The sequence below is a fragment of the Arachis ipaensis genome, chromosome B10 (assembly GCF_059453495.1).
Source record: "Arachis ipaensis isolate K30076 ecotype BB chromosome B10, ASM5945349v1, whole genome shotgun sequence".
Taxonomy (NCBI): Eukaryota; Viridiplantae; Streptophyta; class Magnoliopsida; order Fabales; family Fabaceae; genus Arachis; species Arachis ipaensis.
In genome coordinates this window covers 109,966,689-110,038,777 of record NC_142435.1, presented here as the reverse complement: position 1 = coordinate 110,038,777, position 72,089 = coordinate 109,966,689, and the positions used below count along the sequence as shown (strand labels likewise).

The following is a 72,089-nucleotide window of genomic DNA, read 5'->3' as shown; positions in this document are numbered from 1 at the left end:
ACAAGGATAAAGATCCTTAACCATCAACCCTTGCCAAGACCTTTTTATTATTTGAGTTTCCATTTACTTTCTTGCCATTTACTTTTCTTGTCTCTTATTCCAAAACCCCAAAACACTTTGCCATAACCAATAATTGAGCATACTTCCCTGCAATTCCTTGAGAGACGACCCGAGGTTTGAATACTTCGGTTATTTTTATTGGGGTTTGTACTTGTGACAAACAAATTTTTGACTGAGGATTGTTTGTTGGTTTAGAAACTATACTTGCAACGAGAATTTATTTGAGAAATTCTATACCGACAATTTTCCCTTCATCACTACCAGGACTTATCGGGTTGGCTTTATAACCAACAGATGAGACTCATCAGCCACTAGGACAGGCATGCATCATATGCATCTATATGTTTGTTTGGCGTGTTTTGTTTTGGATTGCCTAAGTGATTGCATAACTACTTGCTACTTGATTAATTGCTATATTTGAATCTTATTTGTGATTTTTCTTGTTTGTAATAATTGTGTTTATGGCATTTGGTTTCGTTGGTGGTTAGGAGGTTCAGAAGAGTTGGAAAGGGGAGTTTTAGTTAGACTGAAGATCCTTAGTTAGTTGCCTATTTTCGTTTCTTATGGTTTAGTTATGTTTATAAGCTTTGATTATATGTCGAAAGTTTTAGGATTTGCCTTCGACTTTCCAGGACATTATATGTTAGATATGTGGGCATTGTTACCATGCTGAGAACCTCCGATTCTCACCCATGCGCATTTTGTAGTTTTCAGATGCAGGACAGGCGGCACCTCACTGAAGTATACTGGAAGCTTTTGATTTAGCGAAGATTCTTATCTCTCGGGGCTGTATTTTGGTTATCTGTACCTATCTAGATACTTGTTATCTCTACTTATTATATATATGTTGTATTAACTCCTCTTAGAGGTCATTTTGGAGAAATAGGTTCTGTAACTTTGTATTTTGGGTGTATTTCGGGTTATCTAATATATATATATATATATACACTTACTCGCTCGGGCCGGTTTATCTTCACGAGCCGAGTCTTGAGTTTTGTTATATGTATTTTGGAATTCTTAGTATATAATCTCGTTAGCTTGCTCTATCTTGCTTACGATATCGTATACGGAGTGTTGTGCTTTTCGATTTAATGATTATTGCTTTATCCCTTTTCTTCAAAGGCTCCTAGTTATAAAAATCTTTTTTGCTATATAATATAAATATATTTTTCTTTTAGAGGTCGTAGCGCCTCGCCACCTCTGATTTACATACTAGGTGTAAATCTCAGTGTGGTAGGGTGTTACAAATGAACCTATCCTTGAATTACCTTTGGAACCGATTCAGCAACCTCTAAATTTGCTACAAAAACTACCTCTTCGATAGTCCACAAGAGAACATCGTCCACCATTGAGGCTAAACCTAATGGTGCACGACGATGTAGAAAATGGGATCGATTATGATGATAATGATTCTAAGACTTATGAAGAGGCAATGCAAAGTTCCAAAAGTCTAAAATAGCAGAGAGCCATGGAATCCGAAATAGAGTCTATGAGGATCAACAATGTTTGGACTTTGGTTGAACCCTCAAAGGATATAAAACCTATTGGTTACAAATGGATTTAACCACCTCTTCTTGCTATAGCAGCATACTATGATCATGAAATATGGCAAATGGATGTGAAAACAACTCTTCTTAATGGAGAACTCAAAGAGGAAGTGTATATGACACAACCTGAAGGTTTCGCACTCCAATCTGATCATAGCAAAGTTTGTAAGCTGCAATGTGCCATTTATGGGCTAAAGCAATCTTCTAAAAGTTGGAACATTTGTTTTAATAAGACGATCGAAAAGTTCGATTTTGTCCGGTGTGAAGAGGATCCTTGCATCTACAAAAATTTTAGTGGGAGTACAGTCATTTTCTTAGTACTCTATATTGATGACATATTACTAATAGGAAATAATGTACCAGCATTGCAAAATACCAAAACATGGCTATCTCAACAATTTTTCATGAAAGATTTGGGAGAAGCAACCTATATTCTAGGAATAAAGATCTATAGAGATAGATCTAAAAGGTTGTTCAGACTCTCACAGTCTATGTACATTGATACCATATTGAAAAGGTATAACATGAAAATTTCGAAAAGGGCTATTTACCAATAGGCATTAGAATTACTCTCAGCAGAAAGGATTGTCCTAAAACTCCTGAAGAGAGAATACGCATGAGTAGAATACCATATGCTAGTGCAGTGGGAGCTATCATGTATACCATGACATGTACACGTCCTAATGTCGCATATGCGCTAGGTGTAGCCAGTCGATATCAGGCAAATCCCAGTGAGGAACATTGGAAGGTGGTTAAATCCATTCTTAAATATTTAAGAAGAACCAAATACAAATTTCTCATCTATGGAGATTCTGAACTTATACCAAAAGGGTTCATTGATGCAAGTTTGCCTCAAACAAAGATGATAGCAAATCTACTTCAGGTTATATTTTCACCTTAAACGGTGGTGCAATGAGTTGGAAAAGTTCCAAACAAGCTACTGTAGCTGATTCAATGACTGAAGCTAAGTATATAGCAGCAAGTGAGGCTGCTAAAGAAGCTGTTTGGATGAAGAAAATCATAAACGAGCTTGGGTGGTGCCTTCAATTAAAGAACCACTTCCATTACTGTGCGACAATAATGGAGCCATTGCACAAGTAAAAGAGCCAAGATCACATAAAAAATCTAAGCATATCTTGAGAAGGTATCATTTGATAAGAGATATCATTGAACGTGGAGACGATGAAATTCAAAATGTTGCTGGGAAGGATAATGCAGCAGACCCATTCACTAAGGCGCTCGAATCAAAAGAGTTTTATAAGCACATGTGGGAATTGAGATTGAAATATATGACTGATTGACTCTAATGCAAGTGAGAGATTTTGTTGAAAATACATGTATGCCATAGATCCAATCTGTCATTGGCTCTAGTGCAAGTGGAAGATTGTTGGAGATAAGTGTGTATGTCCAACAAAATACTATCATGAATTATTATTATTATTATTATTATTATTATTATTATTATTATTATTATTATTATTATTATTATTATTATTATTATTATTATTATTATTATTATTAGAATAAACTTTTACAATTTACAATAGTGTCCTTAATTAAAATTAGAAACGAATAATTACAATAGGGATCGTAATAATGAGATATAAGTTTTTTGAGTACTTTTAATTTAAATCGTTCTTAATTGTAGAATCACTAGAATTGGGACATTAGCTATTCGGGTAGATATATATATATATATATATATATATATATATATATATATATATATATATATATATATATATATATATAACCATTGAACTAGCTCACTCTAAGAATTCCTAATAGTTATAGTTACCGTATATTTGTCAATAGGATATTCTTATGATGAACATAATATTAGAATTTTTCTTTGACCTGCGACTATCATAGTAATTGACAACGTATTTATTATACTTTGATTCCGGACACCTAATACCTTACGGTGCTAGTTGAATGGACATTGGGTATGATTTAAATACTTGTAGAATTAATGATTAGTTAATATGCAATCCATCAACTATGGTAATGAGTTTGAGCTCTACGATTATAATGAATGAAATAAATAATGCCTTGGTCAAGGGGTTTGAATGAATTAAAAAATGAGTTTCTTAAGGCATTCATAATTCATTATAATAATAGTAACAAGTTAGAGTTTGACAATCAAACCGTACTCTAAAAGTTAGCCAAGAGCTGAAAAGATGGAAAGAGTTATATTTTTTGTTTATCTTGGTTTCTTAGTAAAAATATTATTACTTCATACTATCGGGTCGTCAAGGAGTGTTGCTAGACACCAACATTGATTAATAAATTTAGTACGACTAATTTACTACCCGCTTAGTATTGAACCTATGGAGTCACACACTAACGAGTGTTCTAATCCTTGGTAAATAATTATTTAATTATTATTTTGATTTGATCAAATAAATAATTATATTAATTCAAATGAAATATTATTATATTCTTTGCTAGCACCATGAATATAATAATATGATAATTGAGAATATGAAATAATTAATTATTTATTTTATGATGAGTTTTAAATATGGATAAGATCCTAACTGATTCTGTTTCAAATCAAGTGGTAATTTGATTCATAAATCAGTCACCAATCTCATAATATATATATATATATATATATGTATATATATATAAAAGAAAAGAGTACAAAATAGATCAATAGGATTAGTTTATTACTTCTGCTGTGTATTATGAACACATGTAATCCTTCAATAACCTGCATGTGGTTCTCAAGAAATAAGCTTGTCTTTGAAAGTAGAATCTCTAATCTTAGAGAAGTGGCCAAATCTATCAAAGTCAGAAGCTTGGATATTATCAAAGTAATGAAGCATAATATTGTTTCCAGGAAAAATATTCATGATGAGGGCCATCTGATAAATTGGCGTCCACCTGAAGAGAACTTCCTTAAACTCAATCTAGATGGCTCCTACGTCGCTCACTCAAATAATATGACTTCGGGTAGAGTATTTCGATATCACTTAGGGAGGTTTGTTAGGGTTTTTGGATAATCTAGGAAGTTGCTCAATTATCCATACTAAACTATGGGACATTATTAAAGGTTTTCATATTGCAATATTTAATGGCATAAAATGTATTGTTGTGGAGTCGAACTCGAGCATGGCTATTAACTTCATCAAGGAGTCTTGTCTATCTCATCATCTCTATTCTTTGCTGATTCAAGAGATCAAAATTTTAACTAGCCAGATCAACCAAGTGCGTTGGAGTCACACTATATGTGAGGCTAATTTTGTGGCAGATAAATTTGCTAAAGCTGGACATGATCTTCATCATGGTGTGCAAATTTATGATAATCCTCCTGGAGTTATTTTACAAGACTTTTTCTTTAATGGTTTGGTTCTCTTAGAGCAAGAGATTGTAGCTAATGTTGTTGTTGCTATTTTGTTAGTCTTTTTTAAGAGGGGATAGATGATGTCCGTTTCCAAGAGGCGAGTTACTTCTTTTTTTACTACATTAAGGATTGTGGGGTTTAACCGTCTTTGCGGTTGACGGATTGGCTTAGCACCATCTTCCAAGAAAATTCTATGAAGACATAATTGAGGGCTTATTCCCACAATGTCACTTAGGCTCCATCCAATCGCCTTCTTGTACTTCCGGATAACCTCAAGGAGTTGTTGTTCCTCTTGATCGGAAAGATCGGTTGCAACTATCACCGGAAGTTTATGTTCCTCATCAAGAAATGCATATTTAACATGAGGTGGAAGAGGCTTCAAATCTTCCCTTGCTTCTTGGTGTGGTAGTCTATCCTCTTGCTCATGAGGAATTGGTGAGGTACTTTCATCATCGTCCTCAAACTCTCTCACTCTTGAGCTCCCTTCAATAATTAAACCTTCTCGGAGCTCATGTTGAGTGTCTACTATGTTGGAAATTTAGCCCATAATCAAAATTGACATTTCCACAAACACTTGGTGGGCATAAATACAAAACATAGTAAAATTGAGAAAATGCTTGAAGTTATGAGCAACAAATGTTCAAAATCAACAATAGAAACTTCAACAAGCATATAACAATCATCAATCATCAAAATCACCAATAAGAAATCAAAATTGCAAAAGGTATATGATGACATGTCACCATGTCATGTTTTTCTATGCTTTTTCATACAAGAAATTGATAATTAGTGCTTAAATATTGCATTCTTTTATGCTTAAATGGTATATTTCCTTGATCTTTTAATTTTATAAATTTGGTAGGAAATAAGAAGAAAAAGAAGCACAAAATAAGCTAAAAAGGAGAAAAAAAGAGCTTTGGGGCACACTTTGAAGTTGGAGCACACTTTGGAGCCTTAGGCCACGCTTTTAAAAGCGTGGCCCATGACCAAATCAAGGAAGCATGAACAATCAGCACACAAAGCTCAGTTCACTAAGTGAACTTAGCTTTGCCGTACAAGAAAAATGTGCTTGGAGGCAAGAAATTTCGCTAAGTTAAAAGTGGGCGTTCACAGCATGACCATGCCTCCTTCAAAGGGCAATAACTTGAGCTACAGACGTCCAATTGATGTGCTTTCAGTTGCGTTAGAAAGCTGACATTCAGAGCTTTCCAACGATGTATCATAGTCCATATTTGGCATGAAATTGAGGCACGAGTGAAATGCATCTTTAAGGGCTAAAAATAAGCAAAAAAAATCAGCCAATGCTTCCACCAAGGCTCGAAGGGGGAGACACAAGGAAAACAAGGAAAGCAAAATAAAGCTCAGTTCACTTTCTCAACTGAGCTTTATCGGGCTCCCACTCATGAAAATACAAGAAAAAAAGCTCACAAAAGTGCTTCCACCAAGTGTTGAACCTAAGACCTTGAGGCCGAAAGCAAGGCCGAAAGCAAGGCACCACAAAGGAAAGCTCAGTTGGTTTTTCCAACTGAGCACTATCTCCCCCCTTCTCCCCCACAAATTGACACGGACCCAAGGCACCAAGGAACTTTGGCGCACAATTTTGGCACACAACCAAGGCTGGACGCGCATCAAATGACACGGACAGCACAACTTGAAAGCTAAGTTGGGTTTTCCAACTGAGCTTTGCCCTGGGAGCTGCACCATGGTCCAAAATTCAATTAAAAATCAAATTGGATTTAATTCTTCATCAATTAAACCAAGGCCAACTAGATCCATCTCTCTTCAAATCCAAAGCAAGCCAAGCCCACATCATCACTCAAAGGCACAAGAACAAGCTAGAATTGGGATTTTCATTTGATTTGTTTTTCATTTCAATTTCATTTTATTTTGTAAAAAGCCTATATAAAGGCATCACTCTCATTTTCAAAGGAGAGCTCCATTAGAAAGTATTAGGGGTTGGCTCCACTAGGAGCATTAGCATTAGAGAGCTCTCTCTCTTTAGTTTTCTTTTCTTTGTTTTTGAATCTTGGGTGGAGAATTGAAGGAGTTCTGTTTCATTCTCCCTCTGAGATTTCCCTTTGTTTGCCTTGCTGCATAATTTCAGTGAATTGCAATTTGAATCAAAGTTCTCTTACTGCTTCCATTTGTCTTTATTCTTCAATCTGTTTATTGTTGGATCAAGGAAGGATTTGAGATCTAGACTTGCTTTCTAGTCTCTTCCACTCCTGAGATCTTCAACATTCTTTTAAATTGCTGCAAATTAAGCATTGCTTTTCTGTCTTTACAATTCTTCAAGGCATTTTACTCTTCTGTTAGATCTGTTGCATGATTTTGCATCTTTTACTTCTCTGTTTGATTGCTATTTACACGTTCCTATTGAATTTTACATTTCCAACACCCATTTCCCTTTATATTTCATGCAATTTACATTTCTTGTCATTTAAGATTCTTGCAATTTACATTTCTTGCTCTTTAAGTTTCTGTCCAATTTACTCTCTGCAGTTTATAATTTCTTGTCATTTACTTTCTGCTGCTTCAATTGTCACTCAAATCACTCAATGTTAGCTTGACTAAACTAATCACCCACTAAAGTTGCTTGATCCATCAATCCCTGTGGGATCGACCTCACTCTAAGTGAGTTTTACTACTTGATACGACCCGGTACACTTGCCGGTGAGTTTTTGGTGTTTTGGAAATTCATTTTTCCACAAAAATACTATCAGTATATATATTAACACTATAACTTTAATTACAAGAAAGAGTATCAAAATTGTAACTATAAAGAGTAGTAATTAAGAGATACTTACAATGGAGGTTAGCACAAACCAAGATAAAAAATGAAAATGGCACTTGAAATGTAAAACCCTAGTATAAACCTTAATGGTGATGAGAGAAAACTTGGAGAAAAAAAACTATACTAAAGCCTCCTACTATTATTCTAAAAACTATCCTAATGATATGCTATCTCTCTACAAGGTTTGTCCCTTTCAATATGAGCTTCCAGCATCAGAAATGGGCCTCCAATCCATCAAAAACGCGAGTCACGTGCATTTTTAATGAAGACATGTGCGGGCATCTGTGCGTACGCACAGACGTGTGCGCACGCACACTTGGCCAAATTCTCATGTTGTGCATGCGCACAACGCACACTTCGCGATACTCAGGATGCTTGTGCGACGCGCACGATGCTATGCGCTCGCACACTTGGCCTTGATTTGCTATATGTGCGTACGCACAAGCGGCCACACATCAATTTGCTCTTCTCCTTTGTTTCTTTATGCTTCCTCCTCCTTGCATGCTCTCCTTCATTCTCACCAAGTCATTCCTACCTTATACATCTGAAATCACTCGCAAACAACATCAAAGGATCGAATGGAAGACAAATGGAATAAAATTAGGTTAAATTAGGCACAAAAGAGCATGTTTTCATAATCAAGCACAATTTAGGAAGAAAGCACAAAAGCATGCTATTTAATGGGATAAGTGTAGGTTTATATGATGAAATCCACTCAATTCTAACAAAAATTATCGTAAAATATGGATTCATCATTTACCCAAACTGGGCCTAAACAATAAATGACTATATTAAAAGTAACTTATAAATAAGTTATTTTGTATTTGGGTTTTTAATTCTAAAAGTACTTATTTTATAGAAATGTAATAAAAAGTAGTAATATTATAAGAGAATTCATTTCTTTTAACTTCTCTATAAGCTCCTAAATAGTTTTTTCGAAAGCTGCAATTTGATTTTGAAAATTGCACCAGACATTAATACTACTACTTTTTATGAGTCAAAAATTCAAAAAAAATTATTTTTAAAGCTTCCCAAATGGGCCCTTAGTTTAAACAAATTCTCCTACTAAAAAAAATGAATTTGGATCTTCTAAATTTTGAACTTTTATTTTAGAGAGTAAAGGGTGGAACCCTTTGATAGTTTCTCTCTTATATTTATTCTTGGGAATAAATGACCTTTTGTACCCATGAAAGATGAAAACGCTGACATATGTACCCACACTAAATCGAAATTAAACTTGTACCCACGCAAGATGCCTTCCGTGTGACAAAAGTACCCTGTCTTTGGAGGGTTAGAGTGCCATGTAGGGTACCTTTATCACACGGAAGACATTTTGCGTGGGTACAAATTTAGTTTCAATCTAATATGGATACATATGTCAGTGTTTTTATCTTTTATGGATACAAATGGTAATTTATTCTTATTTTTAGTTTTATCTATAAAATAAATAATAAAAAATTATATTTTATTCTCTAAAGTAAAATTTAAAATTTAGAGGATCCAAATAAAAAAAATTAAGATAAAGTATTAAGGATTATCTATTGAGCGATTAGTTTTTTTGATGGCGTAGTCATCCGTCTTGCATTTCAAAATTCAAAACTGAGTTTGAGGACAAGACTCTCCATCCCCTTAATTTTGATAATATTATTAACTTGGACAAATTTTCCGATTTTTGGTAATGATCAAAATAAACTTGAAATATTAATTAATTATTTATAAAAAAATTTTTACATACAATTATTTTTATATAAAATTAATAGTTAAGAATTATTAAATAATAATTTAATCGAAAAATTATGTTATGTATATATTAAAATTAGCCACTAAAATTAATTACTAATATAAAATATCTACTAAAATATAAATACATATTAAAAATAAATTAAATCACACATATTTTTTTAATATAAATTATAAAAAATATTTATTTTTTCAAAATCCATTTTTGAGCTTTATCTATCGAAATGTACTTCTTTTTTGTATTTGGACAAATTCGTCGCACTCAATTCTATAAAAATGAGCAAGTTCGCCTTACTCCGCGGCGAACTCTATAAATTTTATAGAGTTCGCTGTCCAGCTAACTCCACTTCAAATATATTAAATTGAGTTTGAAAAGTTAACAATGGTAAACATTATCATCGTCTCCAGAGTACATAAGAATACACAAGAATAAGTTGTATTTTATTTTTAGAAAATGGTTATTTTTTTTTAATTTATAATTAAAAATTTTTTTGTTAAATACGACATATTCTTGTGTATTCTTATGTACTCTGGAGACGATGATAATGCTTACCATTGTTAATTTTTCAAACTCAATTTAATATATTTAAAGTGGAGTTCGTCGAGGAGGAAGCCGAACTTGTTAATTTTTATAGAATTCGCCAGGGAGTGTAGCGAACTTGTCCAAATAAAAAAAAGTACATTTCAGTAAATAAAGCTCAGAAATGGATTTTAAGAAAATAAATATTTTTTATAATTTATATTAAAAATATTCTAAATCACATATATATTTATACACAAATATATTAATAATTAATTTTAGTAGTTAATTTTAACATACAAATAATATTTTTATTAATTAAATATATCAAATAATCTAATAATTGTTAACGAATAATTTTATATGAAGACAACTGGCGGGCGAATTTTTTCTTATTTATAACCCAATGCTTATAATGAGTCAAGTTCACGCTTCCATTTCATTTATGTTATATAACTACAAACAACGAATATTTTAAACATATACTTTAGCGGATGCACAGACTCGTAACATCTTTTTTTTTGTAGATTACTTTTTTGTCTTCCGAAATTTTCCACATCCTTTGAAATTTGAACATTATGTTAGATCCGATAATGCAGTATGCAGCGTAGTTACGAGTAATATGTTCAAAATTGACGTATGGCCTTGTTCACACACGCTGCATATTGGGCCCTCCACAGAGAGCCTTCCAGATTTGAGAAATGCAAAAATAATAGTAGTAATAGTAATCATACTGGGTATTGGATTCTCACCCATTTTTGTTTTTAGATAAATAATTACTACAATTATTGAAGCATCTTATTCTTATCTATTGGCATTTTAGTGCTCCTGCACTAAATTATTATTTTTATTGCAGCTTGTGTTTAATTAAGTATTTAACATAGACATATACAAATAGACAACCAAAACTATACATGTAAATAAAAATAAGAGATGATTATTCAAAGTTCATACCGCCATCACTGTTTACAATAGAATAACCAATAACCCATGATTTTCCGGTATGTTTGTCCTTCAAACTTTCTTGATTAACCCAAGACTCTTTTTTTTTTTAATTAAATATAATGTATTTTTCTCTCTCTTTCTTGAAACTGAATATTGTTTCTATCTCAGAGAGTCAGAGTCCTCAGCTATGACCAAACGTTTTATGTGGTGCTATAAATAGCATTGAATAATAACAATATATTTTTATTATATCTTATGGATTTTGATATCCAATCTCTTAAAAGATATATATTAAGCATATTATAAAAGAAATATTTTAATATTATTTATTATTTTTATACATTAAAAATATAAAATAAATTATTTTTATAATAAATAACATTAAAATATGTTTTTATAATATACTTAATCTATGTCTTTATGACACACCATAACAAAATTCATATCTTATTAATATGTGTTTTAGAGATATATTTAAAAAATATCATATAAGATTATATTTTTTAAAATTGTTAAAAATTATTTTTTGATATTTTTAATACATTAAATATGTCAAAATTTAAAAATAATTTATTATTATATTATTAAAATGTATTCTAAAAATAGGACAATTTATAAAAAAAAACATTTGGAGATCAAATTCATATGAATATAATTTTCTAAAATAAATTACATGAATGCCCTAAAACAATTCTGTGTAAACTGTGGCAACCTACCACGATTTACGATTCTTATGTAATCTACTACACCTTACGGATTATAAACAAACCCAATTCATCCTGAACTGTAACACCCAGTAGCGGTTTATGAAGATCACGATGAAGCCAGAAACTATTAGACCCTAACACGGTTTATGAAGAAATAATAAAGCTAAAATCGTTGAACCCTATCACAGTTTATGTGTTGCAGCGTCATAAAACCGGGATAACCAATGACAGATTCTTCATTCGAGTGATTAAGGAAATTTTGGATTGAGAGGAGGTTGAGAGAGAATCTTGGGAGACCATATCCCAGTGGAAGCATGGCTGAAGAAAACCATTTGTACCGGTTGAACGACATTGCTCACGTTGTTGGAAGTATCATTGAAGAGGTTAGTTGCTTTTTTTTCAACTATAAGAGTTGTCGTTGTAGTAAGAGATTAGTTGTAGTTTTTTAAATATATAAGTCTTTTTATATTTTTTTTCACCTGTTATTTTTGCCGTTTTTGTATATTTAAATGATTAGATAGATAACACGCATTTGTGCTTTTGAAATCTGATTAGGACATTTTTATAAATAATTTATGGTTTAGCCTTTTATGTTTTAGAATTTTTATTAGCATGTAGTTATTTTTTTTCATATGATGTAGCTAAATAGGTGTATTTACAACGTTAGAAGGCAACAAAATATGCCTTTGCATGACCGAATCATACCTTATTTGAAAATTAGTTTGTATCACTTGTCTAGGCTGAACACTCATTGGTTTTGGGTGGATGAGCATATGGTGAGCATATTCATTGAGAGGTGGTGTCCTGAGACGCACACCTTCCACATGCCATTCGGAGAGTGCACCATCACGCTACAGGATGTGTCATATCAGTTGGGGTTGTTCGTTGATAGAGAGGTTGCTAATGGGTGCCTCACTGACTTCGAACAGTTCATGGAGGATGGGAAGCCAGCGTGGGAGTGGTTTCAGGAGTTATTCAGCGAGATGCCACCGCCGAATAAAGTCAAGCATATGACAGTCCACTTTACATAGTTTCCATGAGAGGTTTAGGGTGCTCCCAGCCAATGCGAGTGAGGATACCACGCGCATATACACTCGTACTTACATTATGATGCTACTATCCATTCAAATTTTTGGTAAAAAAAATGGGAATCGGGTTTACCTTTGGTTGTTGCCGTATATGGCGAAACTTAACGAGTTGGGCAATTATAGCTAGGATTCAGCTGCATTGGCATGTTTATATAGATCCATGTGTCGGGTGACCAACAGAAATATCACTAACTTGGCTAGTCCATTTCAGCTTCTACAGTCTTGGATATTCTGGCAGTTTCCCACGTTGAGGCCGCATGGTTTTGAGACATTTGCTTTTTCATTGGCATCTAGGTATCATTTAATGCATTTAGCATATTAAATGTTTATTTTAAGTTATTATCCTTTATTATGCTCTTCTAACAACAAAAATTATAGGTGGGTGACTTATTTACCGACCTTGGATGCCAAGGAGCAAAGACTTATTCAGATTCGTCTTGCTTTGGATAGATTGTGTGATCGAGACGTAAGTTATTTATATGTGGTTAATCATATCATAAGCAGTTGACTGACTTCTCTGTATGTCGTGTTCTAACCTTATATTCTCTTTTCCTTTTCAGTTTGTATGGGAGTTTTACTTTGCTGCTGAGGTGGTTGTCGTGGTTCATCCATAGATACTTGCGAAGGAGCACTCTAGGTTATAGCGGGTGGTCACGAGCTTGATATATTTTGCTGTGATTGAGTGGCATCAAGTTGATAGAGTGGTACCATAGCTCAGCGTTATACAGCATCTACCTGAGCCAGCTTTGAACATAAACTGACTCCATGCAAAGGATGGTAGGGGTGGAGATCGGTGGTTCATACTTTATTATCAGACATGGCATCTGCATTGGAATAAGACAGTCGATTCTGTCCTTACGATAGAGAGTGTTGTTGATCCAGGTCCATCCGCAAAATACTTAGACAGGTGGCACCGAGTGGCGCACAAGACTCTGTCTCTGGATGTGCCAAGTGACAAGTTATTGGTAAGAGTCATTTCTGCTATAGTATACTCAGAATGATGCCTGTCAAACAAAGTGAGGGTGAAGCATCCCAAATCTCTCAAGTTGTGCTCTATTGCTTTCGCAAGAGCTTGGCAGAATGATGCCCAGTACCCAATTACGTCTCTGCTGTTTGTCCTCGAATAACAAACAACTCTGCAAGCCTTCCGTATATGGACTTCACCAACGAAGTTACTGGAAGATTTCTTGTTCCCATTAGAATAGAATTAACACACTTAGATATGTTGGTAGTCCTAATGCTGAGTCCAATCACACATAGCCAAATTTTTAGTCCTCATAATATCAAATCAATAGTCAAATTCTGCCTTGGTCATCACGTATGTAGCATTCAAAAGTAGCCTTTTTGCATCCTAATTCTTGAAACTCAGAGAGAAGTTTGCTGCAATATGACAAATGTAGAATGCTTGATAATCACGAGGAAGTAGCCAATCACTATCAGGGACCTCCAGAGCAACATTGTTGCCATTGTGCCTATCAAAGATCACAAGAAGACCACGACTCAACATTTTCTCTTTCCACAAGTGCAAATGTAATGGACAAAATATTCGAGTTTTAGTCTTGCGCGATAGCCAGAAGCAAAGTGCCCCATACTTGGCATACAAGTGAGTACCATCAATGCTCACCATTGGCTTGCAATGTCTAAAGGCCTCAATACAAAGAGGAAATATCCAGAAAATATGATGAAAGTATATTGTAGATTCATCAATCTGATCACCAACTCTTACCGGAGAAGTTTTCAACACTATAATGGTTTCGACTATGGTGGACTGCACACCAACCGTTCAACGTGGCAACTCACTGTATGATTCTTCTCAATCTCTATAGATTTATGTTATTGCCTTTTGCTTTGCCAGCCAAACTTTCCTGTAAGTAGGTCTAAAATTATACGTTGCTTCTGTAGCTTGCTGCAACCCCTTTATCGTAACTGGAGCATCGGATCTAACCAACAGAAAGATCATCACACAAATGACGTGATAATCAAGCTGCTGGTGATCGCTTGAAATCAATGTAGCCAAGCAAGTGTGAGGTCTATTATACCTTCTAACCTCCCATGTATCCTTTCGTTATCGAAGTGTGATGCAGATCAACCAAGTGCAACCTTTACCAAACTCCTTGCATTTTCTATGGTACTTAAAATGATTTGACTCTAATACCTTGTACTTAACTCCACGATGGATGTTATAACTCTTTACACTCAACACTGCTTCCTCTTTATTTTGGAAAAATTGCCCAATTTGAAATTCTGTAGGAGCGATTCTATCATGCAATCTCTGACCCCAAAGGTAGAATCTACGTCCGGTTGTTGCCCCATAGCTTCCAAGTTCAAGGTTGAGAAATGTGGAAGATGTTTCTGTATGCCGGAACTTGATGGACCATGCTATGTTCGTTGATTGATCCTTGTATCCTCATCACTGTCCCCAACTATGTCTATAGGCTCCTCGTCCGAATCATCCTCTCGCATTGCATTTTCAACTCGATCCGATTCACCGTCACCTACAAAATCAGGAATCATGGGAGGAGAACTAGCCATTCCAACTGCAAAAGATGGAGATTCAACCAACCGACAAGCTGGTGAAACCGCAAGCATCGAACTAGAAGAATCCCAACCCAGTCGATTAAAGATTCGGAGCTGATGCACTAGAAATGTCAACACCATCTTCTAACTTAGCATATAACTCGTGTGTTCTCACTTCTAAAAATTTTTTCCGACAATGAAATAGAACCTGCAGATCTTCATCAGACCCTATCACAAACGTATCATACTTTACACCAGTTGATACAACTACAATATGGATCTTATAAACTAACTTTTTCATCCATTTGGTCCCACACACCCCAAGCTTCTACAAAATACTGATTTTTAGATCTAACAAGATATTCGATGACTGGATAAAAACACTCAGGAGTTTCTTATCAGTAAACATCACACACTCTCTCTCTTGCTTTTATGAATTATTCTTGAGCAATGCACTAGAGCTAAGAAACTGTTCTCACTAAACATTATGAATTTGACACTCTACTTCACAATTGCCTTCAACTGGTATATATAATGCCTCTACCTGTTTATAATCCGCTATAGATTACAGCTAATTTTCATTTCGAAATCCTCCATAGTCCACTACAAGATGTAGCGATTTATAACACACATTTAAAACGTAAACTGCAGTAGGGACTAGCAGTTTTTGACTTCATGGCAGTCATTATAAATCACGGCTGGATGTTGCGGTTTAGGATGAATTGGGTTTACATGGAAATCTTAAACCGTAATAGATTGTCGCAATTTACATAGAGTTATAATTAGGATATCTGTATCATATTAAACCTCATTCGTTTTTTTTATGTAAATTACCCCTAAAAATACAGCTAAATCTTTTTAGTTTTTACTATTGTTCCTCGCAGTTGGAATATTTATGTTACTGAAGTTAATAGATGCATAGTAACTTTTATTCTGCTAGTTTGGTAAGAAAATTGTTTACATCTAGTTTACAATAATTATTTTACCTTTTTATTTATCCATTCATAATCATTTGCACATTGACATAAATCAAAACTAAATACATATTGATTTATGAATGTATAATAAAAAAAAAATGACACACGTTGTCAATTGGAGGTAGGAGGATGATTAAGAGAGTACTATGTCAAAAAATTGTCACTACTCACTATATTGTTCCTTTATACTCACTGATTTAAATTAAATATTTAAAAATGCATAAGAATTAAAAAAAAAAAAAAAACAATATAGAGACATTATTGGCTCATCCCATGTTCGAATATGCTTTTCAAAATCATGAAAATATCAGTAACTTTGGTTTTCCCCACCTTATTTATTAATCAACATTCTCTAGTGTCGGTTGGTACACAACTTTAACACCTATGATCACCACTACGTACGTTTAACATGGAACACAAAACTGGCTTTACCACTGCCACACCACACATGACTCTTATCTTATCCCACAGCCTTAAACAAATAAAAAAGAGATCCATTCTTTGTTCACTTCTCAAATTTTGGATCTACCTGTATCTTCACTTTGCCATAAAGTTATACCATCTAAATCAAATATAAATAAGTAACCTTGCATTATTTCATTTCATGCATATTCCTCCTTAAGCATATTAGTTTTATCATGGAGTTTCAATGTCTCTTTCACAACATGGTTGAGTGTTAGCCTACTCTTTATATATATAATAAGTTGCTTTTATAATAAGTTCAATTAAATTCTCCCACTTCATATTTTTACATTTTCTTTATAAATTAGAGAATATAAAGATTACATCTTTGTGTTGATGATCATATGGGGGTGCTTTATTCTGCAGGAGAATTTTTAAGTCCCAGAAATTACATCGTCTTCAAGCTCAAAGCTAACAACGTAATTTGGTACTACTTGTCGTCACAGGGAATTGTAAAACCCGGGAAAAAGACAAAGTGAGTTAGAAAAAGGGTAACAAAAAGTTTGCCTATTTTAAGAAAAAACGAAAAAGAAAAGCTCAGCATTAATACCTTGTTATGATTCATAAAGGAAGAGTTATAAGAGAAAGCTGGCGCGTGGTGGTTTTGTTGGATGTATTGAAGGGCATGTTCATCAAAAAGCATTCATTGATATGCAGCTATGCACATGCCTCTGTCTCTGCCTCTTCACATTTAAAGGTGTAGTCCATTTTATGCAGCATAGGATCAGAAGTATGGTCCATTCTTTCATTTTCCTCCGACTTTTATAACCTTATCATCATTCATTTACCTCATTTTTCATGCAGAGACTTCTAGTGCCTTCTTAGGTAGAAGAATTTTCATCCTTAATTTATGTTAATAAGACATTAAGATGGCTTTGTTTTCATCCTCTTGTTTGGCATCTGATATAGGCTTTAACTGGGAACAGCGGGAACACACCCTATAGATGATTTAACAGGTAGGTAGTTGGGTGGTAACGTTGAAAATCTTGTTTTCTTGTTATTCACATATCATATCATATAAATAATATAAATTAAAATATATCCTTGAAAGGTAAAAGCAGAGAAGAATGAAAGGGAAACCAGAAGTGATAACTGATCCTTGAAATTGGCCTTATTTTGAGTGGGGGCACTATAGTGAGTTTGTAACTGTCGCTGAATCACGTGATTTTGCCTTTTTGTCAACATCATTGGGACCTTTGCCTAATTGTATTCTCCTCATTTTTTTCTTCCTTCAAAGTGTGACTTTATTAAAATCTTCTTATATTATATGATTGTATGATTAATTTTCTATAGTTCTATACAAACTACCGGCCTTAAATATAAACTAGTCCGTGAAGTTAGCTTCTGTGGTTTTCTCCTCTACATCATTGTCCTAATTCCTTTTTAGTCCTTACACTGATTTCATTCGCCGGTTGCTTTCATTTTAAGGAAAAATTATTCGAATTAGACCTCCCAACAAACTTTGAAGGGTTTCTTTTTGTTTTCCTTCGGTTCCATCATTCAGAAAAAGAAATGAGTTGAAGGTAAATAAAAAAAAAAAAGTAGATGATTTTATAAGGCGGCATTGAAGTGGTATTTGAATGAATGGATCAGATGCACTTCTTTTCTTATTGAGTGGTTCACTGCTTCTTGTTCATGATTATCTGATTCTCATCTTACTATGGATTCTTTCTCCACTTTACCTACCACTTTTAATATATATCTTTCTCTTTTCTTTTTCCCTTTCCTGCAACACTCCTTTTTCAACACGGATATATAGTATAAGTGTATGACCTTCAAATTCCATGAAAAAGCTGTCCCCTTAGGAATACTGCTTCTTGGTCTGTGTTATCTATATTTATAATTTATATTTATAATAATATAATAATATAGTGCTCACTTCTCTAGAATATTTGACAAAGATATGGATGTCATGTGAGTTTATCTACTTATCTTGAAGAGCGTGAATGTGTTTTCTTTTCTTTTCTTTTTTTTTTTATTCTATCACCTCTATTTGGGAGAGTGAAAGTTTAGAGAGGATGGGTGGTTGTAAATGGTGTTCTGAAGAATCCTTGGTCATGTTTCACAGGCTGCTATTTCCTTTGGTTTATGCACCATAGAGGCTTCTGATCCACCGTGCAGATCTGCAGTTAAGAGGGTGCTGAAGTTGGTAACTTTGTGAAGAACATTAAGGAGTGGTTAAGGCAAAATGGATCTTGAATTTGGAAACTGTTGGGGAAACTCAAGGGTTAGTACATTAACTTGAAAATCTTTGTTTTTCTGCATAAGTTGGTGATTAATGAAGTGAATGTGAATTGCAATTTTCAGAAGGATTCTTGGAAGACCATTCTGCTCTTAGCATACCAAAGCCTTGGTGTAGTTTATGGAGATTTGAGTATTTCTCCTTTGTATGTTTACACAAGCACATTTGCAGAAGATATTGAGCACTCAGAAACCAATGAAGAGATTTTTGGTACCCTTTCTTTTGTGTTCTGGACTCTCACATTGGTGCCACTATTCAAATACGTTTTTGTTGTTCTTAGAGCTGATGACAATGGAGAGGGTAAGTGTGTTTCGTAACAGAATGAAGGAAGATAATTTGTTATGTTTTGTTACAGCTTGATGATTTTTTCTGTTTTTCTTTATTTCTTTTGTTGCTATGCAGGTGGTACATTTGCTCTATATTCATTGATTTGTAGGCATGCTAAGGTTAGTCTTCTTCCAAATCGACAACACTCGGATGAAGCGCTTTCAACGTATAAGATGGAGGAGCCTCCTGCTAAGATGAACTCTATGGTGAAGCTGCTACTAGAGAAGTATAAGGCCTTGCATACAGCTCTGCTAATTGTGGTTCTTCTCGGAACTTGTATGGTTATTGGTGATGGACTTCTTACCCCTGCCATTTCAGGTAAAGATTTCTTCATCACACTTCAATATTTTACAAATTATTCTTAACAATATGTTGATTAGCCACCCTTTTTGTGTGTAGTTTTCTCAGCAGTATCTGGTCTTGAAGTTTCTATGTCCAGGAAACATCACCAGTGTAAGTCTCTATATATATGTCAATTCGATTTGATATCTCTTTATGTATGAATGATATAAAAGAGTGTGTCGGATTGATTTGCATATGCAGATGCTGTGATTCCAATTACTTGCTTCATACTAGTGTGTTTGTTTGCGCTTCAACACTACGGCACACATCGAGTTGGATTCCTTTTTGCCCCAATTGTGCTGGCATGGCTGCTATGCATCAGCACACTTGGTTTATACAACATATTCAAATGGAATCCACATATATACAAAGCGCTTTCGCCATATTACATGTTCAAGTTCTTGAAGAAGACCAGGATAAGTGGATGGATGTCTTTAGGTGGAATATTACTTTGCATAACAGGATCTGAAGCAATGTTTGCTGATCTTGGCCACTTCTCATATATGGCCATTCAGGTTAGTCTTGATTCTAGAATCAATTCACTCACTCACTCACTCACTCACTCAGATGTTTCTTGATTTTATTAACAGCTTTTATTATGTGCAGATTGCATTCACATTTCTGGTATATCCTGCACTTATATTGGCATATATGGGTCAAGCTGCTTACTTGTCCAACCATCATCATCTCCAGATCAGTTTCTATGCCTCAGTTCCAGGTATTCAATTACATGAAAATATATATACAAGAAAGTCTTGGAAACCAACATTGTGCAACTAATATTGTAGCCAACATTTAACATAAAAAAATATCCGAAATTCTTAGAAACAAGAACATCCGAAACTCAATTAGAAGAAACATCTGAAATCCAAATTCAACAAAAACGCATCTTTATTGGGCTTTATACTGGACTTATTTTATAGTATTGCTTCCCTAGCATTACTCTCTCTCTCTCTCTCTATATATATATATGGTTACAGAAAACATTGATTGATTATGGCTTATTTTTCGGTGCAGAAAGCGTGAGGTGGCCGGTGATTATCCTAGCAATTCTAGCTTCTGTTGTGGGAAGCCAGGCGATCATAAGCGGGACGTTTTCTATAATAAACCAGAGCCAATCTCTGGGTTGCTTCCCGAGAGTTAAGGTTGTTCATACTTCAGACAAAATCCATGGTCAGGTCTACATCCCTGAGATCAATTGGATACTCATGATCCTCTGTATTGCTGTCACCATTGGATTTAGGGACACAAAACACATGGGAAATGCATCAGGCAAGTCACAAATTCATGCATCATCATTGTTAATTAATTATTGCTAATAAGACGGACATGTTTAATGTTGCAGGATTAGCAGTGATGACAGTTATGCTTGTAACAACATGCCTTACTTCCTTAGTGATTATACTTTGCTGGCACAAACCACCAATTATAGCACTTTGTTTCTTGTTGTTTTTTGGATCCATTGAGCTGCTGTATTTCTCAGCTTCACTGATGAAGTTTTGTGAAGGAGCATGGTTCCCTATTCTCCTTGCCCTGTTCCTAATGATCATAATGTTCCTATGGCACTATGCAAGCATAAAGAAATATGAATATGATCTCCACAACAAGGTATCACTAGATTGGCTTCTAGCCTTAGGTCCAAGCCTTGGAATTGCTCGAGTCCCTGGAATAGGCCTTGTTTTCACTGACCTTACCACTGGCATACCGGCTAACTTCTCGCGATTCGTCACGAACCTCCCGGCTTACCACCGCATACTTGTGTTTGTGTGTGTGAAATCAGTGCCAGTTCCTCATGTCCCTGTGGCCGAGAGGTACCTCGTCGGCCGCGTAGGACCTCCTGAACATAGGTCCTACAGGTGCATAGTCCGGTATGGATACCGTGATGTCCATCAAGACATTGATTCCTTTGAATCAGAGCTCGTAGAGAAGCTATCTGATTTCATTCAATATGATTGGTACCGTGCCCGGGCCAGCAACGTGAGCAATAATGAAGACGACGGTTCATGTTCCAATGAATCTTCCGGGCACAGGCTAACTGTCATAGGAACCATGGGACTCTGCGAGGACAGCGTGCAGCTGGCGAGTGTGAGTGATGTGGTTGAGATTGATGCACCTTCGGGAACGAGAGAAAGAAGGGTACGGTTTGCCATTGATGGCGACAATGAGCATGACAATGACAGTGAGAGTGTCACAGTTCATCATCAAATGCAACAAGAGCTTGAAGATCTCTATGCTGGTCAAGAATCTGGGATAGCTTTCATTCTTGGACACTCTCATGTTAGAGCAAAGCCTGGATCCTCAGTCTTCAAGAAGCTTGCTTTGAATTATGGATATAATTTCCTTAGAAGGAATTGTAGAGGCCCTGATGTGGCTCTTAAGGTTCCACCTGTTTCTCTTTTGGAGGTTGGCATGGTTTACGTTCTGTAGAATCTCCACATTATTATCTACATCAACTCTTCTTTTACTATTAAACCCGAGTATATACATACATATATGATATATAATTACAAGGAGAATGATAGGGGAACAATGAAAATTTTGAACAATATAAACAACCAATCAAATGAAAATACATTACACCCTAATTTAATGTTACTAATTAAATTTATTCTTTTAATCTTATTAATTTATATTATTTACACATTATTCAAAAATCTTATTGATTATCTATATTTTTCCTAATTATAATTACGAAATTATTAGCTGAGTATTATGGAAATCAGCAAAGGAAATCGTGGTGGGACAAATTTTGGGGACGTGTATATATATGAAAGGGAAAGGGAATAGATGCATTAATAAATGATTATTAAATTACGCGTGCTACTTCATTCACATGGACCATACACCACAATGATATCATATTGTGTAGTCCAATAAAAAAAAAAAAAAAAGAAGAAATACCATGCACTTGATGCCGTCGTGTCAATGCGACGCTAACTTTTCAAGAGATATTCTTAGAGAAATTATAGGAAGTGAATGGATTGAGTGTATAATGTATATAATAAAAATTAAATTCAAATTAATATTTAATAATTTTCAATTTAAAACTTAAAATAAATAAGAATTTACAACAATTACGTAAATTCTAAAATGACCTCTTTCACCTATATCTCTTTTCGCCCCAAATCCTCCTTCTTCCAAAACGGTCCTCACCCACTGCTTTCACCACCGAACGTCCAAGTTCCAACCCATTAGAGTGCAGCTTCCACCTCAGTCAACTCACCTCTCTTGCATGCGTGTGTCTCGGTCGCCAGCACCCACCTCTCTTCCCTCACGCCCGCATTCTTCCCGTTGCGGGTCTCCTTCTCATCCCCGGCAGCCCTAGTCGAGGCCAACTATCATCGTTCTAATTGCGCGTTTTGGTGAGTGGCTCGTCGCTCTCTCCCACGCCGGTACCCAACCTGGTGGTCCCGTCCTCCCTCCGCCGCCATAGGGCCGCAGATCATCACCTCGTGTACGTTGAACAAGTCGGCCCTCTTGCTGCCACGGCACCTACCCCACAGCTAAACAAGTTGGTTGATGAATATGTTTAGTTGATGAATTTGGTTTTGTTTGTAACTCGATGCTCATGCCAAGAATTTGTTGCTGAGTTTCTTAATGTTCTTTTCATAATTAAGAACACCTTGGTAGGGATTTGAATTTTTTGGAACGTATTGACCAAGTTGATGCTGTTGATGGTTGCATTGATGTTTATTTTAGCGCGAAAAATTTTGCGGATGCTCGTTTTAGTAAGTACAGTAGTTCTGGCTCGCTGTGTTGAGGTTTTCATGCAACTTCCTTTAAATTTTAGCGCGGGTCTCTTGTGTCATCCGCAGGATGCCTTCTTCGTCGTTCCAATCGCGCGTCGCTGCTGCCTGGGTCGTCGCTCTCTCACGCGCCAACACCCATCCTGAGGTTCGCGTCTTGCGTCCACCGCCCTAGCCTCCCAACCCGTCGAAGCCGTGAACGCTGAACAGGTTTCCCTCCTTGCTGCTACGACACCCACGACCAGCCATACCTGCTACCAAATGTTAGTTGATTAACATGGTTAGTTGAGGATAATGGTTTTATTTGTAACTAGATGTTCATGCTCTGAATCTTGCTGAGTTAATTGGTTGTTCATAATTAAGAACATGATGGTTGGAATTTGAATGTATTGGAACGTATCGAACAAGTTGTTGCTGTTGATGGTTGCATTGGATTTAATTAAGAACACCATACTGATTGCTGTTTATTTTGGATTGTGAGTTTATTGAACACTTGAGCACATATCCAATTGCGCACATTTTACTGATTGTATTCTTAGTTTGCTTAGTGGTGGTTGGAACTTTTTATACTTGTTGACTAAGGGTAAACTGATAACATGATGTTTATGCAATGGATTTGGCTGAGTTACTTTTTTATACGCTCCTTGTTTTGGCCAGGGAAGAATAAGTTGAGTTATTGATTAAAAAGCACTTTAATTTTGCAAGAATCACACTTTTTCTAGTTCTTACTTTGGTCGAATATGTTTTTATTGGAATCTTTTCGGTTTTACTTACTTATTTTGATGGGTTTAACAGTATCATTGATAATGCTTTTTAAGTATGAATATCATGCTGTTCTATTGCTCGTACATGCTTGTTTGGTAATCAGATTATGATTTTCGGATTGAGGAAAACCTAATGATTTATTGGTTTTTAATAGTCTACCAACTGACCAGAATTACGCGTAAGGAGGTCGAAACACCGTTCACAACACCAAGCACAACAACCCTGGTACAAAGGGCTGAAGGGTTACCCATGAAGAGCACTGACAAAGGGAGGAAAAAATAGACGGATAAATTTGAATAGTACAATTTACTTTGCGACATTTTATTTTATTGAATATAGGGATTTTTCTTTTGTAAGATGCAGGGTGATATTTTACTAGTCACAATTACGTATATGCTCTGTTCTTTTTGTAAAACTCCATGATTCTGTTGCAAATCCTGATAAGTTTGAGAGAGTCCCAAGTCCAACAAAACAATCATCCACGTAGCACGTAAAATAACCATCCGGCTACATAGAGAACTGAACATCCCGCATTTGTTACCTGTTTATACGTAAACCGAATCTAATAAAATAACCATCCAATTACTAATTAAAACAACCATCTGCACACCTAGTGAATTGAGCATTTAGTATATTTAACATGTGATTACTTAAATAACCATCCATGTATGAATAAAAATAACCAGCTGTCAACATAGCGAAATGAACATCTGAAATATTCGTCATTGACCACAACTTATAACACTTTTGGGTTAAACTTCTCTTTAATCACATATTCATGATACTAACGGCAAATATTTTATAATTGAAAAATTTACACTTTGTGATAAATTTACATTATGGAATATGACATTATTAAGTAGGATTTAGCTATGTAATAATATGTCTATTATAACTTAATCACTTATATCTAATTACAACAACTCCAAGCATACTTGAATTCAATGAATGGTAAACTAAATATAATTCAACAATATGACCACGTTCTGTCTCATGAGTTTCTAGCTCAGTCATGTCGGTCACTTCCACGACCTGCAATCGAACACAAACAAAAAAAAACAACCAAAGGAATTAAGTGACATATGGTATTATGACATAAATATCAGCAATATAAACCACTAAGAAAATGACTAACTTAAACCAGATTAAGCGTGTTAGTAAAATTTCAGTTTATAATAGACACCATGCTCACTATTTTTTAATAAAGTCTTCTAATCAAACAAAAAGTAAGCAACCAGAGTGAAGTAAAAGCAACTGACTAGTCCACTGACGTGATTATGGGATTTGAAATAAATATTGGACAAGGCATGACTTCAAAGCAGACATGTTCCATTTAAGGATATGAAATGAAAAACAGTAAAAGCAAGCCTAATAATAGAGAATGCAACTGTTATCTTCACATTGGCTAAATAGTATTCTGCCATTTCCCAAGGGGTGCAATGAATGTAGCATTGACAAACAAACTTTATCATGGATGCATATTACAATAGCTCTATAACTCCATGAATTGTGAATGAAGCAAAAGCTGTCAATGTATTTGGTTATCACTGGAAGCAATGAGACCATAATTAACAAAGTCACTTGTGTTATGTTGGACACTTGGAGCCTGTCTTCATGGTGTATGAATTAAAATGTTTACACTAGTGCAATCAAAAGGACTATCAATTAATTGAGAATTGAACCAAGAAATAGTCCTTAAAATTCTCTTTTATGGGGAAAAATCTCTTTCTAAGTTGAATTAAGAAAGTTTTAATTATTATTCTTTTGGGAAAAAATCCAAACAAACAAAATAATATTTAATTACTGCCTCATTGGAGCATTTTAGAAATGGAAAATACTCCTCATATATCCAAGAAATAAACTTAAGAAACTAAGAAGAAGTGAAAATGAGGAAGCATACCCCGCTGTTGCTTTAATGCGTTCTTCCAATATTGGATTTGGAGGAAGCTTAGATTTGTAAACAGGAAATGTTAAAACCATACCAAGATGATGAGACCCTAAAAGCCTAAAGGGGATTGTCAAAACAGCTTTTCCAGTGGCACTGGCCCTTAAAATATTCTCTCTATCCTCCTAAACCATGCAAATGAATTGCAATTAAAAGAAGAAAAAAAAAAAACAAGATGTGCACTACAAAACTAAGGTTGTTAATTACCTTCCCAGAAATCATATCAAGAGATTCAAGGTAGGAAAGGGTTTCCTGGGAAAAGATCACCGGTGCATCACCGGTCCATCCGTTTTATGTCAAATAAACATTGATTATTTGAGTCTGGAGCTCAACTTGAGGACCATATATACATTTTCTTTATTAAATCAAATCTTTAAAAAGGTCTCAGATGCCGAGCTTAGTTGCTTAAAAACAAGACACACATCAAATAGCACCAGATTCAAACAAACTAACAATATAGTAAAACCAACTAGCAGTCACTAGAATGAAAACCAACCATCCGAGTACATAGTAAAGTAACCATCCATTTTGTATGGTATCTCATCATGTTCACATTGAATTATCATCAAAGACAAAAGCAATCATATATCTAATATTAAGTCAACATGTTTACATTGCGAGATCATCAAACATAAAAGCAAACTTATTTTTAATTGATTAACTATTCGAGTCCAGAGCTCGACTTAAGGACCATGTATACATTTTCTTTACTTAATCGAATCTTTAAAATGTCTCAGACACCGAGCTAAGCTGCTTAAGAATAGGACACACATCAAACAGCACCTGATTCAAACAAGCTAACAATATATTAAAACCAAATAGCACTCCCTAAAATGGAAACCAACCATCCGGATACATGATAAAGTAAACAACCCAGCAACATAGCAAACCCAAATAGCAATCTCTACAATGAAAATCTACCATCCAGATACATAGTAAAGTAACCATCCGTTTCATGACAAATAAGGATTGAATACATTGAAACTGCAATCATAGTGTTCCCGCACTAAGATAAAATCAAATGCAAACATCAACAACAACAACTTGTTCGACACATTCCAATACATTGAAATTGTAACCATGGTGTTCTTCACTATGAACAATCAAACAACTCAGCAACATTCATTGCATGTGCAACTAGATGCAAGTGAAACCGTTATCATCACATTAAAAAATTAATCAACTAACCTATGGTAGCTGGTCGACGACGGAAGGTGGTGGGTGCCGTAGCAGCAATGAGGGCGACCTGTTCAGCAGTCCCGGCTTCAACGGGCTGAGATGCTACTATGGCGGACGCAAGATGCGAGCCCCAGTCTGGGTACTAGCACTAAAGAGAGCCGCGACCCAGGCTCCAGCAATGCGCCACTCGATCGACGAAGGAGGCCTCCGGCGGATGCGATGAAAGAATCACGACGGGAAGCAGGCGCCGACAGAACTGGTTGCTGCTGGCGACGGAAGAGGCGCGCGGGCGAGGGGAAGGGTGCACTTGCGGTCGAAGCTGATGGAGGTTCAGGTGTCTTCAGCGCCGCCACGGTAGGATGCTCAGAGGAGGACGCGCCAGGGGTGGGGGGAGGGTTGCCGTTGGTAGAGGTAGAGGGAATTGGAGAAAACCTTATTTCAATTAGGGATTCAATGGTTAATATTTGAATAGGATTTTTGAAATTAGGGTAAAATGTGGGTTGGTTTTCCTTTTTAATTTATATTGGACTAAATAATCAGCCCATTGTACACATTGTAAAGATTCTTCATTGTCTCCCTAGCAGAGTTCATATTCTTAGTAGGAGTGCAATTAGAAATCAATTAACTATTCATATGGCTAGTATTAATCATTTTTAAAATTTATTTTTAATTCATATTAACATCTAAATAAACATTTGAAATTACATAGTAAAAGTAATACATACTTCAAATATTTGTGATATAAATAGTTTAAGTATTATTTAAAAATTATTAGTTTATATTTTTAGAATGTTCAATTTAATTTAATGCATTTTAATTTTTATTTATTTAATTATTATATTAGACTTTATGTTAGTAGATTTAAGACTATAATAATTTAAGAGATATTTATAACTTCTTATTAGATTAAAATAATAAAAATCTTAAGCCTACTAACATAAAGTTCAATTTAATAACTAAATAAACAAAAATTAAAATACATCAAATTAAATTGAATATTTTAAAAATGTAAAATAATAACTTTTAAATAATGCCTGAACTCTTCATATCACGAACATTTGAGACATGTATAAAAAATATTATCTAAAAGAAAAATTATTCAAAATCAATTATTATCTTTTAAAATTTATGAGAGAAACAAGTAATATGTATTTAAAAGGATTAAGTATTATTTTGGTTCCTATGGTTTAATCCGAAAATCAAATTCGTCTTTAAAGTTTTTTTTATTCAAATTCGTCCCTAAGGTTCAATTTTATTTTAAAATTGTCATTTCATTAATTTTTTTTTGACAAAAATACTCTTTAATTATACACTAAAAGTATAATTTTATTGTGTATGAATAATTTTGTGATGACACAAAAATATGATATAAAAAAGAATAAAGTTCTTTCTATAGGTGTTGGAATAAAATGATAAAATCCAAAGAGAACACTTTAAAAAGTTGAATTTTTCTTTAAGTGGAAACTAAATTGGTGGAATAGATTAGTCGGATTTGAAGTGTAGAGAATATCATCTGGTTAGAAATAAACTAAACTATATGCCTGTTCACTATCTAGACACTTCTTTGACACGAGTACCCAAAGTAGTGTCAGAACTGCTGTCTTAACTTGTGGAGATCAAATTCCTTCCTATACTATTTTTAGTTAAAGAAACTTAAAACAATGGGAATACCCAAAAACACCTTCTGCTAATTATCATATTTAATAACTAGCCTAGAATAAGAGGAGTAGACTGTATATAGTATTGTAATCATTAGGCAATGAACTCTTCCTCCAAAATAGCATGAGACTATAAAAAGAGATTCAACTCACTTCTCTCAAGTAAAAGACATTTTTAAAATTTTGGAGATTATCTCTTTCCTTTACTCTCCTTTAGTTCTTCTCATTATTCTTCATTTTGTTCATCAAATTTAAATAAGATAATGTATAAAATTAGCACCCGACAACAAGTTTTACTCAAGTTTGTCCATTTCAAAAGAGCTCTGGTGCGCGAAATTTAACTTCACACAACTGAACCGGCAAGTGCACCGGGTCGTCCAAGTAATACCTCAGGTGAGTGAGGGTCGAATCCCACGAGGATTGCTGGATTGAGCAATCCGAGGTTATCCTGCAGATCTTAGTCAGGCGAATAGACAGATAGTTCTTGTTTGTTGTAGACGCATAAACAAGCAAGAACAATTGAATGTAGAGACAGTAATTAGCAGTAGTTAAGTGGTGCGCGGAATTTAAATTCACACAACTGAACCAGCAAGTGCACTAGGTCATCCGAGTAATACCTGATGTGAGTCAGGGTCGATCCCAAGAGGATTGTCGGCTTGGATCAAACAGTGGTTATCTTGTAAATCTTAGTTTGGCGAATAGAAAGTTGTGTAGTTGTTTAAGCGCATAAAAGTAAAATAAAGATAACGTTACTCACTGGTTGTGAATTCAATGATAAGAAGGTGGTTAAGGCCAGGAGGTGCTTTGTTCTTTTGGATCAATCCTTTCTTACTGTCTACTCCAACTGTGAATGATTTCTTTTATAGCAGGCTGTATGTGATCAACGCCAGTTGTGAGGCTGCCAATCTTCCTCTAGGCTGAACACCAGGTTTAGTGCGCATCCAGTCTGAATGAGGGTGAAGCTCCTGTAGTTCATCCCATTAGTGATCCTACTCAAAATGCCACAGACAAGGTCGAATCTTTTGGATCAGAGAATGCTGCGCCTTGATTCTAGCTTTTACCACAAAGACCCTAATCTCCCCATACCTCGGCTGAGCTGATGTCTCGAGAAGTCCCCAATGAAGTCATGGATTAGCCGTCTAAGAGACGTATCCTCAAGCTAGTTGTTCAGTAATATCCAATGAAAGATGCTCACTGAACCCATGTAGAATAGAGATAACTTGTAACAGTTCAACTCATTCATAAGGTTGAAAAACGAAGATACATCTTAGGAGAGAATCAAACACGAATTGAAATAGAACAGTAGTACTTTTAATAATCCATAAAACTCAGCAGAGCTCCTAACCTTAACCTAGGAGGTTTAGTGGCTCATACTGTACAATGAAACTCGAAAATTACTGGGGTTCAACGCCAGCTCTTGTGCCAGATTGGGCATTGAACGCCCAGAAAGGTCTTCCTTACTGGCGTTCAACGCCATTAAAGGTGTAGCATTGGGTGTTGAACGCCCAGTAAGGACCTCCTTACTAGCGTTCAACGCCAAGAATGGCATATCATTGGGCATTGAACACCCATTAGGGATCTCATTATTGGTGGTCAATGCCAGATTACTCCCTTCAGATTCAGCCTCAGCTTCAGTAGTGATGGCCTTGCACTCTTCTCTTGGATTTACTTCAGTGTTACTAGGAAGAGTGTTAGGAGGAGTCTCAGGGATTCTCTTGCTCAGTTGACCAACTTGTACCTCCAAATTTCTGATGGAGGATCTTGTTTCAGTTATGAAACTATGAGTGGTCTTAGAGAGATTGGAGGCTATAGTGACTAAGTTAGAAAGGCTCTGCCTAGGGTTCTCCATATGTTCCTGAAAAGATGGGAATGGTGGCCTGTTGTTGAACCTATTCTGGGTTCTTCCACTTTGATTATTATGGAAGCCTTGCTGAGGCTTCTATTGATCTTTCCATGAAAGGTTAGGATGATTCCTCTATGATGGATTGTAGGTGTTTCCATATGATTCTCCGATGTAATTCACCTCCTCCATCATGGGTTGGTCAGGATCATAAGCTTCTAATTCAGAGGAACCTTTTTGGGTGCTGCTAGCTGCAGCTTGCTTTCCAGTCAAATACTGAGAGATCATATTGACCTGTTGGGTCAAGATCTTGTTCTGAGCCAATATGGCCTTCAGAGTGTCTACTTCAAGAACTCCTTTCTTCTGAGCTGCCCTATTGTTCACAGGGTTTCTCTTAGAGGTGTACATGAATTGGTTGTTTGCAACCATTTCAATGAGTTCTTTTGCCTCTTCAGGCATTTTCTTCAAGTGGAGTGATCCACCTATAGAGCTGTCCAATGATATTTTAGACATCTCAAACAAACCATCATAGAATATACTTAGGATAGACCATTCTGAGAGCATGTCAGGAGGACATCTCCTGATCAGTTGCTTGTATCTTTCCCAGGATTCATAGAGGGATTCACCTTCTTTTTGTTTGAAGATTTGAACTTCCACTTTGATTTTGCTCATCTTCTGAGGTGAAAAGAACTTGGCCAAGAAAGCATTGACCAATTTTTTCCAAGAGTCTAGGCTTTCTTTAGGTTGAGAGTCCAACCATATCCTAGCTCTGTCTCTAACTGCAAAGGGAAAGAGCATAAGTCTGTAGACCTCAAGATCCACTCCATTGGTCTTAACAGTGTCACAGATTTGCAGGAATTCAGATAAGAATTGATGTGGATCTTTTAGTGGAAGTCCATGGAACTTGCAATTTTGTTGCATAAGAGAGACTAACTGAGGCTTAAGCTCAAAGTTATTTGCTCTAATGGCAGGTATGAAGATACTTCTTCCATAAAAATCAGAAGTTGGTATGGTGTAGTCACTAAGAACCTTTCTTGCATCTCCCTCATCGTTAGGCTCAGCTGCCATACTTTCAGCTTCTTGTTCGAAAATCTTTGTGAGATTTTCTTCGGAGTGTTGTGCTTTAGCCTGTTGCAAACGCTTATTTAAGGTCCTCTCAGGTTCAGGATCAAGATTAAAGAGAGGTTCTTTATCTCTGTTCCTGCTCATAAACAAGAAAAAGAAAACCAAGAAAGAAGAAGAAAAGAAGTCTCTTTGTCATAGTATAGAGAATTTCTTGTGAGATGTGAAGAAGAAAGAAGAATGATGATAGAAGAATGAAAATAGAGTGAAGAGAAAAAGAATTCGAATAAAAGAGAAGAAGAATTCGAAAATTAGAAGTAAAAAAAGAAACAAGAAACAAAGATATTTTAATTATTAATTAAAGAGGAAATTAAAAGCTAATAAAAAAAGATTTTGAAAGATGAAAGATGATTTTCAAAAAAGGAGAGAGAGAAGTAGAAGGGAAGTTTTCGAAAATAAAAGAGAGAGGAATTAATTAGGAAGTTTTGAAAAGGAAGAAAGAGAAAATAAGTAACTAATTAAGAAAGATTTGAAATTAAGATAAGATAGAATATTAGAAAAGATTTGAATTTAAAGTTTAGATTTAGAAAAGATAAGATAGAAGTTATAAATATTTGAAAAAGATTTGATTTTAAAAATTGAAATTAGAAAAGATAAGATAAGAATTTGAAAAGATTTGAAAGGGATAAGATTTGAAATTTGATTTTTGAAAAAGATTTGATTTTAAAATTTAAAATTTGAAAATTGAAATTGAATTAAGATAAGATAAGACTTTGAAAATTGAATTTTAAAACTTTGAATTAAAACAAGATAAGATAAAGATTTGAAAAAGATTTGATTTTTTGAAAAGATTTGATTTTGAAATTCAAAACTAAGATAAGATAAGATAGAATCATAATTAAAAAAAAAAAGATTTGAAAAGATTTGAAAAAGATAAGATTTTGAAATTTGATTTTTGAAACTAAGATAAGATAAGATAATGATTTTGAAATTAAAATTCTTTTGAAATTTCCGAAAATATTGATTAAAAATAGAAAAGATATTTTTTTTTTCAATTTTTTTGAATTAATGAAGAAAGAGAAAAACAACCAAAAGACACCAAACTTAAAATTCTTTTTAGATCCTAAGACACTAAGTTTCGAGAATCTTAAAGAAAAACACCTAAAGACACTAAATTTAAAATTTTAAAGATCAAAACAAGAAGAAAAATAAGAACAACTTGAAGACCAAGAAGAACACCAAGAACAAACTCGAAAAATTCAAAGCAATTAGAGAACACACAGTGGACACCAAACTTAAGATTTGACACTAGACTCAAATAAAAGAAACTATTTTTGAAAATTTTTGGAAAAAGACTCAAGAAAGTTCGAACTCTAACAAGAACAAGAACAAAAGACTCAAACAAAAGATATAGATTAATAAAGAAAAGAAAAGATTTTTGAAAATTTTTTTATTTTTTCGAAAAATAAAATAAAATACTCAAAGAAAATTCAAAACAATACCTAATCTAAGCAACAAAATAATCCGTTAGTTTGTTCAAACTTGAAAATCCCCGGCAACGGCGCCAAAAACTTGATGCGCTGAATTTAACTTCGCACAACTAAACCAGCAAGTGCACTGGGTCGTCCAAGTAATACCTAACGTGAGTCAGGGTCGATCCCACAAGGATTGTCGGCTTGGATCAAACAGTGGTTATCTTGTAAATCTTAGTTAGGCGGATAGAAAGTTGTGTAGTTGTTTAAGCGCATAAAAGTAAAATAAAGATAACATTATTCAGTGGTTGTGAAATCAATGATAAGAAGGTGGTTAAGGCCACGGAGGTGCTTTGTTCTTCTGGATCAATCCGTTCTTACTGTCTACTCCAACTGTGAATGATTTTTTCTATAGCAGGCTGTATGTGATCAACGCCGGTTGAGAGGCCGCCAATCTTCCTCTAGGCTGAACATCAGGTTTAGTGCGCATCCAGTTTGAATGAGGGTGAAGCTCCTGCAGTTCATCCCCTTGGTGATCCTACTCAAAACGCCACAGACAAGGTCGAATCTTCCGGATTAGAGAATGTTGTGCCTTGATTCTAGCCTTTACCACAAAGACCCTAATCTTCCCATACCTCGGCTGAACCGATGTTTCGAGAAGTCCCCAATGAAGTCGTGGATTAGCCGTCTATGAGACGTATCCTAAGCTAGTGGTTCAGTAATATCCGATGAAAGACGCTCACTAAACTCATGTAGAATAGAGATAACATGTGACGGTTCAACTCATTCATAAGGTTGAAGAACAAAGATACATCTTAGGAGAGAATCAAACACGAATTGAAATAGAATAGTAGTACTTTTATTAATCCGTAAAACCCAGCATAGCTCCTAACCTTAACCTAGGAGGTTTAGTGGCTCGTACTGTACAATAAAACTTGAAAATAAGAAATAATGTTGTAACACCCTAATTATCCTAAGCCTTACCTCGCGTCGTAAAGCAAAGGTTAATCAAAGGTTACGATAGTTCTAAAGCTTATACATATTATATAGAAGAAGTAATATATTCTAGAAGCCCGATGAAGGATACAGCTCAAAAACAGAGTTCGAAAAGCACAAAACGTACACACGAAGCTTACAAACTTAATGCACAAGATATGGATATAATATAACAAAAAATAAGAGTATAATAGTATAAAGATCTAGCCACGGCTCGCAGAGTTTAAGCCAGCTAGCTATATACAGACAATACAGAATTCTGAAAGTTAAAACAGCTTATACAAGTTTTTCTCTCAAAGTAAGCCTCTAGGCAAAATAAATACAAAAGTGAGAGATTAATACAAAATAATAAAAAAGACTTCAAAACGGGATAGAGATCCTCCACTCTGTCACCACCAAAGCAACTCACCGAGGTGGGTTGCGACCTGCATCTGAAAAACAACAACAGAATATGGTATGAGAACCGGAGGTTCTTAGTATGGTAACAGTGCCCAGTGATGTAAGATATAAGACTCCGGGATGCTAGAGGCAATCCTAGAACTTCATATCCATCACGAGATTCATCTTAAAGCATAACTAAAACATTAAAGCATAACTTAAAACCATAACATAATAAAGGGGTAATCTAACTTAGTGAATTTTCTAAACTCACAATTCTTCGCTGTCCCACAGCCTTTACTAACCTATCCTCCATGCGATCCCATCGCCACCGCCTTCCGAACCTCCTCAATCCCAGTAGAATACACAATTAATACAATGCAAGAAAAACACAAGTATAGGCATATATGTCAAGTAATTCAAATAGGCAATTAGGCATGTATACAATTAGGCACGCAATTTCAAGTCGGCAAAGCAAACAAACAGATAGAATATGCACATGATGAATGCCTGTCCTACTGACTGTGATATCACATTGTCGGTTCAACTGCCAACTCGACACATCTCCATGGAGATGTCACCCTTTGGAATCATAATGGTAACCCCCGAGATATGGTGCTCGGAACACCGTCCAGGATTGTTTGCCTACACGCTCTAGTGATCCGAAGGGATGCGAGTGGGATACTCTTGCCATAGACCTCACATCTCAACGTAAGCGGGATTAACCACTGTTCTTACGCCACCGCCGCGACCTCGACAGGCGGGATTAACCACCGTCCCTGCCAGGCGCATATCGTCTCATAATTCTCAGCATTAAACAGTAATTCAGTGGTTTTCAAAAATCATTTCATTCTGAACTCATTAGTTCACCACTTTCTCAATTCATTCAGAATTTAGTAGTTCACCACTTTCACATTTCATTGTCAATAATCACCAATATCATACGCTGCCTTCTCACTCAACCACAACCGTCCTTAGTACACCAAAAACCTAAGCCTCCGTTCTCTAACCTTTGCCGGAAATACCGAAATAATTTCACCCAAGACCTTCTCTATGTTTTAACATCCAAAAACAAGCCAAAAAGTCTTAGATAGGTGTCACAGATGTTTACAAGCTTGTGAGGAAGGTGAAACAGTTAAAAATAAGATTTTTATTGAAAAACAGGGGAGTGTGCGTACGCACAGGGGTGTGCGTGCGCCCGCCCAGGAGGATTTTCAAGATGTGTGTGTACGCATAGAGGTGTGCGTATGCACAGGAGTAAATTAATTTTTTTGGGCAATTTAATTATTTAATTAGACGGTTAATTAGTCTCGGTTCTTACATTCTCCTCACCAAATCAGAAATTTTGTCCTCAAAATTTAGTGATTACTTGAGAATAGCTCGGGGTAATCCTTCCACATCTCGGACTCCAATTTCCAAGTATGTTCTTCAACTTCTGCTTGCTTCCAAGCAATCTTAACTAATGAAACTTCCTTTCCTCACAGTTTCTTCACACTAGTGTCGTCAATACGTACCGGTGTTACTTGAAAAGTCAAGTTCTCCCTCAACTCGACCGTCTCGGGCTCTAACACATGAGCCGCATCCGACGTGTACTTACAGAGTTGTGACACGTGAAATACGTCATGCAAGTTAGACAAGTGAGGCGGTAAAGCTACTTGATATGCCACCGCCCCGAATCGCCTCAAAATTTCAGAAGGTCCTATATACCTCAGATTCAACTTCTTTGTTTTGATTGCTCTTCCGATCCCAGTTGTCAGTGTAACCCTCAGAAATACATGCTCTCCCACTTCAAATTATAATGGTTTCCTTCTCTGATCTGCATAACTTTTCTGTCGGCTCTGCGCTGTTAAAATCCTTGCCCTAATCTTCTAGATCTTCTCAGTAGTCTCTGCTACCAAATCAGGACCCAAAACACTTGCTTCACCTACTTCATACCAACACAGTGGAGACTGGCACTTCCGTCCATACAAAACCTCATACGGAGCCATCCCAATGCTCGCATGAAAGTTGTTGTTGTACGCAAACTCCACCAATGGCATGTAACGGTCCCAACTTCCAGGTTGATCCAAAACACACGCCCTTAGCATATCTTCCAATGTCTGAATAGTCCGTTCCGACTATCCATCCGTTTGCGGATGATATGTAGTGCTGAGACATAGCCTCGTACCGAAAGCTCTTTAGAAAGCTCCCCAAAACCTTGATGTGAATCAGGGATCATAGTCCGACACTATGCTCGATGGCACACCGTGCAACCTTACGATTTCCTTGATGTACAACCTCACCAATTCCTCCATTGAATAGTTTACTCAAATAGGCAGAAAATGAGCGAACTTGGTTAAGCGATCCACGATCACCCAAACCGCATCAAATCCCGACCTAGTCCTTGGTAAACCGGTCACAAAGTCTATCGCAATTCCTTCCCATTTCCACTGAGGAATCTCAAGTGGCTGTAACATCCCTGACGGTTTCTGATGCTCTATCTTTACCTTCTGATACGTCAGGCACTTAGACACAACTGTAGCTACATCACCTTTCATCCCAGGCCACCAGAACATCTTCTTTAAGTCATAGTACATCTTCGTACTTCCTTGGTGAATGGAAAACCCACTGTTGTGAGCTTTCGACAATAATTCTTGTCTCAGATTCCCGACATCCGGCACACGAATTCTCCCATTATATCTCCACAGCCCTTCATCATCCCTAGTGAATTCTCCATGCCTCTTCTTACTAACTGGTTGAAATAATTGCTGAAGCTTTTGCTCATCTTGTTGAGCCCTCTGTATATCTCTGATTTAAACGTACTTGAAATTTGTAACTGATTCAAACAAACTCTTTCAGCAACTTCACGAATATCCAACTTAAGATCCACAAACTTATCCACTAACTCCTCTTCCTTGATTCTCATCCAAGTTATCATTAAAGACTTTCGACTCAACACATCTGCTACCACGTTCGCCTTCCCATGGTGATAACTCAATTCAAAATCATAATCCTTTAGCAACTCCATCCACCTGCTTTGACGCATATTAAGCTCTTTCTGATCAAAGATGTACTTGAGACTCTTATGATAAAAAAAGATGCTAAACCTCACTCCGTACAAGTGGTGCCTCTAAATCTTCAACGCAAACACAATCGCCGCTAATTCCAAGTCATGAGTTGGGTAATTTACCTCATGCAGTCTCAGCTGACGCGATGCGTATGCCACCACATTCTGGTGTTGCATCAACACGCAACCCAAACCCCTTAAAGAAGCATCACAGTATACTTCAAACGATTCATGCGGTTCCGGTAAAATCAAAATAGGCGCTGAAGTTAACCTTTGTTTCAAGGTCTGAAAACTTTCTTCACACTCCGACGTCCACACAAACGGCAACTCCTTCCTTATCAACTTAGTCATAGGTAGTGCAATCCGGGAAAATCCTTCAATAAATCTCCGGTAATATCCGGCCAAACCCAAGAAACTCCTAACTTCCATCACCATCATTGGTCTTTCCCATTCCATCACCGCCTCTACTTTCGAAGGATCCACCACTATTCCTCCTTTGCTTACCACGTGACCTAAGAACTTCACTTCCTCCTTCCAAAACTCGCATTTGGACAACTTAGCATATAATTTCCGCTCTTTCAAGATTTGCAACACAATTCTCAAGTGTTCCTCGTGCTCCTTCGCCGTCTTAGAATAAACTAAGATGTCGTCTATGAAAACCACCACGAATTTGTCCAAAAAGGGACGAAATACTCTATTCATGTAATCCATGAACACAGCAGGTGCATTCGTTATCCCAAAGGACATCACTGCAAACTCGTAGTGCCCATAGCGCGTCCTAAACGCAGTTTTCGGAATATCATCCTCCTTCACCCTTATTTGATAGTAACCGGATCTCAAATCAATTTTGGAAAACACCCTAGCTCCTTGCAGTTGATCTATCAAGTCATCGATCCTAGACAACGGATACTTGTTCTTCACAGTCACTTTATTCAACTGTCGGTAATCCACACAAAGTCGCATTCCTCTATGCTTTTTCTTTACCAACAAAACTGGCGCTCCCCACGGAGATACACTCGGTCAAATGAACCTCTTGTTCAGAAGCTCTTCCAAATGAGTCTTTAATTCTGCCAGTTTTATCGGAGCCACTCTATACGGCACAATCGATACTGGTCTGGCTCTCGGCACCAATTCAATCGCAAATTCAATCTCCCTTTGAGGTGGGAACTCAGGAATATCTTCCAAGAACACCTCCGAAAAGTCTCTAATTACTAAGATTTGATCTAACTTTTGATTATCACCTAATGCTTTTGTAGCCAACAGTATATAACCCTGACACTCTTCCCTATTATAGTGCACCATTACAGAGTTCAGGTAATAACCCTCAGCTACCACTGCTCCATTTTCTCCTTCCGACATAAACTGAATTGACCGCTCAAAGCAATCCAACAAAACCCGATTCTTTGACAACCAATCAAACCCCAAAATCATCTCCAACCCAACCATTGGTAAACAAATCAAATCATGCACAAAGTTTCTACCCTCAAGCTAGAAACCTACTTGCCTACAACCTGACCTAGTCACAACTGTCTGATGCGGAGTATGTACTTGCAATTCAAATGCTAATTCTGATACTTTTAATCCTAGTTCCTCAACTTTGTTAAATGCAATAAACGAATGGGAAGCTCTGGTATCATACAATACAACTAAGGTTTTATCACCAATTAAGCATATACCTCTCATCAACGAATCCGCCTTAACAACATCGTTGGCATTCACAGCAAACACCCGACCTTGTTGGTTCTGGGCCGCATTCTGAGTCTTCTTCCCCCGAGTGCAATCTCTCACAATGTGACCCGGCAATCCAAAGCAACCACCTATACCAATCTTGCAAGAGTCATTCGGATGAAAACGTCCACAACGAACACAAGTTAAATCCAGAGAAATCTTACTCTGATTCCCTCTCCCTTTGGCATACTGAAACTAATCATAAGTGTTCTTTCTGAAGCCTCCTTGACCTTGAGGCGCATATCCTCCTCTTTTAAAATTCTGATCCCTCGCCTGAAAGTACTTGCCACGTCCCCGATTAGGGTTTCCCCACGAGTGTCCCTTGATGAGGCTACCGTCTTTGCACATTCCTCAATAACTCGCCTTGTTTACAAGATCAGAGAAGATCCGAATCTCCAAAGGAGTCACAACAGTCATAATGTTATCCTTCAAGCTCCTTTGATACTTAATGCACTTTCAACTTTTATAGGTCTCCGGGACACCCTGACACACCCTAGAGAACATACAGAGCTCCTCAAATCGGCTAGTATAGTCCGCCACAGACAAGGAACCTTGCATCAGCTGCATAATCTCCATCTCCTTTACTTCCCTTGAAGATTCAGGAAAGTACTTCTTATAGAAAGCCGTTTGGAATACATCCCAAGGGATGTTAGCATTCTGAAGCTGTAGCAAGCGGCATTCTCCTTGCCGCCAATGCTGAGCCTCTCCCAAAAGCTGATACGCAGCAAATTCTACATACTGGTTGTTCAAAACATGTTGTGCATGTAACGCATGCTCCATGGCCTGAAACCAATTATCCACTTCCGTAGGATTGGTTGAACCTCTGAAACTTGGTGGATGAACCTTGAGAAATGTAGCCAAGGTCATCGGAGCACCTTCCATATTATCACCATTTCCTTCCGCATTATCATTCCCGTTTCCATCACCATTTCCATTTCGAGCTGGTTGACCTAACCTCTGCATAGCTTGCAGAGTCGCTGCAGTATTCGCCTCCATGGTATTTGCAAGATTAGCCATTGCCGCCATGAAATCGGCATGGTTATCGGCCAGTCGTTCATTTTTAGTCTCTCCTCATGAACGCGTACGACCTCGTCCGTGAGTAGCCATTAGGGTTCCTGTCTACACCAAACAATCGATATCAATGTGAACAGTCTCAATATCAAAAGCCTAGTGCTTCAATCACCCCAACAAGGCACTCACAAACAAGCATGCTATACAATATCAAATAGATAACCTAATAGCATCAAAGAAAGAGACACAGAGTATGCACTGAAGCACAATCGGTCCATCCTCTGGCTCACGAGGACAAACTGCTCTGATACTACTAAATGTGACACCCTAATTATCCTAAGCCTTAACTCGCGTCGTAAAGCAAAGATTAATCCAAGGTTACGACAGTTCTAAAGCTTATACATATTATATAGAAGAAGTAATATATTCTAGAAGCCCGATGAATGATACAGCTCAAAAACATAGTTCAAAAAGCGCAAAACGTACACACAAAGCTTACAAACTTAACGCACAAGAGATGGATATAATATAACAAAATATAAGAGTATAATAGTATAAAGATCTAGCCACGGCTCGCGGAGTTTAAGCCAGCTAGCTATATATAGACAATACAGAATTCTGAAAGTTAAAACAGCTTATACAAATTTTTCTCTCAAAGTAAGCCTTTAGGCAAAATAAATACAAAAGTGAGAGATTAATACAAAATAATAAAAAAGACTTCAAAACGGGATAGAGATCCTCCGCTCTGTCACCAACAAAGTAACTTACCGAGGTGGGTTGTGACCTGCATCTGAAAAACAACAACAGAATATGGTATGAGAACCGGAGGTTCTCATTATAGTAACAGTGCCCAGTGATGTAAGATATAAGACTCCGGGACGCCAGAGGCAATCCTAGAACTTCATATCCATCACGAGATTCATCTTAAAGCATAACTAAAACATTAAAGCATAACTTAAAACCATAACATAATAAAGGGGTAATCTAACTTAGTGAATTTTCTAAACTAACAATTCTCTATTGTCCCACAGCCTTCACCAACCTATCCTCCATACGATCCCATCACCATCGCCTTCCAAACCTTCTCAATCCCAGTAGAATACACAATTAATACAATGCAAGTAAAACACAAGTATAGGCATATATGTCAAGTAATTCAAATAGGCAATTAGGCATGTATACAATTAGGCAAGCAATTTTAAGTCGGCAAAGTAAACAAACAGATAGAATATTCACATGATGAATTCCTGTCCTACTGGCTGTGATATCACATTGTCGGTTCAACTGCCAACCCGACATATCTCCATGGAGATGTCACCCTTCGGAATCATAATGGGAATCCCCGAGATATGGTGCTCGGAACACCGTCCATAATTTTGTACCTACACACTCTAGTGATCCGAAGGGATGCGAGTGGGATACTCTTGCCACAGACCTCACATCTCAACGTAAGCGGGATTAACCACCGTCTTTACACCGCCGCCGTGACCTTGACAGGCGGGATTAACCACCGTCCCTGCTAGGCGCATAGCATCTCATAATTCTCAGCATAAAATAGTAATTCGGTGGTTTTCAAAAATTATTTCATTCTGAACTCATTAGTTCACCACTTTCTCAATTCATTCAGAACTCATTAGTTCACCACTTTCACATTTCATTGTCAATAATCACCAATACCATACGCCGCCTTCTCACTCAACCACAACCGTCCTTAGTACACTAGAAACCTAAGCCTCAGTTTTCTAACCTTTGCTGAAAATACCGAAATAATTCCACCAAAGACCTTCTCTATGTTTTAACATCCAAAAACAAGCCAAAAAGTCTTAGATAGGTGTCACAGAAGTTTACAAGCTTGCCAGGAAGGTGAAACAGTTAAAAACAAGATTTTTTATTGAAAAATAGGGCAGTGTGCGTACGCACAGGAGTAAAATTTTCCAATTCTATTCACTCGCACAAGGTGTGCAAACGCCCTCAATAGAATGCACCTTCCAACGTGTGCGTGTGCATAGCTTGCAAAGCTTCGTTGGTTGTGTGTGCTCACAGAGCGTGCTAGCGCTCCCAACCACAACCATATCCCCATGTGTGCATGCGCACAAGGTTGTGCGTGCGCACAGGTTCAAAAATCCATGGGGTGTGTGTGTGCACAGGGCTGTGCGTGCGCACACAATCCAAAAATCACAAATTCTGCAGCATTTATAGAATTCAGATTTTGACACCAAATTTTGAATGATCATAACTCCCTCTACAAAAATCCATTTTCTATAAACTTTACATCAATTTAAAGCTCTCAAAGCCATCTTTAATTTAAAACAAGTTTCATGCAATCTTAAGCTTTGTGGCTCAAGTTATGATCCATCAAAGTTAGCCCAAAACTCATTTTTACCAAAAATTTACAAGTTCTTAACCATTCCAATTTCCAAACCAAAACCAAACTACAACCTCATCAAACTCCAAAACACATCAGATCTCACACTTTTCATACCTCAATTCACTACTTCACCTCATGCAATCATCAATCCCAATTATCAATTACATAACATTATATTCATTTCTCAGCCATCACATTAATCAATTATCATTCCACCATTACCAACGATCATCGTAATCAATCTCAATCTCAATCTTCATTACCATATTATCAACATCAATATTACAATTCATCAAAATAACCCAAATCATCAAATTATCATACCTCATCATACAATAATTCCAACAACCAATTTAATTCAATCCTATCCTATGGGTCACTAGCCTAAGTGCCCAGAAATATTATATATTATATAGAGAAAACCAAAATCATACCTTGGCCGATTTCCAATATCCACAAAAACCCAAATTCAATGCAAATCAAGCTTCCAACCACAACCAAGTCACCAATTTAACTCCAAATGCTCCCAAATGTCCAAAGTAATTCCAACAAGCTCCAATATTCAAACTAACATCATACATTTCATATAAATCAAAACCTAACACTCACAATTAATCAATTTACAAGGGTTCTTGAGAAACCTTACCTTATTTACTGAAATTTGGGATAGAACCTAACATTTCCTCACTAATGATTAGCACCTAAACAACCAAAACACAAATTTCACTCAAAACCAACACCCACCAAATTCGAAATTCTTAGGGCAGCAGGAAGGAAGGTAAAATTCGAAATATTACCTGCACAAGTGGAATAGAATTAACGGGCTTGGTGAGAGCTTCACGTAGCCACCGACGGCACGCGAATCGGAGCACCGTAGCTCGAGATATGGCCACCGGAAGTGAGGAGTGAATAGTGTTTTTGAAACCCCTTCCTCTCTTCTCACTTCAGCTGCAACTCTCACTCTCTAAGTTTTATGGTGGCTGAATGGGATTCACTTGAGTGTTTTATATGTTGGGCTTGGACTCGGTTCAACCCGTTAGCATTTTTAACCCGTTTGGCCAAAATTTGGGCCAAACTTTTAAAATTAATGCCCGATTTTTAATTTCTAATATTTTCCTGAGGTTTTCTACTGTTTTTAATTATTCTCACACAGTACCGGACAGACTTAAACCAGTTCGATCGGTTCAGCTGTCGGTTCGCAATTTTACTCAGTTTTTCACAGACATTACATTTTTCGACTCAGAAAAATCTACTGAGTCTAAAAATCATATTTTATTTCCCTAATTCTCGTTCTAAATTTTCGAAACCTAATTTTGGGCAATTTAATATTTAATTAGACGGCTAATTAGTCTCGATTCTTACAAATTTTCTCTGGTGGTCAAAGATCCTAAAATAAGGGTGATCTTCTCCTATATATACTCATCTAATAACTAAGGATTACAGAAATATGATAGGCTTAGGCTTGTAGTGCAAAAATCCACTTCCAGGGCCCACTTGGTGAGTGTTTGGGCTAAGCTAAGGGTATCTCCACGTGTTGGTAGGCTTTCTGGGCATTCAACGCCTGCTTGGGACACCTTTTTGGGTGTTGGACGCTAGTTGCTCTCTTTTGGGCGTCCAACGCCAGAAAGGGGGTAGATGGCTGGTGTTGAACGCCAGTTTTGGGCCCTCATCTCCAAAGACAAGTATGAACTATTATATATTACTAGAAAGCCCTGGATGTTATATTTCCATAGCCGTTGAGAACGCTCGATTTGGATATTCGTAGCTCCAGAAATGCTTGCTTGAGTGCACAGAGGTCATATCCTGACAGCATCTGCTATTTTCCTTGCCTCTGAATCAGACTTTGTCAAAACTATTAGATTTCAGCCAGAAAATACCTAAAATCACCATAAAACACAACAACTCATAGTAGAACCCAAAAATGTGAATTTTACACTAAAATCTATGAAAATATAATAAAACTTAAATAAATAATAACAAACACTATATGAAAATAATGTCAAAAAGCGTATAAAATATCCGCTCATCATTAAAGCTTCGGAGATGATTCTTCTTCTGAGTTAACACGTCATACTCTCTACTTCAATGAGGAATGATTCCTTCAATGGCAAGGCTGTAAGTGATTAAGCCATGGGTCGTGGTCATTAATCTCCTCAGGTCCAGACCAAACATCCGAATAGACTAGATCAATCTGGGAGAGGGTGAAGCGCGCGCAAGTCAATCCCTTTGGTGATCCTACTCAAAACGCCACAGACAAGGCCGAATCTTCCGGATCAGAGACTGCCTGCTCTTTATGGTTCTAGCCCTTAGAGCCACAGGAACCTCAATTGCCCCTAACTAACGGAGATATATGTCACATACCCAATTAATCCAGATAATTCAGTTGGAACCCGTGATGCATCCTCAAGCTGTAGCTCAATAATATCCAGGTCAGGACTTATAAGAACTCATGTAGAATCGAGATTCATAAGGATGAAGAATGATAATGCATCATAGAATAGAATCAAACATTCATTGGAATAGAAAAGTACTTGTATTAATTCGTAAGAATCAGTAGAGCTCCTAACCTTAACCTAGGAGGTTTAGTTACTCATACTGTACAAAAGGTTCATATGTTCAAAAGTGGTGAAGGTTAAAAGTCTAAGGATCGAACCAAGTTGAAGAAGATCCTTAACAAGGGTGATCTCCTTTCTATATATACTAATCTAGTAATTAAGAATTACAAAAATGAAGTAAACTAAGTAAAATGATGCAAAAATCCACTTCTGCGCCCACTTGGTGAGTGTTTGGGCTAAGCTTGGCTTCTAACTTGAGGGAGTGGGCGTCCAACAGCCAGTAGGGGTAGATATGCTGCTTCCTTGCTCCCTTTGTGGCGTTGGACGTCGTCTTGGGCGTTCAACGCCCGTTTTGGGCCTTCATTTACAAAAAAAGCATAAACCATTATATATTGCTAGAAAGTTCTGGAAGTTTTCTTTCCAATGCCGTTGAGAACGCGTCATTTGGACCTCTGTAACTCTAGAAAGGCTCGTTTGAATGCACAGAGGTCAGATCCTGACAGCATCTGCTACGCTTTCCTTGCCTCTAAATCCGGCTTTATCAAAACTTTGCCAAAATCATCCAAAAATTACCTAAAATGATAAGAAAAACATAAAAGCTCAAAGTAGTATCCAAAAAGTGAATTTGCATTAAAACCTACTAAAACACAATAAAATAGATTGAAAACACTAAGAAAATGATGCTAAAAAGTGTATAAAATATCCGCTCATAAAGCTCATTCATCCTCTTATGACATTCATGAAGGTCTTAACACTTGTTCTCCACTACTATTTCACATCTTTAGTTCTTGTGTTGCTTATTTGCCAATAATAAAAATATTTTTTCCACACATTTATCTACCCTTAATCTCTCCCTTTAATCTTTCTTTACTTAATTTATTTTCACAAAATTACACCTAAATCACTCTTCTTCCCTTACCTCATCACCCCTCACCCACATTTTTCACCTAATCAAACACACACTATTCTCTCACACAAGCACATACCTCCAAACAAGAAAAAGATAAAAAAAAAAAAATAGGGAGAGAAAGACAAACAAGAAAGCAAAAGAGAAAATGAAAGGGGACGCAGGGGTAGTCGACTAGCCAAAGTGCTATTCTTTGTCGCCTTTGTTGTTGAAGAAAGAAGCGAGGAAAAGGGTTGAGAAAAAGAAGGGACATAGAAAAATGAAGAATTCAAAGAACAAGGAAGAGAGAAAGAAGAAGGAGGGTGCAATGGCGGTAGAGGCTGCCGCTGGCGCCGTGGAGTCCACTAGTGAAGGAGAGAAATAAGAGAGAAAGGGAAGACTGAACAAAGGGAGAGGCAGGTGAACGCGAGCAGAGGAGAAAAGTTATTTTTTCATATATCGCTGCCACTGTATTGACCTGTCTTTACATTGCTGCTATTGCGGTTACTGTGCCCTTGTTTGTTGAAGAATGCATCGACACTTCCATACTTGTCGGCAATATTGTTCTTCCATCTCTTAATCTATTCTGATTTCATCTTAATTCTGTCACCAATAATATTTTCTGCCTTGCTTCCATTTTGCTTTGCTTCACTGTGAGGGGTGTTTGATTAGGTGTGAAAAATTGGTGTTCTGTTGTTTAAGATTGTTGGTTGATAATGTTTAAATATGTTACGTGGAGTGTTTTTGATTGGTTGATGATGTTTAGATCTGAGATTGTCTGAGATTTGAACATACGAAAATAGTGAATCTATAAAAAAAATGAGAAAAAGTATACTTCTGTGTGAGAGTATTTTTGCCCAAAATTTAAAAGAATAATGATTTTAAAATCAAATTGAACTTTAGGAGCGAATAAAAAAAAATCTTGAAAACGAATTTAATTTTTGAATTAAACCATAGGAATCAAAATAATATTTAATCCTATTTAAAATTAAAGTTAGATTTAATAAGTATGAATAGAGTAAAAATAAATAAAATAATTATTTAAATAAATAATTAAAATTAATTAAAAAATTAGCGGCCTATACTTTTTAAATTCTTAACTATGCCCTTTTAATTTATTTATTTATTATATTATGATAAATATTAAAAAATTATTAAAATTTAATTTTTTTATTATTATTTAAAAAAATTTAATTTTGTTAATTTAATAATTTAATAATTTATTTTATCTCATATTTTTTAAATATTAATAATTAAATAATAACTAAAAATAATAAAATTTGATAATCTATGACTCTAATAAAAAAAGGAATAATTCGTATTCGCGTGGCAAGGGATTCCGTGATGTTATAAACTTTTATATTATTTTAATTTTTATGTTTGTATATAAAACGTTTACGTACAGTGAATTACTTTTCTTAATTAATTCATATATTATATTAGGTGATTGCTTTCTATTTATATTCATTTGTATGGCTTGTATGTTGTATCCTTCTCAGTTCTCATGCTATTTTTTCCTCCTCCACACTAGGGGTGCACAGACCCGGTCCGGTCTGAAGGTCCGGTCCGGTCCCAAATACTTTAGAGACTAATTTGGTGTGATTTCATCGGGTCTAGGGTCGGGTACGGGTCTCAAAAATAGACCCGATCATTATTTCGGGTCGGGTCCGGGTCATAGCTCGGGTCACCCGAAGTCGGCTCGGTGGCCCGGTCATCATACACAATTAATATTTTATGTTATTAGTGATAGATCATGACTATTCTTATGTGGAATTTAAGTATTGTAAACTTTAATATTTTGTGTTATTAGTCATTATAAGACTATAAATTAATGTTTTATGTTTAGAATGTATAAGACTTTAGACTAATACATAAGATTGCGTTATTTGTATTTATTTAAATATTTGGTATTATTAGACAATATTAGTATTGATTGTGGTTATGCTTTAATTTTGAAGAAGGGTTAGTTCTTGTTATATTTTTTTAAGTGAATTTTACCATGTTAACTAATAGTTGGAGTCTTGGAAATTTGAATTTTTTTACATGCTAGCTTACAAGAAAGTATCAACGTAATGTAATGTTAACGGCCCGGTTTTTACCCGGTTTTCACCCGGTATAATTGTGGCCCGAAAGTGTATTGGTTTCATCGGGTCTAGGGCCGGATTCGGGTCTAATAAATAGACCCGGTGTATATTTCGGGTCGGGTCTGGGTCACATCAAACCCGGCTTCACCCGGCCCATGTGCACCCCTACTCCACACCTAAATGTAACGCTTTTAATTTTATTGAAATTGGCATATATATATATATATATATATATATAGAGAGAGAGAGAGAGAGAGAGAGAGAGAGAGAGAGAGAGAGAGAGAGAGAGAGAGAGAGAGAGAGAGAGGTACATCCTGTTTGGAAAAAAAAATTAAAAATAAAAAAAAACTATTTTTTAAATAAACTAAAAGAGAGATGCCATATTACATGTTATTTTTATGCAAGATATTTTTGTTAATAATGACATGTGACAAGTGAGAAGTAGATGAGCAGAGGTCCTCACATTTTTAAGAGTACCCTACGGTGCCACATAGTGTAACATTAAACCACCAAGTTTTGTGAACCAAAGAAAACACTGCTGTGGACAACAAATTTGACAACACAGCAGAGCCACACTCTTATAATATATTTAGAGCATAGTCTCACAGTTATTCATTAGGACCGTGCACACTGCAAATTAAATTAATTAAAGTGTCTATAAGCCAATAAGCAGAACTAGTTAGATAGAACGAAGAGAAGCTAAAATGGGACTTGGAACTCTTCCATTGACCCCACCTCACACCAGCTTCTCTTCGAATTCAAGATTTGTATATGATTGCAGTAGCCACAGGAAGATCATTAATACTAAAAACATTAATAAGTTCATAGTTTCAGCGAAACAAGAGAAGGAAGAAGCAAAGAAGAGCAAGCAATCGTTGTTCAGCAGTGTCACAGAAGCTCTTGATTTCTCTCAAGTGAGGTCCGCAGAGGATGCTCAGCTTCTAGAAGATGCCAGACAGGCCACAAGGTCCGGAGAAAGAATGAGCAGGGAACAGGTATGTTGTATATGCTATCTTAATTATTCGGTTTACATAAATTATAACAAAATTTTGTTTCGTTTTGTTTTGTTCTGTTTCTCGTGGTCACACTGATTGAATTGAATTTGAAATTTTCATGCAGTATGGAGCTCTTAGAAGGAAAATTGGTGGGACATACAAGGATTTCTTCAAATCCTATGTTGAAGGTATACTATGATTATTCTAATAATTCTCCTTTGAAATATGTTTAAGTTTCAAGGATCAAATTAGATTTTTGTTAGTTGCCCCTTTTTTTTTTTAAAAAAGGTAAAATTTCAATACAAGATATTATGTATATACGTGCATATTTTAATATTAAAAGAATTGCATAAAGAGAAGTTTCTCTATTTATATATGTATGTATACATTTTATCTATTGATAAATTTCAGTTTTTGATAGAAATGATTCGTGAACCTCTTATTTTTGTTTTTGGGCAGTGGACGGTGCATATGTGGAAGAGGGTTGGGTAGACAAAAGTTGCAAGGTGTGCAAGAAGGACACAAAAGGGGAGGCAAGGCAAATAGACAAGTTTGGAAGATATGTTCATGTCGCATGCCTAGAGAAGTCCAAGTCAGGGAACTTCTTCACCAGATTGTTCTCACCCTGAAGGCTTATATATTCACTTGTATCTCGATTGGCAACTGAAACTATAGAAATCTCTCCAGCCCACACAAAATTTTATATATAACATACGAAGTTGTTAAGCACCGAGTAATCACATGATTCGTAGTTTAAACTTTATAGTCTCTAATTAACCATTGGAATGCCCTGCCATTCTTGCAATTTTGAAGTTGATGCGTCCGTTATAATATGGTGTCAGCCGCCCTATAAATCAACAATACAACAGACCTTATAACACGTGACTATCTTCACTGCACAAAAATAAAGGAAGAATTGGCCTGAATTTTATGCTGATTCATCAGAAAATCAGGAGAAAGAATAACTGTATAATGTCACGCTGAGAGAAGAATCTTTTTATATAACAAACAACCTAAGAGAGAAAGAAGTACCTTATTCATTTCCAATATACAATATACTCATTTTTCACTCTTATTTATTTAAGCATTAGAGTGCCTTTGCAGGTACCTACCGCCATCAGTTCTCTTGGAATCGAAGTATATCTTATCCATCTCTGACGAATACGAGTTTAATTCTAAATAAGATGAGATATCTCATGAAGCTCACTACACCAGAACATTTGGCATCCACTATGGAGCCAAAACTTATGTTTATCTTCTTTTGCTGGCCTTAATCGATGGTGGAAGAGTAGAATCCACCTCCTCCTCTTTCCACTCAGGCCAAACTATTAGTTATAAATGTAGAATTACAAACCGAAGTCCAAAGAGTGACCGAGCTATTGAACCAAAACTAAAACGGCTAAGAGTGATAAAGAGGATCAAAAGAATGATGAAACAGCAACAACCGTGATGATCATGTCTCTGAGGCTAATACCATGGTGGAAGTCACTCTAACAAAAACGACAAAGAGGACAAACACTTTCTCAAAGGAAATTATGAACTTTCAGATGCCCAAAAATTTCACCTTGCGATAACTTTAAAGTCCTATGATGGACTCGGCAATCCCAATATCCACGTTACAAAATTTCAATCCATGATGTTATTGGATGGTACATCTGATCCAATACTTTGTTGTTTGTTTCCTACTTTTCCGGACGGTGCTGCCTTGATATGGTTTTCCTCTTTGCCTGTAGGTTCAATATCAAATTTTGATGACTTTGCTGACCTATTTGTCAACAACGTCGCATCATCTAAGATATATTTTCACGGCATCGACTATCTCAGCATCATTAGGCAACGATAATACAAAAGCCTCAAAGATTACATAACAAAATTTACTAAGGTGGCTATGGAGATTCCAAACCTCAACCCGAATGTTCACTTGCACGCTTTAAAGAGTGACCTTCTTCCAAGAAATATCCAGGAGACTATCATATTTGCATAACCAAAGACATTAGCTAAGTTTAAAAAAAAAAGCAGTAGGCCAAATGTAAATAAAAGAGCTCCACCAAGTTTGACAAATGAAACCGAAACCAAAATAATAGAGACGATCGGAAGTCGTTCAAACTCAACCTAAAGTTTGATACGTACACTCCATTCAATACCAAAAAAGAGAATATTATAAAGGATATCTGATGAATGCTAAGAACTAGTTTAGAAAATTTCAAGTTCAAAAGCTCAAGTTTGTTGTAGATTTAGTCTAAACTGGAACACTATCAAAATTTAGTAAAAATATCACAAAGTTTAAATTAAAAACCAGGAATTTAGGCCCAGGTCATTCTCCCTTAGAATTACAATGTAGCGCATGATCATTGGCTATGGAAAAAATAGGAATTTGATTACAATAAACGAAAATTTAAATTAACTAGAAAATAGAAATTAAAGGAGCTAGTAAGGATTAAATGGCAAAGTGATAAGACTAAGAGTAATTAAAGTAATTAGCTAGAGGAAAAGGAAAGTAAATTCAAGTTCTAAAAAGATCTTGTCAAAGATTGAGGGTTAAAGATCACTATTCTTGTCACTAACCACATGATAATTACCAAGAGCAAACCCAATTCGTCAACCTCTACAAATTTAGAAAAGTCAATTAGGCTTAATTAACCTTAATTGATAAGTCCTAACTAACTTACTATTTGAATTAGTAAAAGATTAGCATTAATAGAAACAAGATTAATTAATATTTCTAAATTATCAATTAATTTGGACATTAATGACTCAAGTTCACCCAAGTTCCCAACTCAAGCCAAGAATAAAAAGTCTATCCCATAACTAGTTCAAGTATTTTGTCAAATACCTAGAGTGTATAAATATAAAACTTTATAAATTGCAAAATTAATAAATCTACAACTACTCAATTCAAGAAAACAATAATAACATCTCAAATAAGCAATAATAGAACACAACATCAAATTCATTGATGGAAAGTGAGAAATCAATGAGGGTTCAAGTATTTTAAATAGCAAAATAAAGGAAGTAATAAAAAATTTTAAGAAACTTAGACTAGCAAAATAAGAAATTATAATCTAAAACTACATTTAAACAAAACTAAAAACCTAGAACTAGAAAGAAATTTATAAAAATCCTTAAATTCTAGAGAGAAGTTGGAGCTCCTCTCTTTAGAATTCAAGGACCTAAACCCTAAGAAAAGAAAAATATGAGCGTATAATAAGTTGTGTCTCAACCCCCTTCAAATCTTCCTTCAAAATGCATTAGAAATGGACTAAATTGGGCAAAAAATGGCCCCTAAATCGCGAGTCATGTGCCTTTTTTTTTAATGAGACATGAGTTGGATATGATGCGTATGCATGGATGATGCGTACGCATCTCATGCATATACATGCATGATGTATACGTATCTCTGCAGCTTCGCCAAATCTTCATATTTTCATGAAATCTCCACTTTTGTATGTTTTTCTTCCATCTTTTCAAGTCATCCTTGCCTTTTAAACCTTAAACAACTTAACTAACATATCAAGGCACCAAAGGAAATAAAAATAAAATTAATTTAATAATTTTTAAAGCTTAATTAAGCATAATTCGGAGAAAATTCACAAAGGCATACATTTACAAGGAATAAATGCAAGTTAAATTAATAAATTCTATTTTTTTAATTCAAAATATCATAAAATATGAATTTATCAATATCGTACATTCCACACTAATCAAACCTCCAAACAAAGCTAAAACCTATCAAGACTAGAAATACATAGACAAGTCTAAGTACTGCACTTTTCATCAGAAATATGGACATACCACAGATGATTACGTTATAGAAAAGACCTTGAGAAATTAGCTCGACAAGGACTTATAGACAAATACATTAACAGACATGGACAAAGGAGGAACACAACAAAGCTCAGTCAGTCTTCAAAGTGATATGGCAATCATAGAGATAACGGAAAAAGGATAATAGAAAATCTTACACAATCAAGTGGTGTTATTAGTTGCATTTCTGGTGGCTTTGCAGGTGGAAGCAGCAGCAACTCTGCCAAGAAGAGGTCGTATCAGGCCATGATGTCAGTAACTAGGTCTGGACTGACCTCAACCACCAAATTGCCTGTCCCAGAAATAACATTTCAACCTTCTGACCTCAAAGCAGTGGATAAAAACCTGGACAACCCTATAGTTATATCAATCCAGGTGAGAGACTGATGAGCGGATAATTTATACGCTTTTTGACATTGTTTTTAGTATGCTTTTAGTAGTATCTAGTTACTTTTAGGGATGTTTTCATTAGTTTTTATGTTAAATTCACATTTCTGGACTTTACTATGAGTTTGTGTGTTTTTCTGTGATTTCAGGTATTTTCTGGCTGAAATTGAGGGACTTGAGCAGAAATCAGATTCAGAGGTTGAAGAAGGACTGCTGATGCTGTTGGATTCTGACCTCCCTGCACTCAAAGTAGATTTTCTGGAGCTACAGAACTCGAAATGGCGCGCTTCCAATTGCGTTGGAAAGTAGACATCCAGGGCTTTCCAGCAATATATAATAGTCCATACTTTGGCCAAGAATAGACGACGTAAACTGGCGTTCAACGCCAGCTTTCTGCCCAAATCTGGCGTCCAGCGCCAGAAAAGGAGCCAAAACCAGAGTTGAACGCCCAAACTGGCACAAAAGCTGGCGTTCAACTCCAAGAAGGACCTCTACACGTGCAACACTCAAGCTCAGCCCAAGCACACACCAAGTGGGCCTCGGAAGTGGATTTATGCATCAATTACTTACTCATGTAAACCCTAGTGACTAGTTTATTATAAATAGGACCTTTTACTATTGTATTAGACATCTTTGGACGCCTGGTTCTTAGATCAGAGGGGCTGGCCATTCGGCCATGCCTGGACCTTTCACTTATGTAATTTTAATGGTAGAGTTTCTACACTCCATAGATTAAGGTGTGGAGCTCTGCTGTTCCTCAAAGATTAATGCAAAGTACTACTATTTTCTATTCAATTCATCTTATTTTGCTTTTAAGATATCCATTCGTACCCAAGAACGTGATGAAGGTGATGATTATGTGTGACGCTCATTACCATTCTCCCCTATGAACACGTGCCTGACAAACACTTCCGTTCTACATGAAATAAGCTAGAATGAATATCTCTTAGATCTCCTAACCAGAATCTTCGTGGTGTAAGCTAGAATGATGGCGGCATTCAAGAGAATCCGGAAGGTCTAAACCTTGTCTGTGGTATTCCGAGTAGGATTCAATGAATGAATGACTGTGACGAGCTCCAAACTCGCGATTGCAGGGCGTTAGTGACAGACGCAAAAGGATAGTAAATCCTATTCCAGCATGATCGAGAACCGACAGATGAATAGCCGTATCGTGACAGGGTGCGTGAGCATATTATTCACTGAGAGGATAAGATGAAGCCATTGACAAGGGTGATGCCTCCAGACGATTAGCCATGCTGTGACAGGGCATTGGATCATTTTCCCGAGAGATGACCGAAAGTAGCCATTGACAGTGGTGATGTATCACATAAAGCCAGCCATGGAAAGGAGTAAGACTGATTGGATGAAGATAGCAGGAAAGCAGAGGTTCAGAGGAACGAAAAGCATCTCCATTCGCTTATCTGAAATTCCTACCAATGATTTACATAAGTACCTCTATCCCTATTCTATTATTTATTATTCGAAAACACCATTATCAATTTATATCTGCCTAACTGAGATTTGCAAGGTGACCATAGCTTGCTTCATACCAACAATCTCCGTGGGATTCGACCCTTACTCACGTAAGGTATTACTTGGACGACCCAGTGCACTTGTTGGTCAGTTACACGGAGTTGTGAACCGTGGTCTTGGCATCATGTTTTTGGCGCCATTACCAGGGAAAGAAAGAGCGATGAATTTTACATACTTAAAGTGTAATCACGATTCCGCGTACCAAGTTTTTGGCGCCGTTGCCGGGGATTGTTCGAGTTTGGACAACTGACGGTTCATCTTGTTGCTCAGATTAGGTAATTTTCTTTTTGTTTTCCTTTCAAAAATTTTTCAAAAACCTTTCAAAAATTTCTCACTTGTTTTCGAAAAAAAAATTGTTTTCAAAAATATTATTTTTCTTCAGAATTTTTAAGAATGAATTCTAGTGTTTCATGAAGCATGTTGAAGCCTATCTGGCTGTAAAGCCATACCCAAACTGCTTTGGGATTGGTCTTCAACTAATCACCTCAATGGAGTCATGCCCAATTCTTCTGGATAGGGCATGTTAGGCTTGTCATGTCTGAATTACACTCATATTTTTATTAAAGCTTGGCTGGCTATTAAGCCATGCCTGACCCTTTGATTGGAGCTTTAAGACTAACATGGCAAGATTCCTGGAATTCATATTAAAAATTTTGGAATCCTTATTTTTATTTTTCACAATAATTTTCGAAAAAAATTAAAAGAAAATACAAAAAAAATCATAAAATCATAAAAATCAAAAATATTTTTGTGTTCTTGTTTGAGTCTTGAGTCATGTTATAAGTTTGGTGTCAATTGCATGTGCATCTTGCATTTTTTCGAAAATTTCATGCATTCATAGTGTTCTTCATGATCTTCAAGTTGTTCTTGGTAAGTCTTCTTGTTTGATCTTGATGATTTTTTTGTTTTGTGTTGTATGGTGTTTTTCATATGCATTCTTGAATTCTTAGTGCGTAAGCATTAAAGAATTCTAAGTTTGGTGTCTTGCATGTTTTCTTTGCATTAAAAGTTTTTCAAAATTATGTCTATGATGTTCATCATGACATTCAAAGTGTTCTTGGTGTTCATCTTGACATTCATAGCACTCTTGCATGCATCACATGTTTTGATCTAAAATTCTCATGCATTGCATCATTTTTCTTGTTTTTCTCTCTCTTCATAAAAAAATTCAAAAATCAAAAAATATCTTTCCCTCTTTCTCTCTCATAAATTCGAAAATTAGATTTGACTTTTTTTTCAAAAAATTTTTAAAATCAAGTTGTTTTTATGAGTCAAATCAAATTTTCATTTTAAAAATCTTATCTTTTTCAAAATTTTTTTCAAAAATCAAATCTTTTTCAAATTTTTTAAGTTATTTTCGAAAATTCCAAAAATATTTTTCAAAAATCTTTTTCTTATTTTTATCAAATAATTTTCGAAAATAACAATAACAATTGATGTTTTGATTCAAAAATTTCAAGTTTGTTACTTGCTTGTTAAGAAAGATTCAAACTTTGAGTTCTAGAATCATATCTTGTGATTTCTTGTGAATCAAGTCATTAATTGTGATTTTAAAAAAAAAAATCAAATCTCTTTCAAAACTAATTTCTATCATATCTTTTCAAAAATATCTTCTTATCTTACCTTTTTCAAAAAGTTGGTTTCAAAATATCTTTTCTAACCTCCTAACTTCTTATCTTTTCAAAATTTGTTTCAACTAACTAACTAACTTTTTGTTTGTTTCTTAACTTTTTCAAAACTACCTAACTAACACTGTCTCTCTAATTTTCGAAAATATCTTCCCTCTTTTTCAAAAATTTCTTTTTAATTAACTAATTATTCTTATTTTTATTTTTGATTTTAAAAATTTTCGAAAAATACTAACATTTTTCAAAAATCATTTTCGAAAATCACTAACTCTTTTTCAAAAATATTTTTCGAAAATTCTCCCTCTCCCATCTTATTCTATTCATTTACTAACATCTCATCTCACATCTCAACCCTCCTCACAGTTGTGTTTCTTCTATTACATTACATTCTTTGTCTCCCCCTCTTCTTCTACTCACACAGGGATCCCTATACTGTGGTATAAAGGATCTCTATTATTATTATTATTTTTCTGTGCCCTCTTCTTTGTCATATGAGCAGGAGCAAGGATAAGAACATTCTTGTGGAAGCAGATCCAGAACCTGAAAGGACTCTGAAAAGAAAATTAAGAGAAGCTAAAATACAACAATCCAGAGATAACCTTTTAGAAATTTTCGAACAGGAAGAGGAGATAGCAGCCGAAAATAATAATAATGTAAGGAAGATGCTTGGTGACTTTACTGCACCTAATTCCAATTTACATGGAAGAAGCATCTCCATTCCTGCCATTGGAGCAAACAACTTTGAGCTGAAACCTCAATTAGTTTCTCTGATGCAACAGAATTACAAGTTTCATGGACTTCCATCTGAAGATCCTTTTTAGTTCTTAACTGAATTCTTGCAGATATGTGATACTGTTAAGACTAATGGAGTAAATCCTGAAGTCTACAGGCTCATGCTTTTCCCTTTTGCTGTAAGAGACAGAGCTAGATTATGGTTGGATTCTCAACCCAAAGACAGCCTGAACTCTTGGGATAAGCTGGTCACGGCTTTCTTAGCCAAGTACTTTCCTCCTCAAAAGCTGAGCAAGCTTAGAGCTGATGTTCAAACCTTCAGACAGAAAGAAGGTGAATCCCTCTATGAAGCTTGGGAAAGATACAAACAGTTGACCAAAAAGTGTCCTTCTGACATGCTTTCAGAATGGACCATCCTGGATATATTCTATGATGGTTTATCTGATCTATCAAAGATGTCATGGACACTTCTGCAGGTGGATCCATTCACCTAAAGAAAACACCTGCAGAAGCTCAAGAACTCATTGACATGGTTGCTAATAACTAGTTCATGTACACTTCTGAAAGGAATCCTGTGAGTAATGGGACGCCTATGAAGAAGGGAGTTCTTGAAGTTGATACTCTGAATGCCATATTAGCTCAGAATAAAATATTGACTCAGCAAGTCAATATGATCTCTCAGAGTCTGCATGGAATGCAAGCTGCATCGAATAGTACTCAAGAGGCTTCTTATGCAGAAGAAGCTTATGATCCTGAGAACCCTGCAATAGCAGAGGTAAATTACTTAGGTGAACCTTATGGAAACACCTATAACTCATCATGGAGAAATCACCCCAATTTCTCATGGAAGGATCAAAAGCCTCAACAAGGCTTTAATAATGGTGGAAGAAACAGGTTTAACAATAATAAACCTTTTCCATCATCCACTCAGCAACAGACAGAGAACTCTGAACAAAATGCTTCTAATTTAGCAAATCTAGTCTCTGATCTCTCTAAGGCCACTGTGAGTTTCATGAATGAAACCAGGTCTTCCATTAGAAATTTGGAAGCACAAGTGGGCCAGCTGAGTAAAAGGATCACTGAAATCCCTCCAAGTACTCTCCCAAGCAATACAGAAGAGAATCCAAAAGGAGAGTGCAAGGCCATTGACATAAGCACCATGGCCGAACCCAAGGAGGGAGAGGAAGACGCAAATCCCAAGGAGGAAGACCTCCTGGGACGTCCAGTGATCAATAAGGAGCTTCCCTCTGAGGAACCAAAGGACTCTGAGGCTTATCTAGAGACCATAGAGATTCCATTGAACCTCCTTATGCCCTTCATGAGTTCTGATGAGTATTCCTCTTCTGAAGAGAATGAGGATGTTACTGAAGAGCAAACTGCCAAGTTTCTTGGTGCAATCATGAAGCTGAATGCCAAATTATTTGGCATTGATACTTGGGAAGTTGAACCTCCCTTTTTCATCAATGAACTAAGTGATCTGGATCAACTGACATTGCCTCAGAAGAGACAGGATCCTGGAAAGTTCATAATACCTTGTACTATAGGCACCATGATCTTTAAGGCTCTGTGTGACCTTGGTTCAAGGATAAACCTCATGCCCCTCTCTGTAATAGAGAAACTGGGAATCTATAGGGTGCAAGCTGCTAAAATCTCATTAGAGATGGTAGACAATTCAAGAAAACAGGCATATGGACAAGTAGAGGACGTGTTAGTAAAGGTTGAAGGCCTTTACATCCCTGCTGATTTCATAGTCCTGGATACTGGAAAGGAAGAGGATGAATCCATCATCCTAGGAAGACCTTTCCTGGCCACAGCAAGAGCTGTGATTGATGTTGACAGAGGTAAACTAGTCTTTCAATGGAATGAGGACTCCCTTGTGTTTAAAACTCAAGGATCTCCCTCTGCAACCATGGAGAGGAAGCAGAGAAAGCCTCTCTCAAAGCAGAGTCAAATAAAGGCCCCACAGTCAAACTCTAAGTTTGGTGTTGGGAGGCCACAACCAAACTCTAAGTTTGGTGTTGAACTCCCATATCCAAACTCTAAGTTTGGTGTTGGAGAGTCTCAACAAAGCTCTGCACATCTGTGAGGCTCCATGAGAGCCCACTGTCAAGATATTGACATTAAAGAAGCGCTTGTTGGGAGGCAACCCAATTTTTATTTATCTAACTATGTTTTTCTTAGTTATATGTCTTTATAGGTTCATGATCATGTGGAGTCACAAAACAAACAAAAAAATCAAAAACGGAATCAAAAACAGCAGAAGAAAAATCACACCCTGGAGGAGCATCTGTCTGGCGTTCAAACGCCGGAACAGAGCATGGTTCTGGCGCTGAACGCCCAGAATGGGCAGCATCCTGGCGCTGAACGCCCAGAACAAGCATGGTTCTGGCGTTCAACGCCAGAAATGGCAGCAAATCAGCGTTGAACGCCCAAAATGGGCACCAACCTGGCGCTGAACGCCCAGAGTTGTGTGCAAGGGCATTTTACATGCCTAAATTGGTGCAGGAATGTAAATGCCTTGACACCTCAGGATCTGTGGACCCCACAGGATCATCTCAGGATCTGTGGACACCACAGGATCCCCACCTACCTCATCATCTCTCTTTCCATTCATGATCATCCCTTCTGTTTTCCATTTACCACTCATATCCATACACCCACTACCTTCAAAATTCAACATCTCTCTCCCATCCAATCCCACCCATATGGCCGAATACACACACCCATCCATCTCCTCCATATCTTCTTCTTTTTCTTCTTCTATTCTTTCTTCTTTTGCTCGAGGGCGAGCAACATTCTAAGTTTGGTGTGGTAAAAGCATAGCTTTTTTGTTTTTTCCATAACCATTGATGGCACCTATGGCCAGAGAAACCTCTAGAAAGAGGAAAGGGAAGACAAAAGCTTCCATCAAGGGTCTATAGCTCAGTGGTAGAACATTTGACTGCAAATCAAGAGATCCCTGAGATACCTCAGGGGATACATTTTCTTCCACACAATTATTGGAAGCAACTAAGGGTGGAACATCAAGAGCACTCCATCATGCTTCATGAAATAGGAGAAGATCAAAAAGCAATGAGGGAGGAGCAACAAAGATAAGGAAGAGACATAGAAGAGCTCAAGGACATCATTGGTTCCTCAAGAAGGAAACGCCACCATCACTAAGGTGGATTCATTCCTTGTTCTTATTTCTCCTGTTTTTCGTTTTCTATGTTATGTGCTTATCTATGTTTGTGTCTTCATTACATGATCATTAGTAGTTAGTAACTTTGTCTTAAAGTTATGCATGTCCTATGAGTCCATCGCCTCTCTTAAATGAAAAATGTTTTAATTCAAAAGAACAAGAAGTACATGAGTTTCGAATTTATCCTTGAACTTAGCTTAATTATATTGATGTGGTGACAATGCTTCTTGTTTTCTGAATGTATGCTTGAACAGTGCATATGTCTTTTGAAGTTGTTGTTTAAGAATGTTAAATATGTTGGCTCTTGAAAGAATGATGACTAGGAGACATGTTATTTGATAATCTGAAAAATCATAAAAATGATTCTTGAAGCAAGAAAAAGCAGCAAAGAACAAAGCTTGCAGAAAAAAAAATAAAATAAAATAGGCGAAGAAAAAAATAGAAAGAAAAAGAAAAAGCAAGCAGAAAAAGCCAAAAGCTCTTAAAACCAAGAGGCAAGAGCAAAAAGCCAATAACCCTTAAAACCAAAAGGCAAGGGCAAATAAAAAGGATCCCAAGGCTTTGAGCATCAGTGGATAGGAGGGCCTAAAGGAATAAAATCCTGGTCTAAGCGGCTAAACCAAGCTGTCCCTAACCATGTGCTTGTGGCGTGAAGGTGTCAAGTGAAAACTTGAGACTGAGCGGTTAAAATCAAGGTCCAAAGCAAAAAAAGAGTGTGCTTAAGAACCCTGGACACCTCTAATTGGGGACTTTAGCAAAGCTGAGTCACAATCTGAAAAGGTTCACCCAATTATGCGTCTGTGGAATTTATGTATTCGGTGGTAATACTGGAAAACAAAGTGCTTAGGGCCACGGCCAAGACTCATAAAACAGCTGTGTTCAAGAATCATCATACTGAACTAGGAGAATCAATAACACTATCTGAACTCTGAGTTCCTATAGATGCCAATCATTCTGAAACTTCAATGGATAAAGTGAGATGCCAAAACTATTCTAGAGGCAAAAAGCTATAAGTCCCGCTCATTTGATTGGAGCTATGTTTCATTGATAGTTTGGAATTTATAGTATATTCTCTTCTTTTTATCCTATTTGATTTTCAGTTGCTTGGGGACAAGCAACAATTTAAGTTTGGTGTTGTGATGAGCGGATAATTTATACGCTTTTTGACATTGTTTATAGTATGTTTTTAGTAGTATCTAGTTACTTTTAGGGATGTTTTCATTAGTTTTTATGTTAAATTCACATTTCTGGACTTTACTATGAGTTTGTGTGTTTTTCTGTGATTTCAGGTATTTTCTGGCTGAAATTGAGGGACTTGAGCAGAAATCAGATTCAGAGGTTGAAGAAGGACTACTGATGCTGTTGGATTCTGACCTCCTTGCACTCAAAGTGGATTTTCTGGAGCTACAGAACTCGAAATGGCGCGCTTCCAATTGCATTGGAAAGTAGACATTCAGGGCTTTCCAGAAAAATATAATAGTCCATACTTTGGCCAAGAATAGACGACGTAAACTGGCGTTCAACGCCAGCTTTCTGCCCAAATCTGGCGTCCAGCCCCAGAAAAGGAGCCAAAACCAGAGTTGAATGCCCAAACTGGCACAAAAGCTGGCGTTCAACTCCAAGAAGGACCTCTACACGTGCAACACTCAAGCTCAGCCCAAGCACACACCAAGTGGGCCCCGGAAGTGGATTTATGCATCAATTACTTACTCATGTAAACCCTAGTGACTAGTTTATTATAAATAGGACCTTTTACTATTGTATTAGACATCTTTGGACGCCTGGTTCTTAGATCAGAGGGGCTGGCCATTCGGCCATGCCTGGACCTTTCACTTATGTAATTTTAACGGTAGAGTTTCTACACTCCATAGATTAAGGTGTGGAGCTCTGCTGTTCCTCAAAGATTAATGCAAAGTACTACTGTTTTCTATTCAATTCATCTTATTTCACTTCTAAGATATCCATTCGCACCCAAGAACGTGATGAAGGTGATAATTATGTGTGACGCTCATTACCATTCTCCCCTATGAACACGTGCCTGACAAACACTTCCGTTCTACATGAAATAAGCTAGAATGAATATCTCTTAGATCTCCTAACCAGAATCTTCGTGGTGTAAGCTAGAATGATGGCGGCATTCAAGAGAATCCGGAAGGTCTAAACCTTGTCTGTGGTATTCCGAGTAGGATTCAATGAATGAATGACTGTGACGAGCTCCAAACTCACGATTGCAGGGCGTTAGTGACAGACGCAAAAGGATAGTAAATCCTATTCCAGCATGATCGAGAACCGACAGATGAATAGCCGTGCCGTGACAGGGTGCGTGAGCATATTATTCACTGAGAGGATAAGATGAAGCCATTGACAAGGGTGATGCCTCCAGACGATTATCCGTGCCGTGACAGGGCATTGGATCATTTTCCCGAGAGATGACCGAAAGTAGCCATTGACAGTGGTGATGTATCACATAAAGCCAGCCATGGAAAGGAGTAAGACTGATTGGATGAAGATAGCAGGAAAGCAGAGGTTCAGAGGAACGAAAAGCATCTCCATTCGCTTATCTGAAATTCCTACCAATGATTTACATAAGTACCTCTATCCCTATTCTATTATTTATTATTCGAAAACACCATTATCAATTTATATCTGCCTAACTGAGATTTGCAAGGTGACCATAGCTTGCTTCATACCAACAATCTCCGTGGGATTCGACCCTTACTCACGTAAGGTATTACTTGGACGACCCAGTGCACTTGCTGGTCAGTTACACGGAGTTATGAACCGTGGTCTTGGCATCATATTTTTGGCACCATTACCAGGGAAAGAAAGAGCGATGAATTTTACATACTTAAAGTGTAATCACGATTCCGCGTACCAGAGACCTATTGGTACAATAAGTTCTTCTAGATCTAGGGAGCAGCACAAATGTACTGTTCTAGATCTATGCAATCTATAACTCAGAAAGTCTTTTTCCATTAGCGGAGCTTGACTCCCGATTAGAAATACAACACCGATTTATGCCTATAGACACTTTTACTAAGGTTGCATTAGCAGAAGATAGAGACAAGTTCACATACATTGGAAATGCTCTCAATGGACCTAACAACCAACAACTTATTAACATGCTCAGATCAAACATAGCCCTCTTTGCTTAGACTCCAGTAGACATGCCTGAGATTGATCCAAACATCATCTGCCCCAGGCTAGCACTAAATCCCTGCATCAACCTATAGCCCAGAAGAATAGACACCTTGGTATAGACAAATATAAAGCATTTCTAGAAGAAACTCAAAAACTACTTGATGCCGATTTTATCAATGGCAAATGTGCATGGATTTTACTAACCTCAACAAGGTCTGCAAAAAGTTGCATATCCTTTTCCCTGTATTGATAAATTAGTTGATAGTTGATGTGCAAAATTTAAAGTTCACGGATACCGCCAAGTGCACTGGATTATTCAAGTAATACTACGGTGAGTGAATATCATTTTCACAAGGATTAATGGATTGAGGCAAGCAACGCCTAATTAAATATCTAATTAGATTGATCAAATCTTATATTTTAGATTATGGATCTTATAGAAAAGAAGAAACAGAAGAAGAGAATCAGAAGAATGCTTGAAGTTGAGAGAAATCAATAGATGAGAACACGGTACCGAAAATCGAGATTTTATGTAGAATCGAAAAGATAATTAAAAATGGTAGAGCGTAAAATCGTAAAACGGAACGTAAGATTTTACTAAATATATAAATTTTTCAATATCAATTATAAGAGCAATATAATATGATAAAATTAAGTATTTTAAATAAAAATGAGAATTTAAATTTGACCAAAGTATCATAAATAATAACATGATAAAATAAAGCTAAAATAGCATAAATATATAACAAATGCAACATTTGTAAAGTTCAAAGATAAAAATATAAACTAGCCTCAAGTCTAATATGCAACATTACAAATATAAAATAGATAATATAACATCATACTAAAAAATATAAAGACTAGAACAATTCATTAACATCATGATCATCATGTTCTTTAACGTTTTGATTTCCATTAGGAGAAAAGTTGAGAAGCTCATTGAAAGCATCATCATCAAGAAGAGAAATCTCCAAATCAATCAAAGGACTCCCATCTTTACCTCCATCTTTTTGAGGGGCTAAGTTTACATCATTTTGTGTGTCAAACTCCTCCAAATTTTCTATCATATTTTCATCTTCCACAATCTGTTCTTCATTTGAATTCAACTCTTCAAGACTATAGTCAACACTGTTTCTTGATGGCTTCTTCCTTGCCAATCTTGAATTGGTAATCACAACAACAACGTCATTCATTGTGCTTGTCTTTAAATAATTTCTCCTTTTCGTATGAACCTAATAATATCAAACTTTATGAGAATTTATTTAAAATAAATACATATGCTAATTAGAAAATAATAGAATTGAATAATTAACTAATTCTATAATTTAAAAAATAAATCTCTAAACTAGTATTAAATTAAAAGTTTACCATCTCAAAAGCACTCCAATTGCGCTTACATTCCGAAGAACTACAAGTCAAGCTCAAGACACGGATAGCAAACTTTTGAAGTTCTGGATGTTCATCCCATAAGAATCCCATCATTGTGAAGGGTTTTGGTTTTGAGAGCATTTTTGGCTACATCTCTACCAAAAAATTTAGCCTTACCCTTGAAATCTTCAAGTTGACTATTAATAATTGTAATGAGTGCAGGATCTCCCACAAATATATCCAAACAATCATAAAGTCATTTTTTAATATCATACTCAACCTTAAAATTAGGACTATAATGAATTTGTGGATTCAAATAATAGCTTGCAGCATGCAAAGTCTTAAAGAGTTGTTTGTCCCATCTTGCATCAATAATATCCCACAAAGGCTTATAACTAAAAAGAACATAGAAATAGTGAATTAGACAATTACCTAATTAGTAAATAATTAAATGGTAATACTGAAAGAAAAATGTTTACTTATTACTAGTTTTATTACCTTACCTCAACATTTTGAAAAGCATCTTTAATCTTTTCTTTAGCACGATCAATTTCAAAATACATGTATCCCATGGTTGATTTTTCCTCTGAATCCACTATACAGAGCACATGAAGAAGAGGATAAGCACCTCTCAAGCAATGGATATTGTTTTTTCAAAATATTTTATCCAAAACAATATTTTCAATATTTTTCCATCCCTTGTCTTTGAACACTTTCTTGCCTTCCACTCATCAGAGATGAACATTCTAATTATTGGATTCTTTTTCTCATTAAGACTACCCAAAGTAAGGTAGGAAGTAGCGAATCGTGTCATACCCGGTCTCACCAAATCTCTTCCTTTGGTGTGTTGTTGCAAAAGGGAAATTAGAGAAGTCCTATAATATATGTAAGTAGTAAGTCTTCTTCCTTTGGCAATAGTATCTTTGTGAAGAGCTAGCTTCTTCTCAAAATCTTCAAGCATCAAATTAATACAATGAGCGGCACAAGGAGTCCAATAAAGATTATTTCTCTTTTCCATCAATATTTATCCCGCCTTTCTGTAGTTAGCTACATTATTAGTTACAACTTGAACCACATTCTCCTCTACCACTTCCTCTACAACTTCATCAATCATCTTGAATATCTTTTCAGCTGTTTTGCATATATCAGAAGCATTAATGGATTTCAAAAAAACAGTTCCCTTAGGACTATTCACAAGGAAGTTGAGAATAGTTCTCCTTCTTTTATCTGTCCATCCATTTGTCATAATAGTGCATCCAATTTTCTTTCATTTAGCTCTATGTTCTTCTAATGTTAGTTTGGTTGACTCTACCTTCTTCTTCAATAATTTTTCTCTTAACTCATCATAAGAGGGTGGCTTGAATCCTAATCCATGACGGGAAACCTTCTCAAACATGCTATGATATTCTTCAAACCTTGCAACATTAAAGGGAATAGCGTTATTGTAGATGAACGAAACAATTTCATCACACGCCTCTTTCCTTAGACCCTTCTTAAAAATAGAGTTTATTGTTGTTTGAGTGCTCACACCCCTTTTCTTAAAGAGATTTGCTGGTGTCTCTATTTCTTTTCCCTGTCTCTTCTCACCAACTAAAGCATCCCCTTCTTTTTTTACTCCTTCATCTTTACTTTGTATCTTTTTCTCAAAGTCTCGTGTCTTAACCAAATTTTTTTGCAAACCAACAACAATATCAAACATCTCCTTTTTAACCTTATCAGAAATACCTATACAAGGTTCAATATCTTTTTTTGTTCCAGCCAAAAGATGTTTCAACCTATACACTCCTGCTGTCACCATCTTATCACAATACTTTCATTTTATTTTCTTGGCATCTCTATCAATAGAATCCATGCTTCCAAGATTTGTCACTTGTATTTCCTAGAGTATTTTTAGCAATCTTCTCGAATGTACCACTACCAGCAGTTTTAGCACCAGTGTTATTTTCACCATTATTCGCATTTGAAGCCATTTTAAACATAAATAAATAGAAGTAAAAAATTAATCCTTTAAGACTAAACTATGGTTTTTGAAGTGAGAATACAGTAGTAATTTCTTTTATGAAGGAGGGGGCTTAAAGCCCCAAATATAGTAGTAATAAACTAATAATACAATACATTAATAAAATTTTTACCATTATTTGCATTTGAAGCCATTTTAAACCTAAATAAATAGAAGTAAACAATTAATCCGTTAAGACTAGCCTATGGTTTTTGAAGTGAGAATACATTAGTAATTTTTTTTTATGAAGGAGGGGGCTTAAAGCCCCAAATATAGTAGTAATAAACTAATAATACAGTACATTAATAAAATTTGAACAACTTTATATACAGTAAACTAATGAATGCATTATCAAGTGAGAATATTTAAATATTAGTATATTACTATCAATAATGAAACAAATTTACATAATTTTTAAAGAAAATTGTGCAGTATATATCAAATTCACTTGTTGAATAGCTCGTGAACATGAATCCCAAAATATTTGTTTCATCCGTGCCTAGCTAGCTAGCATCAAAGAGAAAATAAAATCATACTGAACATTACCAAAGGTATGAATGTGTCCCTTGTAACATAAATTCCTACCTATACTCTCAAACACATCAATTGGAGCAACTAATTACCAATTACAGCACGAGAGCTAAATATGCTAAATATTACTACACAAAGGCTTATATGAATATCGGATAGTGTCATTAAATTCATTAAATAGCTAACAACCTTTAACAAGATGGAATTATAAATTTTCTTCTAAAACAAACTTATATACAAAAGCAAATATATCTACTAATGCCAGTGAAGTGAACAAATAAACATACATGCCACTATTATCTAAATAATAACATAAATGATCTTTATTTTAATCAATAACTTTATATTCTATTATCTACTATCTAATAATATAGTCGGTATAAGTGATGCGTGAGCATCTTTCCTATCTTTTCCTAGTGAATTTGTATTTAAATTGTTGAGTTTAATCAAGAATTAATTATCTTTTAGCCACTATGGATGCTATTTTGAGTCTTGTGCAATTCTGTTTATTTTAGGTAGCATTCAGATGGATTTGATGGAGTTTCTGCAAGAGAAAGAGAAGAAACCAAGGAGCTGACCAGCAAGGAGCGACACGTGCGCGTTCCTCACGCGTACGCGTGATTCGGAGCTGTCCATGGCGACGCGTGCGCGTACCTGACGCGTATGCGTGAAAAGCGAAAGTTGCACAGAGACGCGTGCCCGTACCTGATGCGTACGCGTGACACGCGAAGAAGATCATCGACGTGTATGCGTGACTGACTTGTACGCGTGACATGCGCCACATGCAGAATTCGCAAAAAATGCTGGAGGCAATTTCAGGCCGAGTTTCGACCCAGTTTTCGGCCCAGAAACACAGACTAGAGCCAGGGAATAGTAGAGATTCAAGGGAGATTCACACAAGAATGGTTATGCCCACTCCAAGTTAGGCGTGGTCCCTACGAAGCAAGAGGTCCCCATCCATCAATTAAAGACGTGCTGATTGCTATAATTAATTCTGATTTAAACTTTAATTTTTAATAGGAAAAGATAGTATTTTAGTTTTAGAAGATAGATTTTAAATTAATTAGGATTAGATATAAAAGGGGAATGGAATTATTCCAGAAGGGGTATTCCATTCCACCTCAGCCTAATTTACAATCCTTATTTTCTCTCTGAACCATGAGCAACTAAACCTCCACTGTTAAGGTTAGGAGCTCTGTCTATTGTATGGATTAATTTTATTGTTTTTCTATTTTAATTCATGTACTGATTTATATTTCAAGGATTGTTTTCATTCTTTATCTTATGAATTTGGGTGGAACGGAAGTATGACCCTCTTTCTAATTGAGTTCTTGTATAACTTGGAAAAGCTCTTTACTTGAACAACAGCTTGAAAACAATTTCTCTTAAATTCTAATTATCTGGACTTAACGGAATACGTGACATATAATCTTCTTATATTTGGATAATTAGGATTTTTGTGGCATAATAACTAGAATTAAGCTTCACCCCCTAATTGGAATTAATTGACCAAGGAATTGGCGGTTGATAAATTTTAGAGGAGACTAGAAAGGTCTAAGGAATTAGGGTCTAGTCACATATAGTTTGCCATGAATTAAATCTTACATGATTAAAATAAATTAATAAGAAAAGTCAATCCGAAAAATAGGTAACTCTGAAGCCTTAACTGCCTTCTCCATATTTTATTCCCAACTTATTTATTTTCCTGTCTTCTGTTTAATGCTTTTTGAACTTTCAAATACTATTTTCTATTTGTCTAACTAAGTAAATCATTTAACCATTGTTGCTTAGTCCATCAATCCTCGTGGGATCGACCCTCACTCACCTGAGGTATTACTTGATACGACCCGGTGCACTTGCCGGTTAGTTTGTGGTTGTAAATACCGCACCAAGTTTTTGGCGCCGTTGCCGGGGATTGATAGTGATTAACAACTATCAGTTGTGTGATTGCTTAGATTAGGCGTTTTAGTTTTAATTTTTTTAATTTTTGCTTAGTATTTTCAAAAAAAAATTTCAAATAAATAGCACTAATATTTTTCCTTAATTTCTGAAATTAAGTTTGGTGTCACCTAGTTAATTTTATTTTAATTTTCTTGTTTATTTTTCCTGTTAATTTTCAAAAATTTCTGTCTAACTTTAGTTATCATTTTTGAAATTTATTTATTTATTTTATTTAGTATTTTATTTTATTATTTTACACAAGATACCTCACTAGGACTTCTCTGCACTCTGACGTAGAGAATCCCATCTTTTCTTGTCTTCTGTTTATTTATGTGTAGGAACAGGGACAAGAAACCTCTGTTAGACTTTGATCCAGAACCTAAAAGGACTTGTAGGTGATGTTTACAACAAGCAAGACTTTACAAGGTTGTAGAACCCACTATGGATCATAATAATGCTGTTGGTACGCGGAATCGTGATTACACTTTAATTATGTAAAATTCATTGCTCTTTCTTTCACTGGAAATGGCGCCAAAAACTTGATGCCAAGACCATGGTTCACAACTCCGTGTAACTAACCAGCAAGTGCACTGGGTCGTCCAAGTAATACCTTACGTGAGTAAGGGTCGAATCCCACGGAGATTGTTGGTATGAAGCAAGCTATGGTCACCTTGCAAATCTAAGTTAGGCAGATATAAATTGATAATGGTGTTTTCGAATAATAATTAATAGAATAGGGATAGAAATACTTATGTAAATCATTGGTGAGAGTTTCAAATAAGCGAATAGAGATGCTTTCGTTCCTCTGAAGCTCTGCTTTCCTGCTATCTTCATCCAATCAGTCTTACTCCTTTCCATGGCTGGCTTTATGCAAGGGCATCACCGTTGTCAGTGGCTACATCCCCTCCTCTCAGTGAAAAATATGCTCACATGCTCTGTCACAGCACGGCTAATCATATGTCGGTTCTCGATCATGCTGGAATAGGATTCACCCTCCTTTTGCGTCTGTCACTAACGCCCAGCACTCGCGAGTTTGAAGCTCGTCACAGTCATTCAATCATTGAATCCTACTTGGAATACCACAGATAAGGTTTAGACTTTCTGGATTCTCTTGAATGCCGCCATCATTCTAGCTTACGCCACGAAGATTCTGATTAAGAAATCTAAGAGATACTCATTCAGTCGAAGGTAGAACGGAAGTGGTTGTCAGGCACGCGTTCATAGGGAATGATGATGATTGTCACGTTCATCACATTCAGATTGAAGTACGAATGAATATCTTAGAAGCGAAATAAGATGAATTGAATAGAAAACAGTAGTACTTTGCATTAATCTTTGAGGAACAGCAGAGCTCCACACCTTAATCTATGGAGTGTAGAAACTCTACCGTTAAAATTACATAAGTGAAAGTCTAGGCATGGCCGAATGGCCAGCCCCTCTAATCTAAGAACCAGGCGTCCAAAGATTGTCAAAAAGACTAGTAAAATGTCCTATTTATAATAAACTAGCTACTAGGGTTTACATGAGTAAGTAATTGATGCATAAATCCACTTTCGGAGCCCACTTGGTGTGTGCTTGGGCTGAGCTTGAGTGTTACACGTGTAGAGGTCCTTCTTGGAGTTGAACGCCAGCTTTTGTGCCAGTTTGGGCGTTCAACTCTGGTTTTGGCTCCTTTTCTGGCACTGGACGCCAGATTTGGGCAGAAAGCTGGCGTTGAACGCCAGTTTACGTCATCTATTCTTGGCCAAAGTATGGACGATTATATATTGCTGGAAAGCCCTGGATGTCTACTTTCCAACGCAATTGGAAGCGCGTCATTTCGAGTTCTGTAGCTCCAGAAAATCCACTTTGAGTGCAGGGAGGTCAGAATCCAACAGCATCAGCAGTCCTTCTTCAACCTCTGAATCTGATTTCTGCTCAAGTCCTTCAATTTCAGCCAGAAAATACCTGAAATCATAGAAAAACACACAAACTCATAGTAAAGTCCAGAAATGTGAATTTAACATAAAAACTAATGAAAACATCCCTAAAAGTAACTAGATCCTACTAAAAACATACTAAAAACAATGCCAAAAAGCGTATAAATTATCCGCTCATCACAACACCAAACTTAAATTGTTGCTTGTCCCCAAGCAACTGAAAATCAAATAGGATAAAAAGAAGAGAATATACTATAAATTCCAAACTATCAATGAAACATAGCTCCAATCAGATGAGCGGGACTTATAGCTTTTTGCCTCTTGAATAGTTTTGGCATCTCACTTTATCCATTGAGGTTCAGAATGATTGGCATCTATAGGAACTCAGAGTTCAAATAGTGTTATTGATTCTCCTAGTTTAGTATGATGATTCTTGAACACAGCTATTTTATGAGTCTTGGCCGTGGCCCTAAGCACTTTGTTTTCCAGTATTACCACCGGATACATAAATGCCACAGACACATAATTGGGTGAACCTTTTCAGATTGTGACTCAGCTTTGCTAAAGTCCCCAATTAGAGGTGTCCAGGGTTCT

At 36.2% G+C, this 72,089-nt stretch overlaps 4 protein-coding genes, 2 non-coding genes and 1 pseudogene across 12 annotated transcripts; 3 read left to right on the top strand and 4 right to left on the bottom strand.

The window, feature by feature from the left end:
• Nucleotides 1–14,101: 14,101 nt before the first annotated feature.
• LOC107620832 (uncharacterized) lies at nucleotides 14,102–15,408 on the bottom strand. Its single transcript, XM_016322940.1, has 4 exons — nucleotides 15,165–15,408; nucleotides 14,906–15,102; nucleotides 14,612–14,809; nucleotides 14,102–14,518 (listed from the first exon to the last, which is right to left on the bottom strand). Exons 1-4 carry the CDS (start codon nucleotides 15,406–15,408, stop codon nucleotides 14,102–14,104), a joined length of 1,056 nt encoding a protein of 351 aa, XP_016178426.1.
• Nucleotides 15,409–16,653: 1,245 nt separating this feature from the next.
• KT2 (potassium transporter 2) lies at nucleotides 16,654–22,089 on the top strand. 7 transcript variants are annotated; one of them, XM_016324923.3, is made up of 12 exons: nucleotides 16,828–16,912; nucleotides 17,073–17,181; nucleotides 17,276–17,403; nucleotides 17,616–17,662; nucleotides 18,775–18,933; nucleotides 19,014–19,248; nucleotides 19,351–19,593; nucleotides 19,675–19,728; nucleotides 19,819–20,132; nucleotides 20,224–20,335; nucleotides 20,635–20,889; nucleotides 20,963–22,089. In XM_016324923.3, the coding sequence occupies exons 5-12, from the start codon at nucleotides 18,895–18,897 to the stop codon at nucleotides 22,042–22,044; spliced, it is 2,334 nt and encodes a 777-aa protein (XP_016180409.1). In that variant the 5' UTR covers nucleotides 16,828–16,912; nucleotides 17,073–17,181; nucleotides 17,276–17,403; nucleotides 17,616–17,662; nucleotides 18,775–18,894; the 3' UTR covers nucleotides 22,045–22,089. The 7 variants fall into 7 exon arrangements, with proteins under 7 accessions (XP_020969583.1, XP_016180409.1, XP_016180412.1 ...); XM_016324926.3 differs by lacking the exon at nucleotides 17,616–17,662; XM_088509390.1 differs by having other exon boundaries at nucleotides 17,276–17,662.
• A 9,218-nt stretch (nucleotides 22,090–31,307) lies between these two features.
• On the top strand, nucleotides 31,308–31,416 carry LOC148581292 (small nucleolar RNA R71). Its single transcript, XR_015898691.1, has one exon. It is a non-coding gene; the product is annotated as a small nucleolar RNA R71 (small nucleolar RNA).
• A 7,308-nt stretch (nucleotides 31,417–38,724) lies between these two features.
• On the bottom strand, nucleotides 38,725–40,458 carry LOC148581291 (uncharacterized). The gene is made up of 3 exons (XM_088492339.1): nucleotides 39,939–40,458; nucleotides 39,205–39,521; nucleotides 38,725–39,066 (listed from the first exon to the last, which is right to left on the bottom strand). Exons 1-3 carry the CDS (start codon nucleotides 40,456–40,458, stop codon nucleotides 38,725–38,727), a joined length of 1,179 nt encoding a protein of 392 aa, XP_088348465.1.
• Nucleotides 40,459–48,940: 8,482 nt separating this feature from the next.
• Nucleotides 48,941–50,071, top strand: LOC107624338 (potassium transporter). Its single transcript, XM_016326840.3, has 3 exons — nucleotides 48,941–49,331; nucleotides 49,456–49,519; nucleotides 49,791–50,071. The coding sequence occupies exons 1-3, from the start codon at nucleotides 49,041–49,043 to the stop codon at nucleotides 49,958–49,960; spliced, it is 525 nt and encodes a 174-aa protein (XP_016182326.1). The 5' UTR covers nucleotides 48,941–49,040; the 3' UTR covers nucleotides 49,961–50,071.
• Nucleotides 50,072–57,708: 7,637 nt separating this feature from the next.
• LOC148581290 (small nucleolar RNA R71) lies at nucleotides 57,709–57,816 on the bottom strand. The gene has a single exon (XR_015895864.1). It is a non-coding gene; the product is annotated as a small nucleolar RNA R71 (small nucleolar RNA).
• A 7,783-nt stretch (nucleotides 57,817–65,599) lies between these two features.
• LOC148581289 (uncharacterized) lies at nucleotides 65,600–66,903 on the bottom strand (annotated as a pseudogene).
• Between the last annotated feature and the right edge of the window lie 5,186 nt (nucleotides 66,904–72,089).

Excerpts from the sequence above, each read along its gene's own strand:
- LOC148581291 (XM_088492339.1), bottom strand. The coding sequence starts at position 40,458 with ATGGCGGCAATGGCTAATCTTGCAAATACCATGGAGGCGAATACTGCA. Across the intron at positions 39,522-39,938 it reads TAGCCGATTTGAGGAGCTCT|GTGGTTGCTTTGGATTGCCG; the intron begins GTATGTTCTCTA and ends AGATTGGTATAG. Across the intron at positions 39,067-39,204 it reads CTAGGTCAGGTTGTAGGCAA|TTTATGTCGGAAGGAGAAAA; the intron begins GTAGGTTTCTAG and ends CGGTCAATTCAG.
- KT2 (XM_021113924.2), top strand. The coding sequence starts at position 18,895 with ATGGATCTTGAATTTGGAAACTGTTGGGGAAACTCAAGG. Across the intron at positions 18,934-19,013 it reads ACTGTTGGGGAAACTCAAGG|AAGGATTCTTGGAAGACCAT; the intron begins GTTAGTACATTA and ends TGCAATTTTCAG. Across the intron at positions 19,249-19,350 it reads AGCTGATGACAATGGAGAGG|GTGGTACATTTGCTCTATAT; the intron begins GTAAGTGTGTTT and ends GTTGCTATGCAG.
- LOC107620832 (XM_016322940.1), bottom strand. The coding sequence starts at position 15,408 with ATGGTGTTGACATTTCTAGTGCATCAGCTCCGAATCTTTAATCGACTG. Across the intron at positions 14,810-14,905 it reads ATCGTGGAGTTAAGTACAAG|GATACATGGGAGGTTAGAAG; the intron begins GTATTAGAGTCA and ends CGATAACGAAAG. Across the intron at positions 14,519-14,611 it reads TTAGACCTACTTACAGGAAA|TCCACCATAGTCGAAACCAT; the intron begins GTTTGGCTGGCA and ends GTTGGTGTGCAG.
- LOC107624338 (XM_016326840.3), top strand. The coding sequence starts at position 49,041 with ATGGGACTTGGAACTCTTCCATTGACCCCACCTCACACCAGCTTCTCT. Across the intron at positions 49,332-49,455 it reads AAAGAATGAGCAGGGAACAG|TATGGAGCTCTTAGAAGGAA; the intron begins GTATGTTGTATA and ends ATTTTCATGCAG. Across the intron at positions 49,520-49,790 it reads CTTCAAATCCTATGTTGAAG|TGGACGGTGCATATGTGGAA; the intron begins GTATACTATGAT and ends GTTTTTGGGCAG.